Consider the following 72,089-nt stretch of genomic DNA (forward strand, 5'->3'; position numbering starts at 1 on the left):
ATTATTTTAACTTAAACTTTAATTTAAACTTGACCAGTTAACTTTTCACTTAATTTTGATCTCTCTTTATGCATCTCTCCTACTGTTTCATAATAAGTGTGTGCTTACATTTTATTTATGATGTCTATCAATTCTTTAAAGACTCTTATACAAAATAGCCTAGGGAACTATTTATCTTCTTCAGAGTCTTCTATATGACTTTCACTTCTTATTTTATAGTATCTTTTCATGCCAAATATTGTTACACATGTATTTGTGAATGAATATATAACGAAAGCATCACTTGAAATTGGAGATTGGAGGCAAGGTATTAACTTCCATCAGAATTGCAGCATTCTTGTGTGATGGGTTAAGACTGGAGGCAAAACCCTGCAATAGACAAAATCATCTTTACCTAATTGGCTCTAGTGATGACAAGTGATTTATTTTTCTTCAGGCTGTTATGGAATTATCTGTATTTTATTATAGTTGGTAGATATAGAGGACTGTGAAAGTTAAATAGGCCAGGACTTTTCCAGGTACTTCATTATAGCTACAATGACTTGTAATTTCAGATTGTTAGTAGCACTAGAATCTAAACTGCTCCATGAATAATAACCTATGATGCAATAAATGATTTCTATGGAGTACTATCAAAAATCAATTTCTCTAATTTTCAGGAAAAATTCAAAGGTTAAATGGGGCAAAAACCTAAGGCTTGGGAGGATTTTTGTTCTCTATTTTTGTGAGAAAAAATCCACTTCATTATGTTGGGGATCGAGAGTGGTATTTACCTAAAGTTGAATATTTGAAAATTAAAAAAAAAATACTTATTTGTGACAACTTATATGAAGTTCTAATTACCTATTGAATGTTGTTTCTTTACCAGGCACTCTTCTAATTACTAAATAGTAATATTTATTACCCACAATTTGTAGATGGAGAAATTAATATACAAATATGTAAACTAACTGGTCTGAGATACACCATACAGTCAATGTCAGAGATGATATCTAAACACGTGTCCTCTGGTTCAGGTACTACATTCTTAAGTTACTCTAGTAGAAGTCTCCTATGAATGATGTCAGCCTGATCTGAAGGGAGCACATCCCAAGCAAAGTCACCAAATCAGTCAATCAGAACCACACCTTGAGAGCCCCATTTCCCTTCAAGAATATGTTTGCCTGTTCCTTGAATCTTATAATTTGTTGCTGGAAGTATATACTGGACTCTAGGGCAGTGACATCATTGACCAAATGATTACTGATGTGACTCACAAAAAAAAACCAAAAACAAACATTTGGGCATTTGTCAATTTTAGTATTTTTAGCATATTTGAAATACACACAGAAAACTTACAGTATCTTTAAGTTTGGCAACACTTTTAAGCACTTTGACATTGGAAAAATAGAGAACCTCTTTTAAATTTTTTTAATGTTTTATTTATTTCTGAGAGAGAGAGAGAGAAACAGCATGAGGAGGGTCAGAGAGTAAGGGAGATACAGAATCCTAAACAGGCTCCAGGCTCTGAGCTGGCTGTTAGCACAGAGCCTGACGCGGGGCTCAAACCCACGAACCATGAGATCATGACCTGAGCCGAAGTCGGACGCTTAACCGACTGAGCCACCCAGGCACCCCGCGACCCTCTTTCAAAGGTTTCCTTGGTATATGTCCATTTTATCAGAAAGTATTATAAATAATGACTCTAGTATATGTTAAGGATCTCTTTTTATAAAATTTACAACACTGATAAAGTAATGTAACAATTTGTGCACTTATGGCTTTGAGTTTTTGCAATCTTGCAATTGCTGCCTCATAAAATATACTATGAAAAATATTTTCACATCTGGAACTATTGTGCTAAATTTATCTCAAATAAAAATATAAAGCTAAATATACATCTCATCAGGAGTTATATATACCCAGTTTTCACTCTAATATATAGACAGTATGTTGAGATGTTGAGAATACAGCAAGAATATATTTTCTTTAATACACTTTTTTTTTTTCCTAAAAGGAGGAGGGGGCAGAGGGAGAGAGATAGAGAATCCTAATTAGGTCCATGCTCAGCATGGTGCCTGACACAGGGCTCTATCTCATGATCCTGGGATCGTGACCTGAGCCAAAATCCGAGTTGTTTGTTTAACCAAGTGAGCCACCAAGTGTCCCCATATATTTTTATTTCATTAACAAAGGATTTTCTGAAATATTTCCTAACTGAGGGAAAAGCTAGTAATATCCTAGACTGAAAATATTAGAAAATCTACACTCGAATCATACTGTATGTGTTTTTCCCATTCATTAGCATTTCTTTCTATGTAACTTTCTTTTTCAATTTTTTAAGGTTATTTACTTATTTTGAGAGAGACAGAGGCAGTGCAAGTGAGGGAGGAGCAGCGAAAGAGGAAGAAAGAGAATCCCAAGCAGGCTCTGTGCTGCCAGTGGAGAGCCTGATGCGAGGCTTGAACCTATGATCTCTGAGATCATGACCTGAGCCGAAACCAAGAGTCAGACGGTTGAACGGACTGAGCCACTCAGGCATCCCCATGTAACTTTTAATAGTGTTTGCTGACCTAGGAATTCATTTCCATGTGACCAAATTGTTTACTGTATATTATATCAGCCATTTTTATCAGGAAGGAGTAGTGTTTCCCCAGTGGTATATATTTTTTCATTTATCACTATTATAGAAAAATATCCACAAAGAGCTTCAAACACACCATTATATTTAGTGACATTTTGCAAATACTGTATTACCATTAGATTTTTTAAAAATGTAATTGTATTAAAATACATATAACATAAAACTACCATCTTAACAATTTTAAATCTGTAGTTCAGTAGTGTTAGGTATATTAACATTGTTGTTCAACCAATCTCCAGGTCTTTTTTCATCTTGCAATACTGAAATTCTATACTCATTAAGTTATAAATCCCATTGCCCATTACCGCTCCCCACCCACCCCCCTCCAGCTACTGTCAGCCACCATTTGGTTTTCTGTCTCAATGAATTTGACTACTCGAATTATCTAATTTAGATGAATAATACCTTTTTGTCCTTTTGTGATTGATTGGCTATTGTAGCATATGTTAGAATCCCCTTCCTTTTTAAAAGTTGAATAATACTCCATTCCATAGGTGTACAACTTTTGTGTATCCATTCATCCATCAGTGGACATTTGGGTTACTTCCACTTTTTGGCTATTGTGAATAATGCTGCTATAAACATGGGTGTAAAAATATTTCTTTGAGATCCTGCTTTCCATTCTTTTGGATATATATGTAGGACTGGACTACAGTAATTATATTTTTAATTATTTGAAGAACCACCATACTGTTTTCCATAGTGACTGCACCCTTTTGCATTTCCACCAATAGTACACAAGAAATTCATATTTCCATATCTTTGCCAACACTTGTTAGTTTCTGTTTTTTTTGCCTGTTTTTGTTGTTGTTTTGTTTTGTTTTGTTTTTTAATGCTGGCTATCTTAATCATTGTGAGGTAGTATCTCATTGTGGTTTTTATCTGCTTGTCCCTAATGATTAGATGTTGATCATCTTTTCATGTTCTCACTGGCTATTTGTTTACCTTGTTTGGAAAAATGTCTATTAGAGTTCTTTGTCTAGTATTTTTGCCAAGTTTTGTTTGTTGATTTATTTTGTTTTGTTTTTTACAATTAGATGTTAAATATCAGTTTTAAAAGTTGTAGAGATATGTTTTTCCTAAAGCTTAATTTTAAAATATTCATAATGCATGTGATGAATCACTAAATTCTACTCCTGAAGCCAATATTACACTATATGTTAACCAACTAGGCTGTAAACAAAATCTTAGAACCAAACAAAGTAAAATAAAATCAATTAAAATAGAATAAAATGAAACATTCTGCTAGTTTTGATAGTTCATGTATATCAAAGAACAGAATACCTATAGGACAGTGTTTTTTGTATTATATTTATAGCCATTATTATCAATTGATTTTTTTGATAGTTTTTAAATTTGGATTTCATATGTAGATAGAATCTTATTATAAAAACCTCATTTTAACCTACTTATATAGGTGACAATGAATCATACCACAAGAAGTGGTATATGTGCTATTTTCTGATCTGTTAGAATTCCAGTATTGACATTGTCTTCACTTGTGGCTTCTCTGTAGGAACATTTTTCAATTACTTGTTGATTTTTCCCAGCTACATCACACAATATAATTAATAGATATACTTAATTATATACTCCCTTGTTTACTTGATTTTGAGAATTGCTTCCTGGGTCCCAACCCCTCAAAGATGATGTTAAAAGTCCAGGGTGTTAGAATATTTAGGAATAGAAATACCAATGTGTTCAAGATGAAATAAAACTCTTGAGTCCATGGGACATATTAATTTTATTTTCTCTTCAGCTTTGAATTCCCACTATTTAACTACCTTGTAATGTCATTTCTGTTTCCTTTTTGGAATGTTTCGTAGCATCCCCATGAATGTAGTATAGCAAAATGGGGCCACCTTCCAAGTGACACAAATCCTATGTATTGGGGAAACCTAGGAATAGTCGAATCTGCTCCAAAATTTAGATAAAATTGTTCTGTCTCTGGCAGAGCTTTTCTTTACTTTATTTAATTTTCTTATATTTGACATGAGAGCAACACAATCCCAAAAAAGCAGGGAAGCTTGGGGAAAGGGGCCAAAAAGGCCCACACAGTCTCTTTTGAACTTCAGTCTTATAGATTTAATCAAATTAGAACAAGTCTTCCTAATATACTTAATCTAGTTTATCAGTACTCTGGGTGTGGTTCCAGTATATCACTATAACTGGCAACTGCAAATTCTTAGGCCCCACTTCAACTTGGAAGTGAGGTGCCATTGCCTAAGTTCTATAACATCTCTGGGTAAATTTGGTGCATGCTAATGATTCAGAACAACTGAAAAGTCTGTCACCAGGACTAAGCATAACATATGGATTTTATGGGGCGCCTGGGTGGCTCAATCGGTTGCACGTCTGACTTCAGCTCCGGTCATGGTTTCACGGCTCATGCGTTTGAGCCCCGCGACGGGCTCTGTGCTCACAGCTAGCTCAGAACCTGGAGCTTGTCTTCAGATTCTGTAACTCCCTCTCTTTCTCTGACCCTCCCCTACTCACACTGTCTCTATCTCTCTCTCAGAAATAAAACATTTAATTTTTTTTAAAAAAAACATATGGGTTTTATGTTATACAATTATAGAACAAATAGAGTGATTTATTTTCCTGGATTGTTGCTGTTAAATAAATAATTTACATTCCAATCTTTGGCAGTAGTTATTACTTTGAAATCAAGGTTGTTTTAGAAGTTCAAAATCACGGCCATTTTTTTGGTCTCTCCTTCAGGTGTAATATAGCCTCATTACCTGTGAATTCCATATTTGTCAATTTGCCTACTTGCTAAAATTTCTTATTTTATTACCCCCAAATCAGTTTTGTAAACAATATCAGAGATATACAGAATTGTAAAGATTTGAGTTAGCCAACATACTGTACTCATTCCCAGCTCAGGTCAGATGTGGTGATACTCTGTATTTTTGTTACCTCTCATACTATAAACAAGTAGTTTTTCAGTCTATGAGTGGCTTTTTTGCATTTTTGTACTTTTTGTTGGTGATGTCACTGCTTAAATGCTCCCTAAGCATAGTCCTAAAGACCAATATTTTGTTCCTAAGCACAAAAAGGGAAGGAAAATAATGTGTCTTATGGAGAAAAAGCTTTATTCAGGTATACATTTTAGTGCTGTTGACTGTGTGTCCACTGTTAACGAATCAACAATGTATATTAACTAAGGTGTCTTTAAAAAGAAACACTCAGAAAAAGATTGTGTATTTATTGGTTAATGAAAATACTATGACCAGAGGTGCATAGAAACCTAACCCTATGTTTTCATCTGAGTAGTGTTTCAGTATTCACTAATTTGTTGTTCACATCTTTATAGAACATAAATGCTGTGAAAAGTAAAAATCAATGATATATGATTTCACTTTCTCAGTTCTCTACCACCTTGCAAAAATAACAACTCCATCTAATGCTGTTTGGATAGTCTTTTGTTTTCCATGGACCTAATCTTGTGTGTCCTAACTCATTTTAAGATTGATTTAACATCTGACTTTCAAATCTTTCCAGTGCAATCTTAAATAGCTTGTTCAAATCTTGTTTTCTTTTTCCTCCAGTGATTGTATACTTCAGGACAAATTTAATGTTCAGGATATATTTACTCCAAGAGATTACAAATATATCTCTATGATTTGATAAAAATGAACATATTCTAATTCTGATTTTATAGGCACATGGCACAGCTACAAACTACTCTTAAAATATGCTTTACCTACACTAGAAGTTTAAAAGCCAAAATTATTCGGATATAGATTTGTGGAAAGATAAGTCCTATGAAATTGTCTAAGCAAAATATAAATTTTTACCTTCCTAGGTTTCAGGTGCAGACCTCTGACCGTTTCCTGGCTATTTTTATACCTGTGGACCTATATTCTTTATTTCCATTAGGGAATATAATGTGGTATAAAGCAGAGTTTATTATAAGACTCTATCTAAGCTACATCATTTTGGTTTTTCTTTATTTTTAGTTTTATTTTTTTCTTATACAATCTGAGTTTATTGAAATTGTGAGCAAGGAAAACCATGACCTTGACAGAGTCTCAGTAGGAGCTCCAAAGACAGAAGTTACGGAAGGGTGCTTACAGAGTTTATAGGACTGGAGTTAGGTCAGGATTGACAAAATTTGTAAATCTGGTAGGTTGCTAGAACTGTTCATGGTCTTTGGAACACATAAATCCATGTGAAGTTACTGTTACTATGGTCTTATCATGGAATATGTGTCTGAATGAGCTAGCATTAAAATAATTTGAATTTGATAGTTTATACTGCATATTCTGATTTGGTGCAGTTACTATATTTTGAAAATCAAAATACAGGTGTTTTTGTTTTTTGCTTGTTTTTACAAATTGTGGTTTCCATTTCTTTTCTCACTGTAGTAGCTAGGATAATGCTTGGATGGACACTCAATGAATGGATGCATGAATTAGTAAATTAACTATTTTTTTAAAAAAGTAATGTTTTTAATCTATTTCTGAGAGAGAGAGAGAGAGAGAGAGAGAGAGAGAGAGAGCTTGAGCAGGGGAGGGTCAGAGAGAGAGGGAGATACAGAATTGGAAGCAGGCTCCAGGCTCTGAGCCAGCTGTCAGCACAGAGCCCAATGTGGGGCTTGAACCCAGGAACCCGATCATGACCTGAGCTGAAGTTGGATGCTCAACTGACTGAGCCACCCAGGTACCCCTAAATTTAAATCCAAGTTAGTTAACATATTGTGTAATAATAATTTCAGGAATAGAATTTAGTGATTCATCATTTACATATAACACTCCATGCTCATCCCAGAAAGTGTTCTCCTTAATGCCACTCACCCGTTTAGCCCTTTCCCCCACCCAGCACCCCACCAACAACCTTCAGTTTGTTCTCTGTATTTAAGAGTCTCTTATTATTTGTCTCCATCTCTGTTTTAAAGCTGGAAGCATCACAATTCCAGACTTCAAGCTTTATTACAGAACTATAATCATCAAGAGAGTATGGTAATGTCACAAAAATAGTCACATAGATCAATGGAACAGAATAGAAGTTCCACAAACATATGGCCAACTAATCTTTGAGAAAGCAAGAAAGCTCAATGGAAAAAAGACAGTCTTTTTAGCAAATGGTTTTGGCAAAACTGGACAGCGACATGCAGAAGAATGAACTTGAACCACTTCTCTACACAATATACAAAAATAAACTCAAAATGGATGAAAGACCTAAAATATAAGACAGGAAGCCATCAAAATCCTGAAGGAGAAAACAGGCAATAACCTCTTTGACCTCAGCTGCAGTAACTTCTTACCTGACATGTCTCCAGAGGCAAGAGAATCAAAAGCAACTATGAACTATTGGGACCTCATCAAGATAAAAAACTTCTACACAGCAAAGGAAACAATCAGCAAACTAAACAGCAACCAACAGAATGGGAGAAGATATTTGCAAATGACATATCAGATGAAGGGTTGGTATCCAAAATCTATTAGGAAGTTATCAAATTCAACACCCAAAAAACAAATAATCCAGTGAAGAAATGGGCAAAAGACATGAATAGAAGATAATCAGATGGCTAACAGACACATGAAAAAGATGCTCAACAACACCCACCATCAGGGCAATACAATTCAAAACCACAATGAGATACCACCTCACACCTGTCAGAATGGGTAAAATTAACAATTCAGGCTGCAATAGATATTAGTGAGGCTGTGGAGGAAGATGATCCCCTTTGCACTGCTAGTTGGAATGCAGACTGGTGCAGCCACTCAAAAACAGTATGGAGGTTCCTCAAAAAATTAAAAATAGAACTATCCTACAATCAAGCAATTGCACTACTAGTTATTTATCCAAAACATACAGAAATACTGAACCGGAAGGGCACATGCACCCAAATGTTTTTAGCAGCACTACCGACCATAGGCAAATTATGGAAAGGGCCCAAATGTCCATTGTTTGATGAATGAATAAAGAAGGTATGGTATATGTATAGAATGTGGTATTACTCGGAAATCAAAAACAATGAAGTTTTACCATTTGCAACATTGTGGATGGAACTAGATTTTATTAGACTAAGTGAAATAAATCGGAGATAGACAAATATCATTATGATTTCACACATGAGGAATTTAAGATACAAAACAGATGACCATAAAGGAAGGGAAGCAAAAATGACATGTTTTGCCTTATGAACTATTAATATATAAATATATATCGCAATTTAATTCTTGGGGAGATTTTGAGTTTAAGTTTTATTTGAATTTATCTTTTATTAACTCAAAGTGGATGTAGGACAGCAGAACTAAAATAGCTAAAATGTTTATTTGCTTAAAACTATGAACTGTGAATTAACAGAAGCAAATTGCCAAAATAATAATCACTGTTTCCACCATTTCTTTATATAGCTATAATATAGGAAACTCTTGTTTGTTAATCATTTAGCTTTATAATGATTATCAAGATTTCATTTAAGATGCTCAAGGGAGAATCAGCTATTGCCAACTTCTTTCCTTCTCATAGATGTTCTAAGGGCAGGAAAGTAGGATAGAGGGCCTATCTATGAAATTTGTGGTATTTTCAATTCAATTTATTTAAGTATATGTTTCCTTATTTTTAATAGTAAAATGAAGACGTCTTAGATTCAGTTATTTGTAAATACGTCACAGATTAAATATTCTATAACAATTTTGGATGAGTTACATTTTAATTCCAGAATGTTCTTCAGCTTCCCATAATTTTATAAGTAAAGGTGCATATGTGTAATTTATTTGTGATAGTTTTATTAGAATATTTACTGTAACTATAACAAGAAAGACCATTAAGAATGGCTAAATGCCACAAAACAATGTTTAAATTATAAAACATGGGGATACTGAAGCTTATTTTTGTTACACCAGGTCTAAAGTCAACACTCTTATTTCTTGATTCAAAACAGAAGTAAAATCCCATAATGAAGTCAATAAGAACAATGTTGATAATGATATTTAATTTTTTAAATTCTAGAATGTTTTTAATCAATTAATTATTTTTTTCTCTTTAAAGAACAACTCAATAAGTTTCATGGTCTCAAATCCAAAGATCTTATTTTAATATTGTATACTGAATTTGATTCATCAGTGTCCTTTACCTTCAGATGATAAGGGCATGAACCACATGGTAATAGTATTATTCCCTTTGCTATTGCATTATCAGAAATAAGCATATAAACAAATTCTGGCCAAAGGCATGCTAAAGAAAGGAAGTTTTCTTGAAAATGACTTCTCATATCTACATGAGAACCATAGTAAAATATAAGCCATTAGCTTCCTCTGGATCACTGGTGCATTTTATGGAATAGCTTGAATGTCTGCATCTGAATTGCCACTATCTTGATACAAAGCCAATGTCAAGGGGCACCTGGGTGGCTCAGTCAGTTGAGTGTCCAACTTCAGCTCAGGTCATGATCTCATAGTTCGTTGGTTTGAGCCCTGCATTGGGCTCTGTGCTGACAACTCAGAGCCTGGAGCCTGCTTCAGCTTCTGTGTCTCCCCCACCCCATCCCATCCCTGTTCATGTTCTGTCTCTCTTTGTCTCAAAAATAAATAAAACATTTTTAAAAATTAAAAAAAAAGCCAATGTTAAGCCTGGGGCAGGGAGAGGGGAAAACATGTTCTTAATGAAATATTGAGACACTAAGTCCACTGATGCTGGACCCTGCCCCAACTCTAAACATTCTAAATACATGCCTTCTTATCATTTAGAAATAGATATAAGGGTCTCTAAACATTTTCTTTTATCAAAATCACCTCAGTACATTTTAAAATTAAAATATTGGTTTCCAAGGACTAAGATCTATTACTTTATTCAATATAATGCTTTATAAAGATTTAGTCCTCTAAAAGTCATTATGTAGTGTATATTTTTCTGTAAGTTTCATCTAAAATTGTCAAGAAACATCCCACTCAAAAATGTAGTGTTTTCCAAGAGACATCTTTTTCTTTTTACTTCCACCACTGTTTAGTGGTTAGATATTGACTTGTCTGCTTAAAACTCCCAACACACTCATCCAATTCTCTTGTGCAGTAACACTTTTCTCTAAATATGTGGTTCAAATAGAAACTACATTTTTAAAATATATTTCCCTCTTCACAGCTTATTGCTCTTGGGATTTATACCCAGTGCAATAAATATGCGGCTAGACTATGAATTTTGGACTTGAGACCAAGTAGAGCATGTCCGAGCCTATCTTTGATGGTAAATATTTTTGTTGTGAGATATGGGAACTGCTTAGTGGAACACTTTTTCCAATAATGAAGCCAGTAGTCAGAGAGAAGCAGAGACAAGAGAAGGTGAGAGTTGTAGTGATTTTTAAGGAAAACCCCTTCCTGCTAAAACTAGGCAAAAAGTGTGACAGGTAGAAATACAATTTTCCACAAGAAAATTCTTTTCCCATATCCCTACACCTTTCTTACTCTCTACAACACCGCATTTCCTAGTAGACATAGGGCTTTAATGTTCTTGATGTTCAAAGTATATTATATATCTCTTGTTTATGTTCTGCCTTCTTCCTTGTTCTGTGTCTCGATTCTCAGTGAACTCTGGGCAACCTTGTGGGGTGGGCATCATGACTGAGGACGAGGGAGTACAGAAACAGCAGCGACAATATTAGCACAAGATTCAGGGAAGGAAAGGACATTGACAGCATCTTTAATTCACACTAAGTTTCTAACTTGAAGGAGGTCCATGCTGGGGGAAGGAAGACAGAAAGTTCAGCTACAGAAGGCAATTTCATTACAAAAATGTAAAATTCCCTGGAAAGAAAGTGCCTGTAAGACTTATTGTTCCAGAATAACCAGAAAATGTTAGGAGATTGTCTAAGATTTCTCCCAGAGAATAGAGAAAAGAAGTGACATAGTGGATTTCCAGCCTGTAGTAGGGAAAAAAAAGTTTTTTTTTTCTTGTATCCTAATGAGTTATGTTTGTTCAATATAACAGCTATAGTTGTATAATAGGAACACTGGCAATGTACAGTTGCTGGCCCAGAGATTAAGAGCAACAGACATATAACATGGAATAAGACATATAGATAGATATACCAGCCAAATTTATGATACCAATAGAACTACTGTAAAAATCTGATGTAGAGTAGGTTAAGTTGCAAATGATATACTTATAAGTTTATATTAATGAACAAAGGAAGTATTTAAATGACATGCCAGAAAAATAATTTAAAAATATAAATTTTGACAATGATGATAGGGAAATGTCTTTTAAATCATTTTATGTGAGCAGTAATTTTAGCATGAAACATACCACCTATACACAGAGATATATACCTATTCTTTGAACCATAATGAATAATAAACTAATAACATACTTTCAGTCATTTAGTCTGCATACCCTCAATTCCTTCTATATTTTTGGCCATGTGCTGGCATCTAGGGGGATATACTGAATACATATGCAATGACCTCACCCTCAGGGGACTCCCTCTTGGGGAATCAGTTAACTAACAAGGTTAATATGATGCAATTTTTCTGTATTCTCTCAGAGAGGACATTTATAGAAGGGCAAGTGGGCAGAAGGGGATGACAAAGGATGAATGACAAGGGTGACAAATGATGCCTAGCAAACACTTGGAGGATATTTAGAAGTAAGTAAATTAAGAACTGAAGAAAAGAGAAATAAGCACACTTTAAAAGTGTGAGAGCCACACTTTAAAAGCCTGAAAATCAGGAACAGAATGACTGGTAGTGAAGGAAGGAGAAAGTAATTAGACAAGAGAGGTGAGCAGGGCCCAGATCACAGAGGATTTTGCATGTAAGTAGAGGAATTTGTAATTTCAGACCATTGTGGTCAACAGAACAGTTTCAATCATGGAAATGAGACTAATTTTAGTTTGTTTCATTTGTTCGCTTTGTAGAAAGAGCATTGTGATGTTACATCTCTAGATGCATGATGGAGATCACTATGAACTGAAATAACAGAAATGCTGAACATAAAGCAATCAAAAACCAAGCTTTTAATGCATTACTGAAATGAGAAAGGAAAAAATCCAGAGATATCAAAAAAATTTTTAAACTTATAAATGGAGATAAGATCTTGTTTTAGCTCTGTTTTTGCAGGAAGATAATCCACTTCTTCCCTTTTGAAGACTACATAGAATAGAGCTTATGACCAATCGACAAGGAGGATCAAAAAAACCAACCAAACAAACAAAAACCCCGACATCTTTATGGCACCTGCGTGGCTCAGTGGGTTAAGCCTCTGCCTTGATTTGGGCTCTGGTCATGATCTCACAGTTCCTAGAATGGATCCTTGCCATGGGCTCTGTACTGACTGTGGAGCCTGCTTAGGATTCCCTCTCCTTGTTTCTCTGTTCCTCCACTGCTCGCTCTCTTAAAAATTTGAGAATAAGACACCTACATAAAGATCAGCTCTTAAAGAACAACGGTGAAATAGAAAATAATCTGCTTTTCAGAAGTGACAAGAAGGAAATTTACCTCTCTCACTTTTGGCTTTGGGCACAGGAAACAAAATGATATGATTAAATGCATAAGGGAGTTGGCACAAGAAATTACATTATGAATTTGTGGCCATCTTTAGAAAATACAATATGTCACATGTAGCAGAATTAACTAGAATACCACCTATGTGTCAAAAAAAGAAAAAAACAAATTATAGGAGGAGGATTTAAAGTAGCCTCAGGTAACTAAGAAACTCAACATTTAGCAGAAACAAATTCAAATTCTATCCTGCAGAATGTTAAAAAAAACTTGGATTATAGGTTAGAAGTAAGTTTTATTATGCTTTTTGCTCCCTTAATATTCTCAACTAGTTCTAAAGCATGCCTTTTATTTTGTGTTTTTAAAAATTTTTTTAATTAAAAAAAATTTTAAATGGTTTATTTATTTCTGAGAGGGAGAGAGATAGACAGTGTGAGCAGGGGAGGGTCAGAGAGAGGGAGATACAGAATCTGAAGCAGGCTCCAGGCTTTGAGCTAGCCATCAGCACAGAGCCGGACGCGGGGCTCGAACCCACAAACCGTGAGATCATGACCTGAGGTGAAGTCAGATGCTTAACCAACTGAGCCACCCAGGTGCCCCTTATTTTGTGTCTTAATGGTTCTTGTGTTTTATACTTGGGTCTGATGATTCATTGTGGTGATCTGTGAAGATGAGATATGAAGTAAAAGAGGATTCAAGGCTGGACCCATGGACAGTTCTGATAAGGTTGGTAATGAAGAGTTACAAACTTCTAAATCATATACCAGTATGGAAAAAGAAACACAAAATGTGTCCTCATAATGAAAGCTTCATATCAATGGGTTAAATGGACTGATATCCAACTTGGCATATTTCTACTTGTAATCTGTGGCAATTCAAAATGCAACAGTATTTCCAGAAAAATGAAAGACATTTATAAATCACAGTCATTTGACAAATGCTGGAACTGATTATTTTATATGGTTTTAGAATCTAAAAATAAAGTTTTTTTTCATAAAAAGTATATCCTGTAAAAAGGAACCAAGTTATATAATATCAGATAATATTGTCCAGAAAAGGATAAGTCACACAGTTGGTAAAAACCTAATAATGCCAGCTTGTAAAATTGTAGTGAGGAAATTGCTAAGACAAGATGCTGAATGAAAATTGGAAAAGGTGTCACTCTCAGAGAGTATGATCGTCCATGTGTTGATCATATGTCCCAGGATATTGGAAAGGTTGTGTCTAATAAACTGGAAAACAAGCGTTTCACATTCCAGGTTGGCGAATCAAGGGATTTCACCAATAAATGCCATTCTCTGGCATTCGTAAATATTTTTAAATGATGATGAAATTCACAGTAACTTTTTCTGTGCAAGCAGTGGTCCGAAACAAACAAGGGACTACTTTTATTTAATGTTCCATCTTCATATCTCGAACAGAAATTCTGTCCTGGAGGAACTACATTGATATGCACTAAGGTTCCCCATTAATTATTGGCTCCTTGATTTCACCTCTCTTATAAAACAAGAGTCGCAGTGTCGTCATAATACAATGCTTTGTTCACAGGAAGTTTCTGAAGTAAAAAACAAGAAACAAAACAACTCATGGAAATGAAATGATAAGTTTAGAATGATGCCACATATAACGGTCAATTTTATGAAACCAAGAGACTAACCCAAGAATCTTTTAAAAAACTGTATAAAATCCTAGGCAGCAAGCATAAACATACACTTCAGCTATACAAAGAAATCCAGTGGTATAATGGAAAAAGAGTTCCCAACAGGATGTATGAGCTGAAAGGGAAATTATAGGAGCACTTTCAAGAAAATTGTAGGCCAGATTTGGCTGAGTGCTTTGAAGATGAAAAAAAAGCTGCAGAAAATAATCTAATTGGCAGACATTTTTCATCATGCGATCCAGTTTAAATCCTGGATATATTTTTTATTTCAGATGACAAGTTTTTTTTTTTTTGTATTTGAAATTAGAGAAATCATTTTTATTTTTAAAAATTATTTACCAAAGGAAATCTTGAACTGTTTCCACTGCTGGTTGGGTTTGGAGTAAGGAACTATATGAGCAAGGCCCAAAGCTTATTTAAAACACATCTGGAGAACTTAAGAACATTAAACAGTATATTTTCTCCCTCTCAACTCAAATATATAACATAATCATATACCTTTTCCCTGTCACTTCTGTACAGCCTGAGAACTTGACTTTAAAAGAACAGGACATATTTTGTGAGCTGCTTCTATATGAAGATTTCTGCTTGTTTATCAGTTCTTGAGATTAAGAACAGAATCTGTCTCATTTCAATTAAGAGTGAAAATCATGTGAAGGGCAACTGGATAGGTCACTTGGTTAAGCATCTGATTCTTGGTTTAGGCTCAGGTCATGATTTCATTTTTCACCCACACCAGGCTCTGCACAGTCAGCCCAGAGGTTGCTTGGGATTCTCTCTCTTTCCCTCTCTCTCTGACCCTCCTGTGTTCTCTCTTAAAATAAATAAACTTAAATGAAAATACTGTGTGTTCATTATAAGTTTGATCCAACATTGAGTAAATGTGCAGCAAAAAACAAAAAGCAAACAACAGAAAAACTCACATTTCATACTTCATAAATTTCATTCTTTATATTTGATTTCAAAATAACTTTTATGTGTATATTACAATTGTGTGAAAGATCATGGAACATATGTGCATAATAGTTTTATAACTTCTACATTGAATATGATATCATTTAGATTGCTTTTTCAAACTCTTGTATTATATCTTAGACTATAATTAATTGTCTTTGATTTATGGATTTAGTAGTTTTATCATTCAACCATTTCAACCCATTTCATGTTGTAGTACTATCAAATAATATCAAAGTAGAATAATTATTTAAATATTGGTTTTATGCAAACCATAAGAGACTCTTAATGATATAGAACAAATTGAGGGTTGATGGGTGGGCATGGGGGCTAGGCTAAACAGGTGATGGGTATTAAGGAGGGCACTTGGTGTAAGGAACACTGAGTGTTATATGTAATTGATGAATCACTAAACTCTACTCCTGAAATCTATATTGCACTATATGTTAACTAGCTAAAATTTAAATTAAAATTTGGGGAAAAATAAAGTAAATAAATAATTGTTTTATGAGTTATACAATGTTTGAAAAGTACAAAGAAATTAATGTCAAGAAAGATACACTAAGCTCAATACTTGCTATTTATGTTGACTTTTAAGAAGGGAAAAAAAGGGAAAACTCTTTTGTATATATTAGAGTACATAACCTTAATAGAATTATGAATACTAGACATTTATGACAACTCTCTTAGACCAGCCTGATTGGGCTTAAAAATGAATAGGAAATTAATTTTTTAAAACAGAAGAAAAAATATAGTGTCAGGTTGTCTACATTATTAATTTCTGAGTAATAGAATGGGAAACCATACAAGAGAAGTATGAACATAAAAACAAATCCACAGAAATATTACTCTCTATTCAAAAATAATTGATAACTATTATTGGATATTTATATCCACAATTTGTTAATCATTTTTATGTACTATGCAGTGTAGATGTAATAATTTTTAAGCAGGAGTTCCCTGAGATATCAAAACTTTTTCAAAATTTTCTCCAAGGTAAAAGAGATTGGGAATGGTTGGTAAAATATAGGTATAAATGAGGCATATCAGTAATCAAAGTAAATTAAAATGAAATAAACTCTTTTAGAATCATAGGGTTCAGATTGATATAAATATTAACCTATGGCTATACTATTTTCAAGAGACAAACCTAGCATGTTAAAGGCAAGGAAATTTAATTTCAAAGATTAGAAAGGTATATATCAAGAAAATCTAAGTAAAAGATACTGTTGTAATTGATATCAGAGCACAAACCACAAAATGAAATTATGATGACTAAAGATATAAAATATCACTATATAATGATTAAAGTTTTAATTTACAAATGAGTTTAACAGTCCTAAAGTTGAATGAAGATAATGGTATAACTTTACAATATTAAAAGCAAAATTTGCCAGAAATTTGAGGAAATATGACAAAATCTAACAATTTAGTTGAGGGATTTTAACTAATATATATTGAAATTCATAAATAAATGAAATGGATAAAAATAATCGTAAATAATAAACTTAAACAGCAAAACTAACAATACTGAACTAAAGACAGTCACCAATTAGAGAATATACAAAATCAAAAAGCATCCAGAGAACATTTATGCAAACTGGTGTTGCTATCATCTATAAAATTAACATCAACAATGTCAAGTAATTTTGCAACATGTAATATATTTTTGAGGACATATATATTAGAATACATATATAAATATATACATATATGTATATATGCATACATGTATATATGTACATATGTATTTATATATATTCTAACCTGTCACAATTCTATTCCAATTTAGAATTATATTCCCCAGATAAGAGTGCATGTTGACCAAAGAAATATACATAATTAAAACTGGAAAATATTTAGAATTGAACAAAGTAACAATATTAGATAAAACTGTACAAAATTACAAAAATGTTAGAATTACTGAGCTAAGCAACAACATTAAGAATTTATAATAAGGCAAATAGGACATTAAAGGTAAGGGGGCTTGGGGCACCTGGGTGACTCAGCCAGTTAAGTGTCAGACTTTGGCTCAGATCATGATCTCATGGTTAGTGGGCTCCAGCCCTGCATCAGGCTCTGTGTTGACAGCTAGCTCAGAGCCTGGAACCTGTTTAGGATTCTGTATCTCCCTGTCTCTCTGATCCTCCCTTGTTCATGCTGTCTCTCTGTCAAAAATAAAAAAAATTTAAAAAAATAGTAAAAAATAAAGGTAGGGGGATTAATAGCATAAAAAGTGAAAAACATATAATAGTAATGATTAACAAAAACAAATTTATCTTTATTCTTTAATAAAAAACAATATAGTCATAACTCTATGTGTGCCTATATTTTTTGCAGAATGATATACCATAGCCAAGATATGGTAGCAACCTAAATGTCCATAAATAGATGAATGGATAAGGAAGATGTGGTGCATGCACATAGCACACACATACACACATACACACACACACACAAACACAGAGGAATATGACATAACCATAAAGAAGGATGAGAGTCTGCCATTTGAGACAACATGGACAGACTTAGAGGATATTATGCTAAGTGTAATATGTCAGACTGAGAATGACCAATGCTATATGTTCTACTGATATGTGTGGAATCTAAAAAAAAATGAATAAAAAAACAAAATAGCGAAAACAAGCAAATGCTTGCCAGAGGGGAAAAGGTAGGGAAGTTTGGCAAAATTGGTGAAATAGAGAGGAAAATACAGGCTTTCAGTTATGAAATGCATAAGTCACATGAATAAAAGGTACAACATAAAGAAAAAATTATCAAAGATCCCCAAAATTGTTTTTGTTCACATGAGTGATATTTTTAATAGTTACCATATTTGAAAGTAAAACAGAAAATTTTGAATAAACATTTTATAATCATAACAGGACATTTTTATACTGCGTAAGACATTTAAAAGATTCTGACAGTGAAGTTATAATCGTACACAATAATAAAAATGAATGTCAATAATATAATAAAGTGTAAAAATAAATTCGCCTGGTCGTTATCCTGCTAATTTAACTATATACAATTAGAATGAAAATGGGCAGTCTAAATGATCTAGTGTGACTGACTAGGTTTCCCCTTAATAGTTTTCCTCTTCACTCTGTATCTGACAAACTTAGTACAAAGGTACGTGTTTATAATTTGAAATGAGCTATTTTTCATGATTTTCCAAAATACTAATTCCTATGGAATAAATATCCTCTAAAAATATTATTCAAATATTTACTCAAAAATATTTGACCTAGTGAAAGAATATTTTTATTCACTAAGTAAAAAGTTTCCTGTGTTAAAAACCTCTAGAGCAACTAATAAAAGAACAAGGACAAAAACACTACCAGGAGTAGAAAAGGATGTGTAAATTTAAAAAGCTACAGAGAATAATATATAATAGAATGTTGAAATGTAATGTAGCAATTATTTTTTTAGGAGAAAGTATGGTTTTGTACATGGGAAGACACAGTATAAATTGAAATCTTCCAGATAAGGGTTACCTCTATTACCCCCTCTTTAAAAAGTTTATATGAGTATCCAGGCAAAACCAATAGGGCATCTCCCTTGAAATGGAATTTAAAAAAATTTTTATTTGTTTATTATTTATATATTGAGAGAGAGAGAGCATAAGAAGGGGAGGGGCGGAGACAGAGGGAGGGAGAAATCCTCAAGCAGGCTATGCAGTCAGAAGAAAGCCTGATATGGGGCATGACCTTACAAACAATGGGAGCATGACCTAAGCTAAAATCAAGAGTCCCATGCTTAGCTGACCGAGCCACCCAGGTGCCCCAGAAATGCAATTAATTTTAATTATAAGAAGAACTAATAATTAAATTCCCAGGAAAAATTCAATTTACCAAAATTTATTCAAGAAGAATTTCAAGACCAGATAATTCAATAATCGTTTAAAATTTTCAATCTATTGTTAAACTTTTTAAAGAAATAAACCATTGGCCTCAGAAAACCTTTAGGGGCCATCTTTCAAATGCTGGAGAAATAAGTTATAATTTCACATAAAATCCTCCAGGGAGTGGAAGAAAGAGAAAACTTTTCACCTAACATTATGAGATAAGCAGAATATTGATATTAATATTAGATAAAACCAACAAAGAAAAATATTGGTCAATTTAATGCAGTAGCTTAAAAAAATTAACAAAGTAATTCATCAAAGCATTAAAAAATAATACACTATAATAATAAAGTTGGATTCACATAAGAGATTCCAGAAAATTCTTTAGTATTTGTATGAGTTGGGATGCAGTTAGGAAATAAAAGGTATACTAGTAATTGAAACAGGAAGAATTTAATATAAATATGTGTTAACTCCTAAAAGAGTTAAAGAAAAGTACTAAGTGGTTCTGAAATGGCAAAAGCTAAAAACAGTTATTACCTCTAGAACTGGGAAGAGTGGACAGAAAGGAACAAAGAACTTAAGACAAGGTCCTCTCTCAATTCAGAGACTCAGGTATTTTCAGTAAGGGCATGGTTGTCATAAGAACTTGCATATTGCCAGTGGTAAAAATGCAACACCAGGAAAAACAAAACAAAACAAACAAACACCCTACTAGATGTCTTAAGTAATTCCACATGGTAGTGGAAAAATCTTTCTGGAGGGCATGGCCACAGTTGTTCTGCAAGAGTTGAATGCTGGGTGATGGAGAACCATCTTAGATGTTGGCCAACCACAACTTGCCCACGTGAAGAGCTGAAGTGAGTGCTGTTAGGCTTCCCAAATGCCATGTGTTGGCTGTCCTGTTGAAAAACAGCACACCAAATAAAGGAGGCAGCACCTCCTGACTACTCTGGTTTTACAATGTTTTTCAAGGATCTTGTCTTAAAGAGAGCTGGTAAAGGAGAAAATCTCTATAAGGTCCAGTTCTAGTACCACAAGGAAAGAAGAAGAATGAATTGTGAGATGAGAGGCATTTTTGGTAATGTGAGTTAGTCAACTCTGTTGGCTTTCCAAGTATACCCTTCATATAATGTGAATTTCCACACAGCAAGTAAACAATTTTAGACTCTATCTAATAAAGTAATATCCTGTGTACAAGTGTAAAGTCCTCTCCCTCTCACCAAAATGAGACCCACAGTCTCAAATAGGAATCTGGCTATATTAATCATTAATCAAATTCAATCACAGTTGCATTAAATATTCTATTACCTGAACACTAAATTCTAAAATTAACCACCAGTATATTGTATATAAAAAAGAGAAAAAAATGAAAGATAATATTAATATGCAAACATCACCAATAATAATAAGCAAAGAGAAACTATAACTATAGTCCATATTTCAGTAAGTGGTCATTATCATTATTAATACTTATGACTTCTTTCTTTTGCAACCTATACATATTCCCTTATTTTTAGAAAAAATAAAGTCTCAGCTGGTACAGATTTTAGTAGATAGGTGACCCAGTCATTCTGAAATAAATGAGTCCTCAAGATCCTACCATTTTGCTTATTATATATTTAATACTAGACATAAAAATACTAAAAGGTACCCACAGATAATCCCATGGGTCCCATGTATATTTCTCTTTGCCTCTATTTTAAAACTGAAAATTGATTTCATGACATGGTTAATGGGTTAAACTCAAAAAATAGCACCCCTTTCCCCCAGTTTCATTGAAGAATAATTATTAAATAAAATTATACATATTTAAGTGTACAACATAATGATTTAATATTCATATACATTGTTAAATAATTATCAACTTAAGTAACATATTCATTACCTCACATGGTTAATTCTTTTTTTGTGGTAAGCACAAAGTATGTGGTAAGCATACTTAAGGTGTACTCCCAACTAATTGCAAGTATGCAGTATAGTATTATTATAGCTCTCCTGTTTTACATTAGATCCTCATAATTTATGTCTTATAACTGAAAACTCTACACTTTGACATACATTACAGTTTAAAGATCACTTCTAGTAACCCCTTTCTCTGGGTGTTGGGAGGGTCTTTTTTCTTTTTTTTTTTATGTTTTTATTTATTTCTAAGAGAGAGAGAGAGCCAGTGTGAGCAGGGGATGGTCAGAGAGAGAGGGAGACCGAGAATCCGAAACAGGCTCCAGGCTTTGAGCTGACAGTCAACACAGCGCCCGACGCGGGGCTCGAACCCACAAACCGTGAGATCATGACCTGAGCCGAAGTCAGACACTGAACAGACTGAGCCACCCAGACACCCCAACTGTTGGGCCAGAGTCTTAAAGAGCACAAAATGGTGAAGTGGATGGCTCATCCTCTAACTGAGTAAAACCAGTGTTGTGTGGCTGGGGAGTAACATTCCTCCATTAGGAAAAAAGAATCCACACAAGCAGAACTTGAGGTTGTTGAGACAAGAAGCAAAAATTCCACAGATGGATTATTAAATACAACACTGAGAAAAGTCCCTCCCACTCCTTGAGTCTCAAACCAATGTGTTCTGGAAACAGGGAGATGGCAACAGTTGGTCATTGTCTTCCAACTGGCACTGTAACTGAATCTTTAGAGAGCCATTTCATTTTTTAAACAACCATTTCTCATTGATATGAGACAAATGGATATTATGAGCATGAGTCAATCGCTTCGCTTCTTTTTCTGTGAAATGAATTCCTTAATAAGAAGCAATGTTATGTGGTATATAATGATGGTGCAAATAAGGTATTCCATGAGTCCATTGACAGTGCTGGCAGAAGCATTACTGGGAGGTAAGGCAAATCTATATCTAGAATGGGTGCATATCCCAATGAGGAAGTATCCCTGCTCCCTTTTTGAGAAAGAAGGCCAATTAATAAATCTTCCTCCAAGTGACTGGTTGGCATCTACGGGGAATTGTGTCATATCTGGAGCTTGGCATTGGGTTCTTTATTGGTATATTAAGCACTCAGCATTGGGAGGAGCATTGTCAGCTTTGGTGAGAAAAAGAACTTTGAACCTATTCCTGAGCTTCTGTTCCTCACACTGTAAATATTTTGTTACAGCCCCATTGATCAAGTACTATGGAGGCCTGAGAAGGAAGCTGACTAATGTCCAAAAGTGTTGTTGTATCTATGTGATTGTTGAGAACCTTCCCTGCAGTGTGTGTCCTTCGGTGACTATTCATCTGAGACATAAATATCTTCAAATTCTGTGCCAATTCTGAAAAATCTATCCTTATACCTCTCCCCCAGGCTTCCAGTTTTCCAACCTATTCCTTCCAAGGCCCTGTTGTTCAGCCAAACTGTTAGCAACTGCCTATGAGTCAGAGCACATTTGTACTTCTGAACAAAGTACCCAGTGAAAGTGGAAAACAAGTTGTACTACTCAGAATTCTGCCCATTGGAAAGATTTTCCTTTATCGCTTTGCTTCAGAATCACCCCCGAGTAGCATTTTAATGCTGCAGCCGTTCAATTGTGGATGGCCCATCTTTTAACCAGGCTCAATTCTTCAGTCAGCTAATTGTAAGACCATGAAGGTATAGATAGTGCTTGAGGGAGAGGATGCACTGTAGCAGGAATCAGGAACAAGGAAATGCAGTTTAGTCTCTTAATTTGCTTATACCTTCCAACATGCCTAAGTATAGTCTCTGACATATTATTTCCACTTGATAATAAATTCCTTCCTTGAAAGCCCAACTTTTGGCTTTAAGTCAGATAGCATGCTGTTAATCATGAGTATTTCAGGCTGACTGATCACCTGATAGTAAAGTGGTTAGATATTCAGTCTCTTCCATGACCCAGTAGCAAATACGAAGTTAGCTCTCCATTTTATATCTCTATAATTTTCATTTGATTTTTGTATACATTCCAATTCTTTTCTGAAATTATCCAACTACCAACTATCCAATATCTATAGTATTAAGCATTTTAATTATGGTCACTGTAACTTTGTGTCTATTACTCAGCTTTGGATGTTTAGAATTTGAAGACCATGAAATATCAAAGTAGAAACATTCAAAGGCTATTAGATACATGTCTTTAGTTGTGTAAATAGAAATGAATAGAAGCTATAGATTATCAAGTCATCCAGATGCAGATGGCAAATGAGGCCACTGAAAGGAATGAGATCTGCTGGAAAGAAAAAGTGTGTGGGCTAAGAAGAAGATAAGATACAATTTTGAGAAACACCAGCATTTAACAGCCAGCAATAAAAGGCTTAAAAGCAATAACCAAAGGGAGAAAAGATCAGGATAAAGTAAAATTTCACCAAAATTTAGGAAATAGAATATTTTTTTGTAGGGGGAAATAAATATTCAATCAAAATGTTAAGCCTGGAAATAAGACACATAGATCTTTTCTACCCTTTGGTGACAGTCACTATACTCTAGTGGTTAAAAGCATGGGCTTTGGAGCCTACTAATTGAATTTAAGTCCTGACTTCCACACTAATAATTTTGTGATCTGTTTAAGCTCTATGTGTTTCAGTGTTTTCATTCATGAAAGGGAGCTAATCATGGTTCTTAGAGAGGTACTGTGAGTCTTAAAGTAAAGGATGTAGCTTCCACTACAGGTACTTAAAATAATGCTTGGTACATGAGAAGTGCTCAGTAACATGCTATTTTTATTATTGTCATTATCAGGATCATTTTTGTAATTGTTCATATTATTTTTACCTAGGCAAAAGTGATGCATTATAGTGATATCGGGTAAGGCAGAGGCAGTGGAATGAAGAATAAGTGAAAGGCTTAGTGGATATGAAATAGTAGCCAATGCTATTATGTGCTGGAATGATGAGAAATGGAGGGGTAATGAATGTAAAATAAGGTGTTTCCATTTGTGTGTGTTTAAATTTTGGACAAACCTGAGAGTCTTTATTTTTTGAAGGGAAGTATTCAGTGGAGGAAGGGTTGAAAATGGAGAAGGGAAGAATAATATGTAACAAATAAATTTGTGCAAACATAGGAAGATGGAAAATCCAAATTACAGGTGAAGGGATTTATTTACACCGTGAAAGGAAGCTTTTTTATTGAGGGTACAAAGGCACAAGCCAAAAGGATTTCCTTGTACACAAATGAATTCTTAGTAACAAATTAACATTACTGAGCATTCTCATATATCTATTATTCTGCTGATCCATATATATTTCATTTAATATTTCTTTTTTCATATTTAGTCAGTTATAATTCATCAAGTCATCCACTTAGCAAACATTTCCTAAGTACTTACTAGGTTTCTAACATGGTGAGAGCAAATGGAGATTCAAAACCATGGTGGCTACTGTCTCTGAATTTAGGAAAAGGCCAACCTAGCTGGAGAGAAGCATACAAAGAATAAAATCTGCAATATCATGAGAGTGATGAGAGAGAGATACACAGTATTGTAGGAGCCTAGGATGAATTGGGTGTGTTGGAAAGTAGGCTGAAAGGCAGGAAAGGGCAGCAATGCTCCTTTTCTTGGTTTATAAACCAAGAAAATCCAATTAAAAAAAAGTTTGACTCTGATTTTCCAAAAGTGTTTTGTGTATCCTTCAGTTAGTTTTTGATCTTCACAATCTGCTATAGAGAAAAGTAGAAGATTACATGGTAGAACACAACTTTCTGATTCATCCAGAGCAACTGTACTTTGATCTTCCTAAATGGCATCCTATTATGTAATAGGTATTCCTGTTACTTAAATAAAGACATACTTTAACACTTCTGACTGAACGGTTTTTTAAGAAGGAAAATCAGTTCCAGAGGTGTTATTTAATACATTTCAGAGATACATCTTAAAAGAGATTAGAGGATTATTTCTGTTTTTTTTTTAAAATTTTTTAACATTTATTCATTTTTGAGAGATGGAGAGAGAGCATGAGTGGAGGAGGGGCAGGGAGAGAGAGAGAGACACAGAATTTGAATCTGACTGTCAGCGTAGAGCCTGACCCTGGGCTGGAACCCATGAACCAACCAGGAGATCATGACCTGAGCCAAAGTCAGGTGCTTAACCAACAGAGCCACCCAGACACCGCTATTTCTAATTTCAAAACATACATATAGTTACTTTATATGGTACAGATACTCAAAGTTCCTCTTACTTTACATACAATGTACAAATTTTAGTAAAACTGAGACTAAGAGTGGAAGAAAGATTTTTGAACTCAATATGTTGAATTACTTTGATTATGTTGACCAATTAAAATAAATTGTAAATATGAATAAAAGTGAAAAAATACAATTCTCTAAGCATTTTTAAGATACAAAATGTTTGGGAGTTTTAGCATTCTTCATAAAAACATAATTTCTTGAGGAAAGAAATGTAAAATGCAGCTGGAAAGTTATTATCCTGAAATGTTTGAATGTTTTTAAGACACAAAAATAAAATAAATGTGCTAACTAGGAAATAGTGCTAGCAACATCCTAAGAACAAGGAATGTGATATGCAGAACGTGATAATTAGGAATGTGAGTCATTATAAGGGTAAAATTGAAAATTGAATCATATTAAAGTTATTAAAGTCAAAAGTTATGGTTCCTTAGTACCATTATCCAAGTCATATTACCCATATGTACTATTTTCTCTTCCTGTTTGGTTTATTTTGCCTCTGGTCTTTAGCCATTAAGGCGATATGAATTAAAATTATACTGTTCTGTTTTTCAAATATTGTTTTTTTGCTTCTTCATTAAAAATGAGATTGTAAAAATGTTTGTCAGACAACTTAATCTTTCTGTTTCTCAAATGCATGTATTCTGCACCTACTGTATGGAAGAACTACATTTGAAAGGCAAGTTTTTTCAATAAGTACTTTTGATTTTTTACTTAGAATGAGGAAACTTCCAGGAGTCACAGCCAGGAGGTACAAATGGCTAAAAAAAAAATGGGCTTGCTCATCCTTTCCATGTTTGAAAGACACTAACGTTGCCTCTTGTGGACATTTTAACAAATGCAAAAGCAAACAAAAAAAAAATACAACCAACTTTCTTTCACTACCCTCCTTAGGATCCTTTCAATACTTTTCAAATACTTGGTTGTTTTTCTTCTTTAATTTTTTTTTGAGGATGAGAATAATTTTAACTTTAATAGTTCAATTAATAGTTGTTTACTTCCTCGGATGCTTGAACCTTAGGAGAATATAAAAGGATTTTTACAATGATTAGTAAATAAAGTAGCCCAGTTTCTACTTATGTGTTGCTGAAATGCTTTATGGACAGGCAAATGGTCACCTCACACACAGTCACTCCCTTCCTCAGCTATGTACTTGTCACAATTCCTGTTGTGTATCTGATGAAGCAACAATGGTAGGAGCCCACAGTAGTGCATCTTAATTTCCCTGTTTTCTAGGATTGTGAAACAGAAGATGCTTATCTCTTAATCTTCTGAAGCAACAGCAGAAGGGAACAGAAAGGAAAGATATGAGTGGAATATAGGAAAATGAAAGAGTAATTAGCAAAGAAAAAGAGAAAGGATCCAGTGGCCATTCCATTAGGGCTCTGGATTCCTCTCATTCGCCTTTCTGTATCTCACTCAGTGGTCTGACGTCAGAGACACAGGCTGTGTTTAGTTCAGTCTAAATATCTCTGGTGATGTAATTACTTCCAGCAAGTGTAGGATTCTATGGGAAAAAAAATTTAAAGAGATTTTGAATTAGACACTTTCTCAAATTAACCAGTCCCTTCATTAAAAATGATTAATTGAAGAGTTCAGTGACATTGCAATCACACACCTAGTGGGAAAATTACAGAAAAGGAGAAATTGGTTATTTTATATAGATGATGGAAATCATTGAACTTGAAGTTTAATTTGTTATTCCCTTCCCTGCACAATTTGCCAGACCCAGCTGGTTAGTCTCCCAACAGGTAGACATGGATAGAGCTTGTCAAATCCACTTCAGACCTAAGTTTCAGAGGTTACCAACAGCAGCAAGACCTAGTCATTGAGCATGTATAGGGTACTAGTACAAGGAGCTATAGATTTTAGGAAATACAAATAGTCAATAAGTTAGACATGGGCATGCTCCTCAGTTTTCCAATGGGTAAAATAAGCAAGTACTTGTAAATAATTACTAAGAACACTGAAAGGAAGAACTCATAATTTTAGTTGAAATAGTACTGGTCTTGTAGTCAATTTACAGTTAAATTCAGGAATTCCTTGTAAAATAGTCTTCACAGATGATCCTTGAGCATGTGCTTAGATGTTTGTAAAGCAACACAGTAAGAAAACAAACGTAGGTGAAAAGGAAAACATGGGAATCAAATACATCCTACCATTTATAAAACCCTTGACGCCGTGACATGAACAACAATTACAATAAAGACCCACAAGTTTTCTTTATCCAAATAAAAAGACAATTGGATGACCACAAAAATGTACATTGCTATAGAAATATTTTTATGTAAGTTAAAACTGAAAATAAAAGGCTAAATTGGGAAAATGCTCTTATACTATTTCTTGGAAATTTGACTATCCAATAAATGAATCATTGGAAAAATTGCTTTCTGTCAAATTGCTATGGAGTAATTCACTTACTATACGTGTCTGCTTACCTGGAACACATTACATTCTGCAGGCGTTGAGCCTCAAGCTGAAAGCTTCCTCTCCATAGCTCTCAGTTCTATTCATAATTATACTATGGCAGTGACTACATCTGTTTGCTCCCTTTTATGCAACGAATACTATCATTGCTAACAATACTAACATAAAATATGAACGACAGTTTTCATGAAGAATGGAAGCGCACACCGAGTGGGTATTTTAGAAATTTATGTGGATAGTTTATTTATTAAAATGTTTGGGAGGATACAGAACATTTCATTGGAGGATTCCTGGGATAGTCGTGCCCAGTAATGTTTAGGAATACTGTAAAAAAAATGAAGAAAAAATTCCAACACCACAAGACCTTTGGTCTTGACAGTAATTCACAGAATATGGGGTGAGGGTTGATTTATATTATTTGAATGTAAGAAAAGTATATTTTATGTATCGACACAAATAGCTTCTACACTGTTAATTTACACTGGATTTTCTAGTGGGGAAAAACTATGAGGTAAATTTAAGGAAAATTGTACTTTGTTACTTGAAAGTTTATCAAAAGAAAATGACATGGACAGTAATAACTCTATTCTGTTTGAGGGAATAATATCAAACTGTACTATTCTGGTTTTGGACATATTCATTATCTATACGATCTTTTGAGAATTTCATTAAACTCTGTCTCTTTTTATGCTTTTTAAAATTTGTAAATGTATCAAGATAAAAAAAGTTATAATGGAAATGAAAATATGAATTCTATTTATTTTTATTCTGCTTAGGGATGTTTTCTGAACATAACTACCATGTCTTCAGCATTTATAAAACTACATAATGATTACTCTATATATCCCCATGTGGATACTAACAGTGCTTGCAAGACTTACATTTCAGCAATGTGAAAAAAAGTTTCAGATGAAGGAAATGTCAGCATGCTGTTTCCAATTTTTCTTTAGTGGAACAACATTCATTAAAAATTTAATTTAATTAACTTTAAGAATTTATGAGAATTAGAAACCAGCTATGAAACTTGAATTAGCTGTTGTAGTTTTCAATTTGGAGCTTTACCATCAGCCCATTAGAATCATTGATCCCTTTGGATTCACAAGTAAGAAGAGCTGTACCTGACTTAAATTAGCTTTCTCTTTTCTTTGAAAATAACAGAAACAAGAATGTAATGCTCAAATAAAATTGACCCCATGAAAATCTCATAAGGTTTATCAGGAAACATTTTTAGCCACTTTCAACAGGATTCAGCTGACCCTCTTACAAGTCCTTTTATATAATAATCAATATATGCATAGCGAATTGATACCAATTCACTTATTTCAAGCCAGCCAGAACAACAGATCAATAAATCATGAACTTTTCTTTGCTTCTTCTCTCAACTTTAACAAAACAATTATTCCAACAACTAAGCCAGTAGCCAATATTGTGATAAAGCCGTTTCAGAGGCCAGAATGTTCTGAGATTGGGACAGACCCCAGAGTGCATTTATTTATTTCCAAGTACTAAGTGAGAAATATATTTAACTGATATTCTTGCACTCTGTTTTAACACTGAACATCTGGAAATGATGCATTTGTTTCAAGAAACATTATGGTAATTAGCAGGGGGAAATAAGGTATTTGCATCACTCATTTCTTTTTTCAAGAAAGTATGATAGTAATAGAATTCTTATTAGCTCTATTGTCCATAAATTAGATGAATTAAGATCATTTAATAACCAATCATAATCAATGTTCATAGCTCATGAATCTGGTCTAAAAATATGGGAATTTTCTCCCTGAAACAGAGGGTACTACAAATATTATGATACACCTTGCTATGAACAAATGCTTAATCATGTTAAGAAAAACCATTTTATTTCTCTGAGACTCTTCATATAAACTATCAAGGTGGCATTTGGTTAAAGGGTCTCTAAATTTCTTCTCACTTTAATAAACCAGGGTCTCTGGGCAGACTGAAATTTAGGTTATATTATAGTATAATTTGATTGATTCTTGGTTAGTTGATCAAAACTAGATTAACTGAGTTAATATTCATTCTTCTTTTGAAGGAAGACCTATAAAGAATGATTATCAAATTGGTAAGAGTGAAAAGCTTTGACAAATGGTGAGAATAAAACATATTAGAAATGAAACTGTATGTGAGCTCTCAATCAAACCATAATTGAAAAATACCATATACATAATCAATAATGAATTTTTAAGTGTGACATAAGGAATACCTATATAGCAGAAACTGATTTATAAAAGGCCTAGAGATTTTAGTAGACAAGTTCAATACTCATTAACAGTGTGATGAGTTTAAAAAGAGCAAATACAGGCTGAGGGTACTCTTGGAAACATGTGATATCTGGGCTAATGTAAACAATAGAACCTTGATTCTCTGTGCATAAGAAATTATTTGTAAAGGATGTTTATCTTCGAGTGTCAAGCTTACAGAGAAACTTAAAAGAACTCAAGTCATAGGTGGTAAATGTTACAGGAAATAGATAACTGTGGTAGATTTTAGCTCAACGTTATGCCAAACTTGTTAACATTTTCCTTTAATGAAATATATTACCTTGTGAAGTAGTTAATAATAATATTCAGGATGAAATTCTATAACCTCCTGTTGGAAATACTGAGAAAAATGGGGTGCCTGCGTGGCTCAGTCGGTTAAGCATCCGACTTCAGCTCCGGTCATGTTCTCACGGTTCCTAGGTTTGAGCCCTGCATCGGCTCTGTGCTGACAGCTCAGAGCCTGGAGCTTGCTTCAGATTCTGTGTCTCCCTCTCTCTCTAACCCTTCCCTGCTCACACCGTCTCTCTCTCTGTCTCAGAAATAAATAAAAAACATTAACAATATTTTAAAAATAAATACTGAGGAAAAAGAAAGTTATGTAAGCAAACAGAGAGACGAGAGAAAAAAGAAATTCTTCCAAATCTGTTTCTATGTAAGTGAACACTGAAGATAGATGCTTATAGAATCTCGCCCTCTCTATGACTATTGTGTAGTGCAAAACACACATTTTTAATGTAGTGCCCTGGACACTTGGGAACATGGCCTGAATTAAACACAACACATTCAGTGAACTCATATGAACAAGTGCCCTAGATTATCATTCCTTCTCTACCTGTTTCATATAATGCATTTAACCATTTAACATACATGAGAGTAGCTATACTTCTCTTACTAGTTTGTCAAAAGTATCATTGTTTTAGTGTTCTGGTGTAGTTAACAGACATCACTAGACAAGAAGAGAAAGGAACGTTCTATTGTTCTTCAGGTTCAGGTATTATCCTAGTAATTTCCTTGGCTTAAAGTAAGGCAGTAACTCTAATCACCTAGTAGGCAATATTGAAAGAGTTTACTTAAACACTCATAGAAAGATTTTGGTTCATTTTCCATTTTAGAGTTGGAATTCTAGATGATATTGCTTTTCCTCTGAGTCTGCTTGAATATTTTCTTGGTGTTAAAAACAATGCCAAAATATTTGCTTAAGTTCCCAGTCGTGAAAAGAAAGTTATGTATGTGAATATATGACCTATTTATAGTTGGAAGTAGTCTTTTATGGTTTAGTCCCTCTTGGAATCCCTGACATAATAAAACAAGTCCTCAAAGGAAATGTGATGCTGACCCACCTTTCAAAAATAATCTATCAAATAACAGTCTTGATTTTCTGTGTGTGGCAATCATGTTGATGAAAATCTATTTTGGTCAAAAGATGCAAACTGGTTTTTGCATGTCTGTGTATATTTATTTTTTGTTGATGTTTTATGTATGAAAATGGCCTAGGTAAATTTTATTTCTCTGATTTTTAGTTTTCTTGCTAACTTTCCATTAAGCAAATAAATTAGTTGAGTGCAAAGTAATATTATTAGAGGAAGTATTCCAAGAATGTCTGTGAAATTGCATTTCAATACCCATTAGACATGGTTCTTTTTCTCTATAAACATCTCTCTGTCATTGAAGATGCAATTCTGCAACATTAAATAAAAAGCGTATTTAAAATACAGCTTGATTTTCAATTTCTGAGCTACAGCTACCTCAACCAAATGCCAGAATCCAATTAATGAGGAGTGAACTCTTCAGATTGACCTACTGATAAGTTCAGTGATTTTCTTCGTATTTTGAAAGTTTCACTAGAGAAAATAGGACTTAATTTGAATCTGATTTGGGGAATCTGGTTGGTAAAGGCTGATTGGAAAATGTTAGGAAGATGGGGGGAAGGACTGGCCTCTGGGAGATAGAAAGGGTGAAGAAACCTGAAGAAACTGAGGAAATCATTTCCCTGATGTCTGCACATGTGAGGAACTTAAGTAAAAAAGGAAGGCTGCATTGTTGTGGAAGATAGCCTGGTAGAGGGGACCCATCAGTCCAGCAAAGAGCTACCTTCCTCCCGAGACTTTGGCATAGGCCCAACTCCAGAGAAGCTCTGTCAACTAACAAGAGCCCTGGTGCTGACAAGGAAGCATCGTTTTTCAGGAAGCAGATGGCCTTAAAGTGGCTCCAGGAAGAAACTAGTGCATGGATCCTTTGAGCAGTTTTGTTTTGAATATGTGCCCTCAGAAGCAGGTGGTACAATATGGTTGCAATCCAGACCTGTGAACATATGGCATTTATCTCCAGGAAATAATGGGTTTTTCATTATCCGCTATCCTGGTTGTATATACAAGCTATATATTTATACAGGGGGTTCAGAGGAAAGGACCCTCATATTCAGTAGTTGTAATCATTCATGCTTATTGAGATAATGTTCTCATAGCTCAGTTCTCTCTGGTCCAAGAGGGTACCCTCACTATGATGGTTAATTTGTCAGCTAAATTGAGAAATATGAAATGAAATGTGTCAAAAATATATTCCTAGGGGCACAGAGGTTCTGAAGCAGATATATATTCTATATTGTATGCGGGGATTGATACCCAATTTAGCATGATCTATCTACAACTGGATATATCTTGTTTTTCAGGAAATTTTATTTGGCAAGTATCAAAAAGGAAGTTAGCACCTATATAGAAACTAGTTTTAAAGAAAACCTGAAGGGTGTTTTTCTCAGACTTTAAGAGGTACCTGTGACAGATTTGGTAGAGTAATTAAAATGTTTTATCCATGTGTCCAGATCTCTACATGAAATACCCCAAAGAATCAGTACGTATGTCAGAGAATATGTCAATAGGAACTGTCTCTTGCTAGATACAGTGGAAAAAGCACAAGACTCCAATAATAAAAGGCGTGCACACCAATTCTATGGGGTGGGTAGAAGGTAGGAGCTCCATTCTTAGGCTATCCTTTTCCAGTAGTTAGTTACATGAGGAGAAACCAACCAACCAAACAAACAAAGAGCACTAGATAACATTGTTTTACTTTGTGAGATATAGGAGAGTCAGATGAGGATTTTTAAACTGAAGGAAGACAGAGGCATGGAAAAAATAAACTCGGCAAGGAAAATCACCTAGAATTTCTGCTCCTTTGTGTGGCTTGTTTTTATTATCTGCTTAGCTGTGAGTTACAGGTAAGTAGGAGATTTGGGGACAGGACGTAAAGGTCCAGGGGCAGAGAGACAAATTTCAGCTTGAAAGTTTTTTGATTAGAGCCTCAAAATTTAATATTACAGAAATTTCCAATGATCATTACAGAAATTTCCAATGATCATGTCAAGCTACATTGTTCGATGTAATAGTATGCATATTACTAAACACAAAAGATTTAGGCACATATATTGGGTGCATATACTGGATATCTTCTCTGCTTTCTACTTGCTCTGAGGTTACTCCAGCTGCCTCTGATTTATGCACATGCATAGTAGTCAAAGAATTTAAGCTGGACCTGTTGCATTGTGACAACAAAAACCTTAAAATTCTGCAGTACTCGATGTTGATTTTATTACTAGAGTTAGATTTTGACAATCACACTTCTATCTTCAAAACACACATCCATTGCATCAGGTGAGAAGGTCCCTGCTGGAGCCCAGGGAAACACCACCCACCAGGACCAGCTCTCTGGGTCTCAGAGAGTGGAGGCATTGTAAAGGGGCTCCCTATTATCCAGAGGAGCAATGTATAAGTTGAAGGCACATGCCATTTCTGAATAAAGGATACAGCTCTGTGGTTTAGTAAGGTCAATATCACTTGTAGTTACAGATAAACCCCTTATGTCAATGGTATATATAGAAAGAGACAGAGAGCACACACACATATACACATGTGAGAGGGAGAAAAAAGAGATAGAGTCTTAAGCAGGCTTCACGCTCAGCACAGAGCCCAATATGGAGTTTGATCCCATGATGCTGGGATCATGACCTGAGTGGAATAAGAGTCCAATGCTTAGCCTACTGAGCCACCCAGGTGACCCTGCTAGTGGTTTAAAGTATGAAACTCGTTTATTATTCTTATGAAGTCAACATTTGATAGTTATGTGCTAGAATTGGTTCATACAAGATCACAGGAGTCAATTAGTAAATTTTCAGGAGTTGTGTGAGCCAGTTGCTAATCACAGTCACTATGAAATAAGAAATTATACACTTATAATTAAATACATTATATTAAAACAAAAGTAATTAATAATCAAAACTCATTCCATCCTAATTATTTTACTACATTTTAGTATTATCTATGCTCTAGAGGTTATTAACTTCTATTGTATCTATATAGTAGAAATTCTCTTAAGTGGCATGATATACATATTTCATCCTAACTCTTTAACTCTGAATTCAGTACTGAGACCTACAGCCTCAATATACACGTGGCTGGATGTAAAAGTCATTGAAGGTTACATGTTACCAAACATTTTGCCACCATATAAAATGAGACTTCATCTTTCCATCCCCCAGTATGAATTTTTATATAATCTGCACCCAAGTGATTAGATCAATATTATAATTTAAGTTTCAGTTAGCAGTAGTACATCCTAATTTTCATATTAGAATAATACCAGCTACAGTAATTAATAAACCTCAAAACCTTAGTGACTTAATAAATTAGAACTTTAATTCTTGCCCTCATCGATTCATAAGTGAACATTGATCATCAATAAGCTCTTCTCCAAATGGCTCTTTTCATCCTGAGGCTCAACCTATCTTTGATACTTAGTTTCCAAATAATCCCCCTCGTATCTAGCCAGAGTGGAAAAAAAAAAGCAAAGCTGATTACATGCAAAGGATCTATGGTTTTGGCCTAGGAATGACACATATTACTTTTGCTCTCTTTGTATTGACTAGAACTCAGTCAGCTGTCACATCTGACTTCAAGAGATGATGGGAAATATAGATTCTCTGTGTGCATAATTAGAAGAGAACATGTTTCTGATTATAAGCAAAAAAGACTCTGCATATCCTTAGAGGTATAAATGCATTGTCACATGTGTTTTGTCTGTTAGCTTCAGGTTTTCAACAAGATCTCATGGGACATCCATTGAGCCAACTCAAATAAGCATGGCATGGTTAAATACAATCATTATGAAACCCCTACAAAATACAATTATGTACCAAAGAAATTGAGCCCAGAGAAATTAAGTGACTAGCAACAATCAAAATTTAACTGATAAAAGCAGAAGATCCTTGACTGTGTTTATAAACATATTTGGTTGAAGCTTTATCTATGCTGCCTTGGTTTACCCCTTTCCTCCTCACACAAGGATGATGGGAGTAATTTTACCATATTCCTAGACTTCCAACAGCTATGCTGGAATATTGGCCATTCTCTATTATCTCTGGTTAAAATTCTCCAGCCTGGCTCTGGACTCTTCAAAACCTCTCTTCCAGCAGGAAAAGCTCCTAGTACCGAAGGCAGTATGGGGGAGAAATCTGTAGGAAAGAACAATGTAAGTATAATTCTTCTTCTAAGTCATAAATATTAAAATAGTTGAAAATGGTTGGACTAATTTAATCTTCTATATTTTACACTAAGAAATTATAAGCCTGCAACTTGTCTCTTATGACATCAGTTTCAACGCCTTTACCTTTCTCTGTATCTTCTGAAAACATGGTATATTGCAGATAATTTAATTTCCTAGGTGTGCCCTGAATGATAGATTAAGATTGCTCCCCATCATGGTATATGCAAACTTCTTTACTGTTTTCCTCCCATTGTGGTTGCCCAGGAAAAGCTACTGCTCATTTTCTTCATATGATTATTATTATTATCTTAACATTAAACCTTCTTTCCCATTACATATTTTGCCACTAGTATTATCTCTTCACCGTCACTCACAGTAATGAGTTCTATTCTAACTCACATAGATAAATCAGGTTCTGCTGTCACTAGGTTTGTATTTCAATCAGTGATGTCCTCCTATAAATATTTCAAGTAATTCCAATTACCCACAGAAATGAATATGCATTTAATATTTCATTGTTTTTACCAGTATCCATTAACCATAATTTTCCTTTTTTTAATTGAAGTACAATTGACATATAATATTGCATTAGTTTCAGGTGTACATCATAGTCATTTGATATTTTACACATTATGAAATGATCCTCATGATGTCAGTCACCATCTGTCACCATACAAAATTATAACAATATTATTGACTACATTCTCTGTGCTATATAGTACATCCCTGTGACTTATTTATTTTATAACTGAAAGTTTGTATCTCTTAATCCTCTTCATCTTTTTCATCAATACCCCAATGCCTCCCCTATCTGATAACCAACTTTCTGCTTCCTGTATCTCTTGAGTATCATTCTGTTTTGTTCATTTGTTTTGCTTTTTAGAATTCAAGTATAAATGAAATCAAGTGGTATTTGTCTTGTCTGACTTATTTCATTTAGCATAATATTCTCTAGATCCATTCATGTTGTCACAAACAATAAGATTTCATTATTTTTTTATGGCTGAGGAATATTTCATTTCTCTTCTTTATTCATCTATCAATGGACATTTAGGTTGGTTACATATCTTGGCTGTTGTAAAAATACTGCAATGAAAATAGGGGTACATGGGGGCGCCTGGGTGGCTCAGTCAGTTAAGTGTCCGACTTTGGCTCAGGTCATGATCTCATGGTTCATGGGTTCGAGCCCCGTATCGGGCTCTGTGTTGACAGGTAGCTCAGAGCCTGGAGCCTGTTTCAGATTCAGTGTCTCCCTCTCTCTCTGACCCTCCCCTGCTTTATCTCGCTCTCTCAGAAATAAATAAAGAAACATTAAAAAATTATAAAAAAAAAGAACATAGGGGTACATGTATCTCTTCAAATTAGTGTTCTTGTTTTCTTTGGATAAACATACAGAAATGGAATTTCTGGATCTTATGGTAGTTCTATATTTAATTTTTTGAGAAACTTCCATACTGTCTGCACCAATTTATATTCCCACCAACAGTGTACAAAGGTTCCCTCTTCTACACGTCCTCTACATTTGTTGTTTTTGTTTTTTTGATACTAGCCAAGCTGATAGGTGTAGGGTGATATCTGATTGTGATTTTGATTTGCATTTCCTTGATGATTATTTTTTGTGACTGTTGGCTATCTGTATATCTTCCTTGGGAAATGTCTATTCAAGTATTCTGCCCATTTTTTAATCAGGTTGTTTATTTTTTTTAAATATTTAGTACTATAAGTTATTTATATATTTTAAATATTATCCCCTTATTGGATCATGATTTGCAAATATCGTCTCCCATTCTGTAGGTTGCCTTTTCATTTTGCAGACGATGTCTTTTACTGGGCAAAAACTTTTAGCTTGATGTAATCCCATTTGTTTATTGTAGATTTTGTTGCCATTGTTTGACGAGATTGAAACTATTGCTAAGGACAATGTCAAAGAATTTATTACTTCTATTTTCTTCTAGGAGTTTTATGGTTTCAGGTCTTACATTCAAGTCTTTAATCCATTTTGAATTTGTTTTTGTACATGGTGTAAAAGAGTAGTTCAGTTTCATTCTTTCGAAAAGACTGTTTTTCCCCATTGTATGTTTTTGCCTCCTTTTTCATAAGTCAATTGACCAGATAGCATGGGTTTATTTCTAGGTTTACATTCTATTTCATTGATTTATGTGTCTTTTTTTCATCCCATAACCATACTCTTTTGATCACTCTAGCTTTATTGTATAGTTTAAACTCGTGGAGTGTGATATTTCCAACTTTGTTTTTCTTTCTCAGGAAATGCCTTTTCTACTCAAGGTTTTTTGTGGTTCATACAAATTTTAGAATTCTTTATTCTAGTTCTGTGAAAAAATGCCATTGCTATTTTGATGGGGATTGCATTGAATCTGTAGTTTGCTTTGGGTAATATGGACATTTTAGCAGTATTAATTTTCCCAATCATGAACGTTGAGTATGTTTCCATTTATTTATGTCATCTTCAATTTCTTTCATCAACATCTTAAGTTTTCAGTGTACAGTGCCTGAACACTGTATCAGTGTTCATTTCATTTCTCTGGTTAAATTTATTCCCAGATACTTCATTCTTGTTGATATAGTTATAAATAGAAATGTTTTCTTAATTTTTTTCTAATGGTTTGTTATTAGTGTATACAAATGCAACCTGTTTCTGTATGTTAATTTTGTGTCCTGTGATTTGTATGCATTTATTTATTAGTCCTAATAGTTTTTTGGTGGAATCTTTAGGGAGATGTAGATAGATATAGATATAGATATATTTATGTCTTCTGCAAATAGTGACAGTTTGTTTCATCCTTTCCAACTTGGGTGACTTTTATCTTTTTTTCTTGCCTAATTACTGTGGCTAGGACTTCCAGTACTCTGTTGAACAAAGTGGTGAGAGTGTACATCTATGTCTTGTCCCTAACCTTAGAGGAAAAGCTTTCAGCTCTCTACCATGAAGTATGATCTTGGTTTGTCAAATAAGGCCTTATTATATTGAGGTATGTTTCCTTTGTACCCACTTTACTGAGTTTTTATCATAAATGGATATTGAATCTTGTCAAATTTACTTTTGCATCTATTAAGATGATTATGAGATTTATATCTTTTGTTAATGTGGCATATCATGTTCATTCATTTTCAAATATCCCTGATGAACATAGATGCAAAAATCCTCAACAAAATATTTGCTAACTGAATTCAGTAATACATTGAAAGGATAATGTACCTCAATCAGGTGGGATTTATTCCAGTTAACCATAATTTTAACTAATCTGAACCCCTTTATTAATAAAGTGCAGGAAAGATATTTGCCTTAGTCTTTAGTAACATCAGCATCAACATATTTGATTATGAATAACAATATATTTAAAGATAGAGATGGCTTCCTGATTTAATGCTTGATTCAATTTCCTCTCTAGACCCAGGAGGGAGTTATTTAAGAGATCCCAATTAGGAATGATTTGAATTAATTGGAGCAACATAATGTACACACTGCATTGCATTCCCAATTAAGTTAAAAAGAGATAGAAAATATTCTGCTGACAGCACATCTTTATTGGGCTAATAGTCATTATTTATGTATCATCAATTCTTTATCTAATGTCAAGCATTTTGTTTCTTCTGAACACAAATATGCTTTATTACTAAGAAACAAAAATATCTGTTAATAATGGATTGGTTTAGTAAATGGGAATAAGATGGAACATAGAGCAAACATTAGTGATTCCTCAAATACCCAAAGCTTCACTTCTGTATGTATGTATGAATTGGATGATCCCTCCACCCCCGGAGTCTGTTCTGACCTAAGGTACAAGCCAAATTTATTGAGTCTTAATTGCTCTCCGTGTTATACTGAAGCTAAAATGTATCACAAGCATGTAGAGATTCTTACTGTCTTTAGACTCTTCATAAATAAAATTATGCACAGGGGGGACAAAAGCTTTAATACTGGTATTTTTGAATGGTGAGTATTCTTTTAGTAATATAATCATTTGTTCTGAATCGTAAACTATTAGCTTTAAGCTGTTAATAATAGCTGTTATTATTAATTGGTCAATAATAATAACTAATTAATGATAAATAATAACAGCTATTATTAGACAATAATAACTAATGTTTTTACAAGATTTTTATTGTGTTCAGGATCATGTTTGCTATTAGTTTTTCCTCTACTGTTTTTGTTGTACAAATAAATATATGATTTGAATTCACAACACCCAAACTAATCGCTTTAAATCCCAGATCTGCTAATTATACCTATGTGACATTGTATAGGCAATTTAGCCGGTGATATTCACATTTTACTTTTTTGTTTTGTTTTGTTTTTGTTTTATTTATTTCTAGGAGAGAGAGAGAGAGACAGCGCGAGAAGGGGAGGGCCAGAGAGAGAGGGAGTCACAGACTGAAACAGGCTCCAGGCTCTGAGCTGGCAGTCAGCACAGAGCCCGACGCGGGGCTTGAACCCACGAACCGCGAGATCATGACCTAAGTGAAAGTGGGACGCTCAACCGACTAAGCCACCCAGGCGCCCCATACATTTTACTTTTGTAAAGTTAACTATGTCTCATGAAGTGATAGTTGGTGGGTGAGAGAAACTGAGTAATAGATGAGGGCTATGGGGGGAAAAACAGAAGGAGAGAAGGAGAGAGGATTTTTATTTTGTTTTGGATGAAAATTCATTCTTCCTTGGGATATTCTCTGGACAAAAGCAAATCCCCATATGTAAGTAGTAGAATTCCTTAATAAGACACTGTGGTTTATTGAAAAAATTTAAGCAGATAATTTAATTTGGTAATATATGCATACTGTATGTGTATAGAATTAGACTAATACTTCTTCCACATGACTTCTCTGATTAAAGTCAATTCCAAATTCTAGCTGATACCTACAAAAAGTGAATTCAACAAATTAAAAAAAAAAAACTAATTTTAAAAGAAATCAATTAAATTTTTTCCCCAAAAATATATCTCAAGAGCCAAATTACCAGTTTTATTGATTCCCCCAACCGTCAGTTCACTAGCTGACCAGTTGTGGTTGTCAGTTATGCCGACTCAGACTTAATTGAAGCTGAGTACAAAGTCTTATTTCTAAGAGCAGATGAAGCCTTCCTGCATCCCAGAAGCTATTATAGTTTCATTACAAGTAGTTTTGTGAGGCAAGTACCCAGACTAATGAAGTCTAATTTCCTGTGGATTAAAATAGGGAAGCGATAAGATATCGCTGATGTTAGGTAAAGAACTTCTGATTATAGCACATTTATTCTGTTAAATTACTCGTGAACACATGAGGACATGGTTGTGGGCCAGGAGAGCCAATGGCATTTTCCCCTCTGTGGGAGATGTGGGGGGTGTAGAGATTCAAGAGCCCATTCTGTAGTCTTAAAGCCTTTTAAGTAAAAGCTCTGTGGGTGATCTCATTTCAAGATAAAGTTAAACTAATACCAAACAGGTCAAAACTTGCCAGCCAAGGAACCTAAAGAAAATATACAATTGTCACTAATAGAAATTCACACAATATTTTTAGCGAAGAAAATTGTAAAAAGGGAATGCTATTTTTTGTAGCTTGGCCAACACTGCCTCTATTTTGAACAAATGAACTGAATGATATAGGTGTATAATATAGATGCCTATATTCTAAAGCAAAAAAAAAAATCACACCAGCAAATTTATAATATCTGGGAATATCAGATAAAATCACTTGTCAATTTACTAGATACATCAGTTGTTTCAGAGACTGTCCTATGTTATAATCAGTCTTAAAAAGCACATTATTGCTATCATAAACCATTAATGGTGGTTTATAACCAGGGGAAAAATCCTTTAAAATCCCTCACTGCTACAATTCACAAGCCATTGCTACAATTCACAACTCGTTTGTTAGAATCTTAACCGCCCTCAGCTTTGCCTTGGGCCATTAACTAACAAACCAATCATTAACTGCTAGTAATGACCATTTTTTCCCAGGGATTATTGTTTAATTGAACTCTTGCGCAGGACCCATTATTTTCAGAGATGTCAAAATAACTATGCATTGTTATGTTTTTCTGTAATATCAAGACCTCCCAAAATAAACAATGCAAGTGTCAGAGAATTAAATTTTTCACTGTACACACTATTTAAAATACATTACTTTAATGAACAATTTTGATGTTTCAGAGGAACTTTCTCATTTTTTCATTCTGTTGAGCATATCCATCATGTAACGTAGATGCAGAATTAATGCGTATTTCTCTTCAATAATATACACAATGTTGAGACATTTATTTAGTAAACTGGGTTATATATTCATCTGGGTAAGGCACATTTGATTATTAGCATTCTGCTCTTGAGAAACAAGGCTTGGTTGCTTGTCTGTTGCCATGGAAATAAATTAGGAAGGATAACCTGCCTACTTATCAATTTTTATTAATGCAATCAGCCTACCTGCTTAACCCATAAGTAACAATTGCACATTTAAACTAAGCCAATAAAGCACTGTAACTCTAGGGGTGCCAGTTAAAGTAAATAGAATAGAAAATTGCTGAAATAAAGTCTGAGTTATGTGTCATAGTTATGATGTGCCCCATTCATATTACAGGATAAAGAATGTTGCCATTTGAGAGGTCTTTAACAGTGGTATTACCATCAACTAATATTTATTGAGAGGAGAAGAATCTAAGACAAGAAGCCAAGAGGGATATAATAAAACAAAATTGCCCTCCTACTGTGTTGAGACAGTTTATAGATGTACGTATTAAAATTTGAAACTGAGAGACCTCAATCCAATGTTAGCCAAACAAAAGGGAACAATACAGATTATATCTTATTGAGCACTAATATGTAAACTCTAGAATTCAGAATTTGTCTTATTTAACCTGAATGAAAATGAAGTTCACCTTGCTATGATCTAAGAAGAATAAAAGCTTACTAAGTAAATTAATAGGAAGTTGCTACATGATGAAAAAGATAATTAACCTGTAAAATATAATATATTTTTAAGGATTCTGGATCTACATCTATTCATTACAGCAAGTCCAACAAGGCTTAAAAATAAGGGATGTTTTCTCCTTTTAATTCATACTGGTTTACTTGTCAGTGCCTACAAATTACTGACATTTTATGAAATGCATTACTACCAAGGAAATCCATGGCAAATATATATTCATGTATTTTCCATAAAGAAAATAAATCACTTGAGTAGAAATATCTAGTATCTTCAGAGGCTAAAGAAACATTTTTCTCATAACAGAAACAAATTCTAGTATTTGAGAAACAATATTTAAGGTTTAGGTTATAAGCGTATAATAAAAAATTAACACGTGGCCTTAAATTTTTTAAAAGAAATTATTTTACTGTGGTATAGACAACATGAAATCAACTCCCTTGAATTCTTAGTTGTACTGTACATTATCGTTGGCTAGAGATACAGTATTGTGCCCTTCTCAGGGGCTTACTCAGCCTGCTTAACTGAAACTTTATGCCCATTGATAAGTAACTTCCCATTCCCCCCAGCACTTGACAAGGGCAAAATTTTCTTTTTTTTTTTTTTACATTTATTGTTTATTTGTTTGTTTTTGTGTATTTATTTTGACAGAGAAAGAGAAAGATTATGATTAGGGGAGAGGGTTAGAGTTAGAGAAAGAGAATCTGGGTACTGGAGCTAAATCCCAGGACCCTGGGATCATGACTAGAGCCAATATCAAGAGTTGGGTATTCAACACACAGAACCCCCCAGGCACCCGTACATTTTCTAATTTTTATCTTCAAAGATATTTAGTTGCTCAGAGTTTGATATTCAAAAAAGCTAAAATTAATGACTAATCACTATTAGCAATAGATTAATAGTAAAAATTTAGAATTAAAGTTAGAATTAAACCAAGTCATTTATTTTAATTTTGCCAAACAAAACAAAACAAAAAACCCAAAGCAAACAAAAGAAGGGAGGATACAGGATTATCCTTTCTATGTACTCCTATCTACCTAATCAGATCTATGGATAAAGATGGCTGCAGCATCATTGGCATTGAAAGCACAATGTGGGTAGACAGTTACCAAGTTTTTATGATATGCTAGATCCAAGGTGAAGTCTTAAATGTACATTGTCTCACTTATCATCAAAATAAAACCAGAAAGAGAAAAATCTGTATTAACTTTATAGATATTGAGTTTTAGAAAGGATAAATGACATAGCAAAGATAATAAATGGTAAATGGCAAAAATGTAACTAGAATCCAAGCTGGTATTACTGTGTTGGATATTTGAGGATGTAAGTTCCCTTTCTGACTACTTTCTTTTTTTTTAAATATTTATTTTTGGGATAGTGCAAGTGGGGAAGGGACAGAGAAAGAGGGACAGAAGATCCTAAGCAGGCTCTGCACTGACAGGCTGACAGAAGTGAGCCAGATGTGGGGCTTGAACTCATGAACCAGGAACTCATGACCTGAACTGAAGTCAGTCTCAACATACTGAGCCACCAAGGTGCCCCCTTCCCTGACTACTTTTTTAACAAATATGCAATAATATTAGTGCCAGATATCTGTTGAAGAAGAAAAGTGTGCAGAAAATATGCTTAACAGAGTAGAAGTGTTGGGGACAGAAAGTATAAACAGAGTATCTATCATAAGGAAAATAATAAAGATATAATGGAAATAAATATAAATATGGTTATCAGCCAATAATTGAATCTATCAAAAAAGTTAATATAGTTTTTGTTTTCTAAAAACAGCTATATTGAGATATAACTTACACACCATTAAATTCATCCACTTATTTTTTGTTGAAATTCACCCATTTAAAGTAGAGCACATGTCAATGTATTTTAGTGTTTTCACAGATATTTGGAGCCATTACTAGAGTTACTGAACATTTTCATTACCTCAAAACTAAATCCCACCCCTTTAATACTATTATTTTACCCCCCCCAACCTAGTCAACCTCTAATATGGATTATGTCTTTACAGATTTGCATATTCTAGAGAGTTCTTATAAATGGAATAATATAATATATATTCTTTTGAGATTGGCTTCTTTCAATTGGCATAACATTTTTAAGGTTTATCTGTGTTATAGAATGCATCATTACACTTTTTTTTTATGGCTCAATACTATTCTATCATATGGATATACCACTTTTTTGTTTATTTATTCATCAGTTAATAGATATTTGGGATGTTTCCACCTTTTGACTATTATGAATAATGTTACTCTAAACATTTATGTACAGTTTTTTTGTGTGGACATATGTTTTCACTTAGTGTATAAACCATCCTACTGGGTGGGGAGTGTTATCCTATTTTGGTTTTGATATGAATTCACTTCCCTCTTGAATTATGATTCTTTTATGAATCATTGGCACTTTGTATATCTCTTGGGAGGAAATGTCTACTATAAATGTTAATATTTTATTAGTTTGTTTCATTTTTATTAACTTGACTTTATATTATTGAGTTGTTCTTAATATAGTCTAGATAAAATTCTAGACATAAATCAGATACTTATCAGAAATAAATATATAAAAACATTTTCTCCCATTCTGTGGGTTGCCTTTTACTTTCTTGTTAGTGTCTACAGAAGGACAAAGCATTTTAAAAATTGATGAAATCCAATTTACCTATATTTTTCTTTGGCTGTTCATCTAGGAATCCACTGCTAAATATGAGGTTGTTAAAGACTCCCCCTTATGTCATCTAAGAGTTTTATATGTTACTACTTCTAGGCCATAGATCTATTTTTCAAGTTTTTTGTGAGGTAAAGGTACAACTTCATTTTTTAAAAATGTAGCTATCTAAGTATTAAAGGTTAATCCTTCCCTATTGAATATCCTTGGCACTCTTTTACAAAAATCAGTTGATTATAGACATATGGGTTTATTACTGCACTATCAATACTATTCCTTTGAATTATATACGTCTATCTTTATGCCTTTACCAACTCTTTTTTTTTTTTTATTTCTAGGAGAGAGAGAGAGAGACAGCGTGAGCAGGGGAGGGTCAGAGAGAGAGGGAGTCACAGACTGAAACAGGCTTCAGGCTCTGAGCTAGCAGTCAGCACAGAGCCCGACGCGGGGCTCGAACCCACGAACCGCGAGATCATGACCCAAGCGAAAGTCGGACGCTTAACCGACTAAGCCACCCAGGCGCCCCGCCTTTACCAACTCTTGATTTCTGTTGCTTTCTACTACATTTGGAATCAGAAATGTGGATCCTCCTACTTTTCCCTTTTTATTTTTTCCATTATTTTAACCGTTGCAATCTCATATAAATTTTAGAATCTACTTGATGAGTCTAGTGATAAGCCATCTGGCATTCTGATAAGGATTGGGTTGAATCCACATATCAATTTAGGGAATCTTGCCACCTTACCAGTATTAAATCTTTTGATCTATTAGCATCAGATGTTTGCTTCTTTAATTTCTTGATAATGTTTTGCTTTTAGAGCAAATAATTTTGTTCTACTTATTTCTAAATGTTTTATTCTTTCTGATGGTGTTGTGAATGGAATTGTTTTCTTAAACTTCATTTTTGGTTGTTCATTATAAGTACATGGAGATACAATTGAATTTTGTTATGTTTATCTTATGTTCTGTAGCCTTACTAAACTCATCTATTTCTATTGGATTTCTTGGTGGATTCTTTAGGATTTTCTATATTAAAATCATATCATCTGTGAATAATAAAAAAAAATATCATTCATCTGTGAAGGTAGTTTTACACCAATATGGATTTTTTTTCTTTTTTACTTGACTAATCCCCCTGGCTAGAGCCTCTAGTACAAAGTTAAACAGCAATGGTGAGAACAGATCTTCTACTCTTTTTCATGATTTTCTTGCAAAAGTATCCAATCTTTTACCATTAAATACAACGTTAGCTATGGCTTTTTCATTGAGGCCTTTTTATCAGGTTGAGGCGGTTCCTGCAATTTTTAGTTTTTGTGGGGAAAACAGGTTCTACTTACATAATTGGATTAGAAAAAAATCTTAGGATGAAAAGCCACCACCATGGGGTGAAAGTTCCCAAGGTTGGGTGGCAAGATATTGTAATGGGATCATGAGTAACTTGTTATATCACCTGCAATAAATTACTTTCCATCTGATGCCAATATCACAAACTCCACATGGCCCCCAGACCCTTTGCTTCTTACACATAAAAGTTAATGATTACTGTCTGATTGTTTTCTCCACATTCACTTGTGTAAGATCTTGTTTTCTTCATGTTCACCATGTGGGCAATATCTTGTGAACTCAATAAATAATGGAGACACAAACCCTGTATGGGGCTCTTGTCTCCTCTTACACATTAGCCTCTCTCATATTCAATTCTACATCTGCTCTCTTATTGGACAAGAGAGAACTCCAGACTCATAGTCTGTGGCAGTTTATTCAGTATTTTATTATTAAAGTGTGTTGGATTTGGCCAAAGCTTTTTCTCTATTGAGATAATCTTGTTTTATTTGAAAATTTTAATTGACATATTGCATTAACTAATGTTTGATGTTAAGCAACCTTGAATTCCACGTGGTTGCTCGATTCATTTTGTTATTTTTGTTGAGTATTTTTGTGCCCATATTTTTTAAGGAGATATTGGCCCATAGTTTCCTTTTCTTGTGATGTCTTTGTCTGGTTTGGGTGTCAGGGAAAAGAGTCTTTTTTTAAATTTTTTTTTTAATGTTTTATTTATTTCTAGGAGAGAGAGAGAGAGAGACAGCGTGAGCAGGGGAGGGTCAGAGAGAGAGGGAGTCACAGACTGAAACAGGCTCCAGGCTCCGAGCTGGCAGTCAGCACAGAGCCCGACGCGGGGCTCGAACCCATGAACCGCGAGATCATGACCTAAGCGAAAGTCGGACGCTTAACCGACTAAGCCACCCAGGCGCCCCAAGGGAAAAGATTCTTACAGTGAGTTGGGAAGTATTGCCTACTCTTCCCTTGGAGAATATGTAAATGTTTGGTGTTATTTCTATTTTAAAATGTTTAGGAGAATTCAATAGTGCAGCCTTCTAGATCTGAGCTTTCTTTGTGTGTTGTATTTTGATTATTAATTAAATGCCTTCACTTAATATAGTTTAATTAGATTGTATATTTCCTCAAGTCAGTTTTGTAGTTTGTATCTTTCTAAAAATTTGTTTTCATTTCATCTAATCTATCTGACTAATTGACATACAATTTTTCAGAGAATTCCTTCATAATACATATTATTTCTCTAAGGAAAGTAGTAATTTCCCCTCTTTTATTTCTCTTTCTCCATCCTTCTGGTCAATCAAGCTAAAGTTTTCTCTATTTGGTTGACATTTTCAAAGAATCAGCTTTTACTTTTACTGATCTTCTTTACTGCTTTTCCTACTCTCTATTTCATTAATTTCTGCTCTAATCTTAAGATTGGGTTATTTATTTGATATCTTTCTTCTTTCTTAGTTTAGGCATTTACAGCCTTAAATATCACTCTAAGTTATGCTTTAACTGCATCTCAAATTTTGCTATATAGTCTCTCATTTCCATTTATCTCATTTCCCATCTTATTTCCCATTTGATTTCTTCTTTGATCTATTGGTTATTATAGAGTGTGTTTGCACATATTTGCAAATATCTTAAATTTATTTCTGCTGTTGAGTCCTAGTTTCATTCCACTGTGGCTTGAGAACATACTTTGTATTCCTTCTTAACTTAAATAGCTGGATCTTGAGCAAATAGTTAAATCCTGTTGTTGCTGCTTTTTTAAAATGTTTTATTTATTTTTGAGAGAGAGAGAGAGAGAGACGGCGTGAGCAGGGGATGGGCAGAGAGACAGGAAGACACAGAATCCAAAACAGGCTCCAGGCTCTGAGCAGGCTGTCAGCACAGAGCCCGACATGGGGCTTGAACCCACAAACTGTGAGATCATGACCTGAGCTGAAGTCGGACGCTTAACTGACTGAGCCACCCAGGCGCCCTTGTTGTTGTTGTTTGTTTGTTTTTAACCAATCTTGCATTTCTTGCCTTTTGACTGGATGGTTTGATATATTCACATTTAACATTACTAATGCAGGGACACCTGAGTGGCTCAGTGGGTTGAGCATCCCACGCTTGATTTTGGCGAAGGTCATGATCTCACAGTTTGGTTCATGGGATGGAGGCTTCCTCTGGGCTCTGAGATGACAGTGTGGAGCCTGCTTGGAATCCTCTCTCCCTGTCTCTCTGCCCCACCCCTGCTTGCTCACACACTCATTCTCCCTCAAAATAAATAAATAAATAAACATTTAAAAAGTTTAGTGGGGAACATGGGTTACTCAGTAAATTACAAGCCAGACTCTTGATTTTTGGCTCAGGTCGTGATCTCATGGTTAGTGAGATCTGACAGTTCATGGGCTCAAGCTCTGCGTGGGCCTCTGTGCTAACAGCTGAGCGCCTGTTTGGGATTTTCTCCCTTCTCTCTGTCTTTGCCCCACCCCCCTGCTTGCTCTCTCTGCCTCTGTCTGTCTTTTTTCAAAATACATAAATAAACTCTCCTAAAAAATTAAATACAAAATAAAAAGAAGTATTATTACTAAAGCAGTTGGATTTGTGGCTGCCATTTTACTATTTATACTCCACATGTCTTGTACCTTTTGTTCTTCTATTCATTCTTTAATGTTTTCTGTTGCCTTAAGTGGATATTTTTTAATGTTGCATGTACATTTCTTTAATGATTTTGTTCACTACATATTTTTAGTTACTTCTTTAGTGGTTCTTCTAGGGCTTACCGTATACACACTACCCTATCAATATCAGCTTCAGATTTATACTACTTGATTCCAGTTCAACGTAATTACTCTTCTATTCCCTTCCCTTCTTTTCTGTGATATTACTGTTCTACATATTACATCTGTAAATGTCACAAATCCAACAATACATTGCTATAATTATTACATTACATATTTGATATCCTTTAAAGAAGCTTAAAGGAGAAAATAAAGCAAGTGTAGTTTTATAGCTTTTGTTATATTAACCTTTTGATTTACCATTTCTGTTTCTATTTATTTGTTCTTATGGATTTGAGTACCATCTGGAGTCATTTCCTTAGCCCAATATAGCTTTGCTCTCACCTATCTCCTTTGTGCTGTTTTTGGCAAATATATTTTTATATGTTATAGGTCCAACTGTGTGTGTGTGTGTGTGTGTGTGTGTGTGTGTAGTTTTATGTAATTGGTTCTTAAATCAATTAAGAGAAAACAGGAGAAGAAATATACATTTATATTATCTTTTATAATGACATAATTATCTTTACTGGTGTTCTTTTTTTTTTTTTTTGTATGTGGATTTGAATTATTGTCTGTAGTAACTTGTTTTTAGCCTGAAAAACTTCCTTTGATATTTCATGTAAAGTGGGTCTCCTAGCAACAAATTTGCTCAAGTTTTGATCATCTGGTTATGTTTTTACTTCACCTTCATTTTTGAAAGATAGCTTTGCTGTAAATAGGATTCTTGGTTGGTTGTTTTTATGAACACTTTGAATATAATATGTTATTGCATTTCCCTCAGACCTCCATTGTTTCTGGTGAGAATGCAACTAATCATGTTACTGGAATTCCCTTGTAAGTGAAGTGTTGTCTTTCTCTTGCTGCTTTCAAGAGTTTCTCCTTGTTTTTGATTTCAGCATTTTTTTTTCTGTGATATGCTTGTGGATCTCTTCCTTTATCCTACTTGGATTTTATCAAACTTCAACTTATTGTTTTCAGTAAGTTTGGGAATTTTTCAGCCATATAGTCTTTGAATATATAATTTTTGCTCACTTCTCTTTCTTTTCTTCTTCTAGTATACCCATTTTTCTTACATTTAGAATGCTCACATTTCTCAAAGTTTCTGTTCATTTTGCTTTTCTTTTTTCCTCTCTTCTTCAGATTGTATAACTTCTATAACTCTGACTTCAAATTTGTCAATTATTTCTCATGCCAGTTCAAATTTACTGTTGAGCCCCTCTAGTGAACTTTCCATTTTAATTATTATACTTTTCTACTCCATTATTTCCACTTAGGTTGTTTTCTATAATTTCGATCTCTTTATTGACATTTTCTATTTGATGAGACCTTATCATCACATCTTCCTTAACTTCTTTAATCATGATTTCCTTTTATGCTTTGAACATATTTGCAATGGTAATTTGAAGTATTTTCTGTTAAATCCTATGTCAGTTCATTCTCACAGGCAGGTTCTCTTGCCTTTTTTATGTTTTATATTTTTTGTTGTTAGAAAGTGGAAACTTTGCATACTATATTGTAGCCACTCTGAGAACTCTGCCTCTTGAACTTATTATTTGTATTTTCTGTTGCTTAGTGAATGGTTGGGTTATTTTACTGGAGCCTACTCCTCTCCCTTCAAAATTAAACTTTTGATGTTGCTCTTCATGGTGACTGTTATAGATTGAATTGTTTCTTTCCAAAACTTGTGTGTGGGAGTTCTAATCCCCAGTGTTGCAGATTTAATTAGTTACTTTAAGATAAGTTTGTACTGAAGTAGGGTTGGTCCCAATCCAATATGACTAATGTCCTTATAAAAAAAGGAAATCTGGGGGGACCTGGGTAGCTCAGTTAGTTAAGTGTCCAAGTTTGGCTCAGGTCATGGTCTTGTGGTTCATGAGTTTGAGCTCCACATCAGGCTGTCTGCTGTCAGCGCACAACCTGCTTCAGATTCTCTGACCCCGTCTCTCTCTGCCCTTCCCCTGCTTGGACTGTCTCTCCCAAGTATAAATTAACATTTAAAAAAAGGAAATTTGGACATAGGCATTCACACAGGAAGAACACTGTGTCAAGATGAAGTCAGAGTTTTGAATGATGCTTCTACAAGATAAGGAGCATCAAAGATTGCCAGAAAACCAACAAGAAACCACTGAGAGGCATGGAACAGATTTTCTCTCACACTCCTGAAAAGAACCCAATACTGCCACCACCTTAATTTGGGACTTCTAGCCTCCAGAACTATAACAGAATACATTTTTGTTGTTTAAGCCCCTTAGTTTGTGGTACTTTGTTTACGGTAGCCCTTGCCATCTAATATAGGGGCATAGGCTTGGGTTTGCCCAGTCACTTTGGTATGACAGTGCTTTTGTTAGGCCTGTGTTTCACTATCTTTCTCCCTGACCTCATCCAGCTGTTACATTCCAGTAATTTCTGACTAATTGCTCTATAATGTTCAACACTGTGCTGGGCATAAATTGATCCACAGACCAAACCAATCAAATTCAGGCTCCTTTGAAGGGATAATTCTGTAGATCAATATTAAAGCTTTTTTTAGACCCTAGTTGGATTCCTCCCACTTGTTTCTTTCTCTGTTCTCTCAGACAAGGTAATTAGCATACAGTTTCATTTATATGCCCAATGACCCTACTAATCTAATTCTCTTTCATGACAACTTGCACTGTTTTTGTTCATTTCTTAGGCTTGAACTTTATTTCAAGTTCAATTCCTTTGGGAAGAGATTAGAAGCTATCATTTTTAAGACTTGCTTCTCTTTCCCTCCACATCTCCTTACCCAGGAAAAACTTCTGAGCCACATCTCTAGAGCTGGATATGGGGACAATGGTATGTTTCTCTCTGAGTGACAAAGCTGCTTTAGGAACTGAGGGCTGTATGATTTGAAGGGTGGAGGGTAGTAGCCTAAGGTCTTCATACCTGATTCTCCCAGTGTGGAATCAACACCTTCCTTAAGAGTTGGGCAAGTATGATCAGGGCCCCAGTATTTTCAGTGGTTCTGTCCCCAAGGTAGAAATTCCAACCCACAATTTGGGGAGGAGTGGAAGAAGGGATCCCCTGCTTCTGGTGGATATGCATCTATAACTTAGCCTCAGCAACTATAGCTGTGTTGAGAATGAAACATTCTCATGTCCTGTCCCTCCTGGGAAGATATATCTCTCTGACCAAGAGCTAGCGGAAGTGGTGGCTAGGTATTCTTGGTTGCATTCACCTGGAATAGAGGTCTTACCTTACTGAGTATGGAAGAGCAAGTGAGGGAGCATATCTCAGTTTAAAAACCACAGATTCTAACTTGTATTATTTTAGATGTTTTTGACTAATATTTCTTCATTATCTGTGTGTCACTGTGACCATTTCCTGAGACTAATTTTTTTTTTTTTTTTTAAAGTAACACCAGTCATTCTGGAGAGCAGGTTCAAGGAGATCCTCATGCTGTCACACTCTAAGGGACTCTAAGTCCCTTTTAATATCATATTTAATGTATAAGAACTCTAGTAACAGATATTATCATGTGGTCCTATGAGACTAATTCTTTACCTTTTAAAAATATAGTCAGCAGTGCTCAAGGAAGAAGTTACTCTGAATAGAAAGTATAGCCTCTGAGTCTGAGAGCTCAGACTCTGTGAGTCAGTGACTTGGTACTTTAAGATTTCCTTTAAGATAAACCCAACATTTAATAATTCACAATAATCTATGCCTACAGAGTCAAACCTCTACAATTGGCATAGCTTCCCATTTCCAAATGTAATATGTTTTTGTTGATAAATCAAATAATTACGTTTTGAATAATTGAATGATCAATGAAGATATAATTTAAGATATAATTAAGTTTTAGGGGCGCCTGGGTGGCTTAGTCGGTTAAGCGTCCGACTTTTGCTTAGGTCATGATCTCACGTTTGTGGATTCGAGCCCCGCGTCGGGCTCTGTGCTGACTGCCAGCTCAGAGCCTGGAGCCTGCTTTGGATTCTGTGTCTTCCTCTCTCTCTGACCCTCCCCTGCTCATGCTGCCTCTCTCTCTCTGAAATAAATAAAAACATTTAAAAAAAAAAAAGATATAATTAAGTTTCATTGTATGGTTGTTTTATATACTTGTTTGTTTTATTATTTGTAGAAAGGAGAAGAAAAACAAGGATGACACTTTATTTTCTTGTGAACAGAATTTAATTGGAAAAAAGCTAATGTTATGCCAAATTTGGAGTTGGAGGAACATTATATTTATTAACATACACAGTAAAATAGAGGAATGGAAGCTGTGTCATTTCTTTTTTTAAGCCTTATGCATCACTGCTTTTAAGTAATGACTCATTGGTTTTGTTTTCATACAAGTCATAATTGTAAAGTTTCTGAATAAGTTTGAAAATGTCAAATATATTTTTCCAATACCTAGAAAATGAAAGAAATTTATTTACACTTAAAAAATAGCATAGCTATGTCATCATTTGGATTTTAGGCTCAACTCATCTTATGCTAAATTGTTCTTAAAAAATTGTAATTGTTATTTTTGAGTCCATGGTGAGGAGCTGGGAGGAATAAAATGGGAAAAATTACAGAACAGTAGCATAGTTATCTTAATGCCTAGATTTAATTAATATTTGAAAAGTGCTATGCACAGGGTGCAAATATATCAGTGGCAGAAAGCAAATCAGCATCTAATGACTTATATCAACATAGTTGACTTTTGGCCCTTATTACATCTGTATGACTGTTTTCACAATCATTGAATAGAATGATATTCTAATTATATTTGTAATCTTTGACATTGGCTTAAGAAAGATTGTCAGGAAATGAGTTTTTATGACCACTATTTTGATACTAAAAGAACAGAATGACTTTTGCAAGTATGGGGTCTAGACAATGACATAAAATAATTTATCATAAATCCTAATAGTATTATGATTATATTATAATAATGAACATGTATTGATATGTATTAAATACTTCATATGCTTGTTATCAGTTGTCAACAAACTTGTAACGTAGATATTTTTCAATTTTCTTATCAGAAATTTAAGGTCTAGCAAGATTAAGTGATTAGTCAAAGGCACACAGAGAATATTCAAAGACACATAGAAAGTTCAAGGCTTTCGGTGTCTATACAATTATTATTTACATAGTATATTAATCCACCTGAAGATGCAAGTATAGCATATTACAAAAAAATAACCAAAAAACTCATGTAGCATCCCTGAGACAATATAGAGGTAATAGAAGAATGTGTGTATGTGCTGTGTGTATAATTAATGGGCTATTACTTAATTAACATTTTAATTTATAGCATATCACACTGCTATCCTGCTTCATTTTTTAAGCCTTATTATTTTAAAAATAATCTTATGATATATTTGATCTTCTCTCTTCATGAGCTTGAGGAAATTTCTAAGTGCCTAACGATAAAATGAGATTTGTTATGGAACATAATTCAATTTTATATAATAATTAGCTTTCAGTTTCCTACCTAATTAATCACTTATCATTTATTCTGAATATATTCTGATTTTAAAAATAGATTAAAATTGTTGGTAATATGATTCATATTAATACGTAAAATGAAGTTTATCATACATGGGAGTCGTCTCATGTAAAATTTAATAGATATAATATTCTGAATGTTCTGAATACACAAAAATGAGAGGTTTATTAGTAACTAAACAGGGTAACACCCCACAAAGTGGGCAGCAGAAGCCCCATAAACTAAACGGTTTTGTTTTTAGTAATTGTAAGAAAAACATGTGGCAGCCAGAATGCTAATAAACAAAACCATAAAATAAAAGAAAATGTAAAATTATTTCCCATTTACTACCTAAAGGTGTTGCAAAGTTCAAATAGCTAATTCATAATTAATTGATGAAGTTCAATAAGAAAAACTATCAAAAACAAATGGTCAAAAGAAGTAAATTACAGAATTCCAAATTTCCTATAAAGTTTAGACATTTGTCTTTGGGCTCCTCAGCTGAGTTACTAAATTCTATATAATCTTAGACACGATTTGCTTTATAGCAGACACATACACACATATAAATATTATGTTGTATAACAGATTTTATATATAATAGATATAAAATCAATCATAAAATTTTTGATTAAATCTTGGCAACTAAATAAATGTCTTGCCAGTACTCACTAGTTAAGAATATGTCATGATTATGTGTCCTATTAGCAGAACTATCACTATTTCATAAAATGAAATCTTGAATACAGAAACAAATTGGCATATACAAGATAGTACAAACAATCATATGCATCAAAAACAGCCTCTCAATTCTCATAATGCATATCTTTCGTATAGAGTCACCAGACCCAATGTGTTGATGAACATAAATGTTCACATTTTCCAGTTTTCACAGAAATCGTAGGGATATTTTTAGAGAATGTTAAGTTTTACCTATTCTAAATGCATTTGCTTTCGCAATTCCTTCTTATTGAGCCCAGAATACCTTATAGAGTATTCCTCAAGTTCTTGAATGAAAGCACATGAAGAGTTCTGTACTTCCCTACAGACATTGATTCTGTTTATAAAGATCTCTAGGAAAGAGCATCGGGTGTTTGAATTTGTCTTGCCACACTGGCTTTGTCACTTGTCAGTCAATTTGCAGATGTGGGTAACAAGCTAGATGTAAGAATGACTAAAAAACTGTACTGGTATAAATGATCATATTCGTAGGTTTGTGTTCCTATTTTTATCTCTTTGATTAAAAATAGATGCGGGGCGCCTGGGTGGCTTAGTCGGTTAAGCGTCCAACTTTCGCTTAGGTCATGATCTCGCGGTTCGTGGGTTCGAGCCCCGCGTCGGGCTCTGTGCTGATTGCCAGCTCAGAGCCTGGAGCCTGTTTCAGAGTCTGTGACTCCCTCTCTGTCTGATCCTCCCCTGCTCACGCTGTCTCTTTCTCTCTCTTCTAGAAATAAATAAAACATTAAAAAAAATTAAAAATAGATGCATAAAGTGAAGTCTTGTACAAACCAAAAACGAATGCGTATGGCATCATAATGACCTCTGATTCTATTTGCTATACACAAACTTTTACTCTGTGCTTAGATTTCCTTATTGTTGTGCAACACGTTATTTTTAGTCTCACAGGATATTTAGCAAGTCCAATAAAATAGAGTATGGTAGTGTATTTAGTGACCAAAGCTGAAGCTGGAAATCAAGAATATTCTCAGACTTCTGAAACTCCCTCCATCACTCTGTCAATGATCACCAAGAGGAGATTGAAGAAGGAACAGTCTTTTCAATTCCTGTTGTGAGCATAAAACTAGATGTTGATATATATGATATGATTGCATAGGAAACAAATTTCAAGTCAAAGCACTCATCTTTTTTTAAAATTTTTATGTTTTATTTATTTTTGAGAGAGAGAGAGAGAGACAGCATGAGCAGGGGAGGGTCAGAGAGAGAGGGAGGCACAGAATCTGAAGCAGGCTCCAGGCTCTGAGCTAGCTGTCAGCACAGAGCCCTGCTCAGGGCTCAAACCGATGAACCAGGAGATCATGACCTGAACTGAAGTCGGATTCTTAACCGACTGAGCCACCCAGGTGCCCCCAAAGCACTCATCTTAAGCTAAATACAGCTTGATTTATCCAGAGATAATTAATATGTTAAGGTAGGGATTCTGTTATTGTTGTTACTATATATAATATATATCAAGTATAATAATCACTAATATTCTAAGCATTCTTGTGATATAATATCTTATTAACCTACTTGAAATATAAAGATATATTTAAACTATATAGAATTATTATCACATTTTTAAATTATCATGTCAGAATGGTATTAAGTCAGATTTATCTCTTGCATTATCTTACTGTGATTTTAATAGTTTTGTACAATATTATTAAGAATTTCTCATTTATGATTACTTTTGGAGGTCTGTTAGTGTAAATTATCATTTCAATCTCATCATCTTTGAGATCTAAATATATGTTTGCTCTAGTTGCTTGGTTTTTTCCCCCTACACATAGTACATGAATATATCAGCTGCACCATGGTACTTAATTTTATTGCATTTATTTATTGATGAACTACATTTGTGCTCAGGAAAGTATTTTTAGATGTTCACTGAAAATGGTCTCTCATCTATAATTTCTACCAGAAGGCAACTAAAATCCCCATTTGAGTAAGATACATGTGCAAATTTAGTATTTTAATGAGAAAGTTTAAATGAACACTTCACTTAGCTGAGCTTATTTTGAATGTGTATACATACAAGCACTCAGTTTCAAAGGGAAACCACTGGTTGATTATAGTCCTGGGATGTAGGTAGTCAGTTTGGACACAATATAACCTTCCCTAAAGATCCCTTGATTAATATTTACTCCACAACATGTTCTCTATATTTACCTTTGCATGAACTTTACTCACCTCTGTATGACCTCTGTTTAGCTTATGCACAATATCATACTGTCTCGGGAGCTGGGCTGGTAAATAACAGAGGAAGAGCATCCAATCGCCCAAGTCCTCCCTTGAGAATTTAACTCTCTGGAGAGGTGCCTCATTCTCAGGGCAAGTAAATACTTGACCTAAACATTGTACATACAGGTGGTTAAAGCCTGTAGGCTTAACAGTTGGGTTCATCACTCATCGGCAGAATCCACATGAAATAACAGTAGAAAAATTTCTCTCTTCCATTTATGCTAGTGTTTGGATACAGTTTCCTCTATCCAACAATTACATGTTTATAAATAGTATATAAAATGAAGGCTAGAAATGTACACAAATGTATAAAAACAGAAAAAGCATCTATTATTAAATAAACTGTGATAATAATGATTGTTTTGTTAACCTGGCTTATTGTCACAAACCAAAAAGAGAATTATATACAAGTTGACAGGTAATTATACTTAAGTTGCAAAGACTATCCCTAGGATGGATTGAAAATGATGGTTCCTATATGCCATCTGTCTGCTTGGATCAAAATAACATTGAATGGACCAATTAATAAAAGAAGAAAGACATATACAGATAAAACTAGGTAAATATGAAGCAAATTTTCTGTACACAGAATTATAGATGTATGAAATTATGTATATATTGTATATATGAATTATATATTATATGCATATATGAAATTATTTTCTTCTTTAAGAAAGGGTCATGTTCTGAATTTAAGATATAGATTCCCTCTGGACGCTGAATCCTTGATGAGGAAAACACAAGAGACACTTATTATAACAATTACCTTCCAGAAACAGATGAACTCCCCTTCCAATTAGCACTAGGTCAAAACTGTATTTTTGGATGGAGAGTTTCTTGTTTATTTGCCTTTATTTTTTTATCTCTAAGGAAAAGGAGAAATAGAGCCAAGTAAGACCAAATTTATTTTATAGTATCAGCAAATCTTCACAACACTGAACACATAATACATATATTTGTAACAATGAAAGTTAATATTTTCTATGAGATCAATGTACATTTCAGAAGATTTCCCATCATCATTTCTAATTCAGAAAAATTTCAAACATATATAAGAGTGGAAAGCCTAATATGGTGATACACTGTCATATACTGTCACTTACCTTTAAAAATTATAAATTCATAGCTAATTTTATTTTACTTATTACTCTTTTCCACAACTCTTTCAAAAACCTTTGGGGCAAATCCAGGTACATATTTTATCATATAGCTGTAAAAGATAAAAACTTCATAAAATAAAATATGATGCTAATATAACATACATGAATTACAATCTCTGTTATTGAATATGCATTTGCTGTGAAAGTTTCTTTAACTTAACATTTTTAATTTTGTTTTTATGTTTGAATCAGATATCCAAATAATGTCCATATGTTCAAAGTGGTTGATATCCCCACTACATGTCTTTTTATCTACAAGTTATTTTCTATCTCTCGGTTTCTTTTTATTTAGTAAAGAACAGGGTTGGTTCTGTCTTGCAGAGTCTTCCAGTGAACACAGTTCTGTGTCTCCTATTATTCCTATAAATTGCAGGTAAATCTAGAGGATTTATCAAGTTGAGATTTTGCTTTGTTTTTACTTTTGATAAGAATGACCTATAAGTTCAGTTGCATTCTTCCATCAGCAGGCACATAATATCTGGTTATCTAGTTATCAACAATTGATAGTCATTGTCTGTCATCAACACATTAGAGGTTTGAAAATAGCCCTATAAAATTCAACTATTTCTTCTTCAATTGTTAGCAGAATATTTTTCTAACCTAAAATTCCCATCATTAACTATTTGGTTACAGTTGGGTATAATTTGTACAGAAAATACAGGATGTGTGTTTGGTTCTTTCCCTTTATGTTGTTGTTGTTTTTTCCTTTAAAAAAATTTTTCCCCTAACATCCTAATGTGACTGTTCCATGTATCTACTGTTGTGGTTAAAAAACAAAAACAGAAACAAAACAAACAAAAATCTTGGTGACTTAAAACTATGGCAATCATTTGTTAACCTCTCATCTTTCCATGAATCAAAGGAGAGACTCAGCTGAGCCATTCTGCTATTTGATATCCGTAGTGATAAAACTAAATAGCTGGGGATTGGCCAGGCACCTGCTTCTGTGCATGAAGAATGAGGCCTCTCCATGTGATATTTCTATATGGGTTAATTTGAATACTTTTTCTTTTAATGTTTATTTTTAAGATAGAGAGAGAGAGCAGGGGAGGAGCAGAGAGAGAGGGAGACACAGAATCTGAAGCAGGCTCCAGGCTCTGAGCTGTCAGCACAGAGCCCAATGTGGGATTGAGCCTACGAGCAGTGGAACCATGACCTGAACCAAAGTTGGATGCTCAAACAACTGAGCCACCCAGGTGCCCCTGGACTAATTTGAATATTATAACAATATGTCAGTCTGAGGGTATTTGCTATAGACTGAATGTTTATGTCCCTCTGAAATTTATATGTTGAAACTTAATCCCCAATGTGATTGTATTTAGAGTTGGTGTCTTTAGGAAATGATTAGGTGATGAGGGGAGAGCCTTCATGAGGAGGATTTAGTGCCCTTATAAAGGAAAGCTCAGAGAGTTCACCCATTTCTTCCATCAGGTGCAAACACAGCAAAAAGACAATTATCTATGCCTGGAAGTTCCGACATCTACAGACTGAATCTGTTGATTCCTTGATCTTAGACTTCCTAGCCTCCAGATTTGTGAGAGGTAAATTTCTGTTATGAGCCATTCAGTCTTTGATAACCTTTAAAATGCTTTGATAACAGTCAAAATGCTTACATGGTGACTGACTATCTCATTGTTCAAGGAGAAAAAGAGGGGGAGTACATGGCATTCTGAAGACAACCTTGAAAGTTACACAGCCTCACATTGGCTCAATTCAGTGGGTAAAGATAGCCAGGAAGAGATTTGGACTCCCAATTCCTAAAGAAAGTTCAATTGTAAGGAAAGTATGTAGAATGAGAGATATTGTTGAACTACCTTTACAATAATATCTAAAAAAGGGGTGTCTGCATGGCTAAGTCAATTAAGCATACGACTTTTGATTTCGACTCGTGAGTTCAAGTTCCGCATCAGGCCACAAGGAGCCTGCTTGGGATTCTCTCTCACCCTCTCTCTCTGGCCCCTTCCCCACCCATGCCGTCTCTGTCTTTTTCAAAATAAATAAATAAAACTTTAAAAATAAAATAATATCTAAAAAACACACTTAAAATATATTGTTGTATGTAAATACATCTGACCTGTTCTGATCTGTTGTAGTTATGATTCATATTGATGTTCATATTGTTCCATCTTTGGCAGATGAAACGAGATTATTCAAGTTGGCTACAGATACTCTATAACATGGCCTACTTTACCCTGATAGCTTTTTATTTTCCTTGCTTTCTGTAATGATAAGGTATTTTAAGAATATCTTGTGTATTTTGTGTCTAATCACTGCTCATTGTTACTAGGTCGGTTGTTTCTAGACACTTTTTTTCATGCTACAACTAGAAAATAATTTTCCTTTTTTTTTTTAAGAAAAAATAAATTAGGAGCTCATACTTCTGCACTCAATACAAATTAAAGATGACAGAGATTTTACCTAACTCATCAATCTTATATCTCTGCAGCCTTTCTCCCATTCATAAATCCTAGTTCTTAATGAGACAAGTATAATTACTTATTTGCTTTCCCATAATGCACACTCAATCTCTTTATTTTCAGAATGAAAATATAGATACTAACATCAACTATAATTACTGAGAAGAGATAAAAATATTTTGCATTTTTTTGTCTTGCAAGTGAATTCTACTTGGAATATCTAACCAAATTATTATATTTTAAGTCATGTGGGACACTTTCCTGTGTGCTACCACTTTGGTACATTTGTTCTTTTACTTTGCTTTCATTTTAATTTTGTTTTTATACCTATAAAACATGTTTATAATTCTAAAATATAATAAAAATATACATATTTTTACACACATATATCCTTTTACCCTCTCTGTTCCACCTATAGATAGTTTTTGTAATGTTATAATGTATTCTGCCATTTTTATCATTTAAGTAAACACACATACATTTATTCACACCCCTTTATACTTGACAATATGTTATGAAGAACTAATAAATGGTAGTTATAAGTAAATTCATCCTTTTTAATTTCAACTGCATAGAACACCATTGCATAGATATTATTTAGTTTATTCATTGAATTTTCAGTTATTGGTCATTGTGGTATTTGTCCTTTGCTATGAAAAAAATGTGCTACAATAAATAGTAGTTTCCCATATTAGTATGGGAATGCATAGGTTTTTATCTTACATCTTCTCTAAAACTAATCTTACGTTAATAATCTTCATAGAGTTAAATTTTTTACTCTAAACATTTTGGCTAAAAAAATCACACCATGAATTTTATATTAAATTTAATATTTTAGATCCTACTTGAATATTTATTTTTATGTAAAATTATAGGCAAAAGAAAAGCTTGCACAGACATTAAAAAATGTGATCAAATCCTGTTCTAGGGTGAGCATATCTCAGGAAGGGAAATACTCCTGGACAGAGGTGACATTAAGCCTTTTCTTGTGTGAGGTATCACATTATAACTTTGTTTGTAGTAGAAGATCTACGCCAATGGGTTTCACAGGTACCTATATTTAACAGGTGCCTGAATTCTTTTGAATTGCCCTACTCTTTCCTAAAAGCTATGTGCTAAACCAAAACCAGGCCCTTTTAAAATAGATTTACTAGCATCAAGAGTCTCCTAATAATATCCAATATGTCCCTGCACAATAAAAATTTACTTGTCATACCAAGCGCCAGGAAGATTGAAACTTAAAGGAAAATCTAAACTTAACTCATGTTCATACCAGAAGAGTCAATTGTTAGAACTATCTAACAAAGATTTTAAAGCAATCACCATAGTATTGTTTCAATAATAATAGTGAATTGTTTTGAAGGAAATGAGAAAATAGGAAGTCATAACAAGGAAACAAAAGTCATGAAGAAAAGAAACAAATAGAAATTATGGAACGAAAAAACACAAAACAACGGAAGGAATGAAGGAAGGAAGGAAGGAAGGAAGAAAAGAAAACAGACTTGTATGAGTACTATAATAGAGTGGAGATTACGGAAGATAAAATCACTGAACTTGAGAACAGATCAATAAAATTCACTCAGAAAGAATAATACTTAAAAAAATAGACTTTAAAAATGATAAGCAGTCTTGGGACCTTTTTAAAAATAATAAAATAATTTAATATATAATAAAACAATAAAAGAAGATTTAAAACTCATACCCCAATTCAAAATTCATATCCCAGTGTAAAGGAGAAAGAATATGAGGCAATAAATAAATAAATAAATAAAAGAAATGGTTGAAAACTTCACAAATTTGATGGAAGATATATACCCACAGATTAAAAGAGCTGAGCAAAGTCTAAATATGATACAACCAAAGAAATACAAGCCAGCTCATCAAAATTAAACTTCTCAAAACTAAAGACAAAGAATAAAGTATTTATAAGCAACCACAGAACACATTACCTAGAGGGGAACACTGATTTGAATGGCAATGGACTTCCCATTTGAGACAGTAGAGGCCAGAAGGAAGTGGTACTACATTTCTCGAATGTTGAGCGAAAAGATCTATCAATGATGAATTCTGTTTCTAGCAAAAAAACCTTCAATAATTAAAAGGAAATAAAGGCATTTTCAGACAAATGGAAACCAAACTACTCTTTAGAATAAATGTCTAGCTGCACCTGGGTTGCTCAGTCGGTTGAGTGGCCGACTTCAGCTCAGGTCATGATTTCGTGGTTTGTGAGTTCGAACTCTGTGTCAGCCTCTGTGCTGATGGGTCAGAGCCTGTTGCCTGCTTCAGATCCTGTGTCTCCCTTTCTCTCTCTGTGCCCCTCCTTGGCTTGTGCTCTGTCTCTATGTCTCTCATAAATGAATAAACATTAAAAAATTTCAGAACAAAAATATTTAAAGAACACTTTCTTAAATAGAAAGAAAATAAAAAATAAAAAGAAATTTATATCTTTGGAAGGGAAGAATAACAAATATTTTCAAATAGGAGTACATATATTGCACTATCCTTATTTCTCATGTGCTTCTTAAATCATATTTGATGATTTGGGTAAAAATGATGTCATCTAATGTGTTCCATGTAAATAGAGGAAATTCTTTAGACAATTATATTTTAAAAGTGTGGAGAAAAAGAAACCTAAAGGAAAGGAAAGCTTCAGTACTTCAATCAAAGTAGTAAGATATCACTATTAGAAGTTTTTATTAAGTTTCATATGAAAATTATAATACCTAGGGTAATGGACTGAAAGTTTGTATCCATCCAAAACTGAAACCCTCCCCCGCCCAGTGTGATGATATGTGATGGGGCCTTTGAGAAGTAATTAGGCCTAGATGAGGCCATATGGGCAGAGCCCTCATGAATGAAATTAGTACCTTTGTAAGAGACATGAGATTGCTTGTTTCCTCTGTCCTGCTCTCTACCCTGACAAGATACAAGGAAAATTCAGCATTCTACAACCCAGAAAACCCTCAGCAGAATTTGACCATGACACCCTGATCTCAGACTTCCAGCCTCCAGAACTGTGAGAACAAAATTTTTTTTTTCATTTGTAAGCAACCTTATCTATGGTATTTTGTAATAGTAGCCTGAATTGACTTAGACACACTAAAAAACAAATATTGATAGAGTGAATTGAAAAACATGACCCACTTATATGCTATCTATAAGAAACATAGTTCATACCCAACAACATAGGTAGCTATAAAGTAAAAGGGCAAAAGAAATAGTGCTAACTTTAATTTTAAACAGCAGTGGTAGCTATATGAGTTGCACATAAAGTAGACATCAGCATAATAAAATTATGAGAGATAAAGGACATTACTCCATGATAAAAGTAAACATCCACCAAGAAGATATTATGGTCCTAAATGCCTATGCATTAAACAACAGAATTCACAAAACAAAATGTAGGAAATATAAATTGATAGAAATTAAAGTCAAATAGTCATATCTACGATCACAACAAGAGAATTTAATATATTGTTCCCAGCATTTGATAGAATAACTAGACAGAAAATTAGCACATAAATGGAAGAAATGAACAACACTATCCAACAAGAGAATCTAATTGACAATTATAGAACACTCCAAGCAACAGCAGTGGAATACACATTCTCTTCAAATATCTTTACAACATTTACCAAAACAGACTGTATTCTGAGTCTTAAGGAAAACCTCAACAAATTTAAAAGAATTGAAATAATATAGAGTAAATTTTCTGATCATAGTAAGATCATACTAGAGATAAGTGACAGAAAATAATAAGAAAACCCTCAAATAACTATATTAAATAACACACATTTTTAAACAACCTATGGGCAAAGAAGAAGTCTTTGGAAGTCTCCAAGAAATTTTTGAAAATATATCAATACAAATAAAAATGAATATGTAACATATCAAAATTTGCAGAATATAGCCAAAATAATGCTAAGAAAGAAATTTATAGCACTAAATGATTACATTAGAAGAAAAAAAGAAAAAAAGAAAGGTCTTGGGGCACCTGGGTAGCTCAATTGGTTAAGCATCTGACTTTGGCTCAGATCATGATCTTGCAGTCCATGAATTCAAGCCCTGCATCAGGCTCTGTGCTGAAAGCTCGAAGCCTGAAGTTTGCTTTGGATTCTGTGTCTCCCTCTCTCTTTGCCCCTCCCCTGCTCATATGCTCTGTCTCTGTCTCTCTGTATCTCAAAAATAAATAAACATTAAAAAATAATTAAAAAAAGAAAAAGGTCTTAAATCAATTATCTATATTTATACCTTAGGATAATCATAAAAGGAAAACAAAATAAACCCAAATCAAGCACAAGGAAGAAAATAAGAAAGAACAGAAATTAACAAAAATGGGAAAAAGAGAAAATGAAACCAAGAGTTGGTTCTTTCAAATGATCAACAACTTAATACACCTCCAGCAAGACTAAGAGAGTAAAGATGGAGGACAGAATTCTCCAAGTTACTGTTGAACCCAACGTACTGCTCAGAAACTGAGGATGATATGATCTACCAAAAGTTAAGTTTGGGCATGTACAGCAAAAATTTACTAACACAGTAAAGTGTTGATTATAAATTGGGCTTTAGCAGTTCCTAAAAGGTACAAGGATATTACATGAGCGCGTGGCTCATATTCCCATGGCTTCTATTTGCTAAATTTCCTCCTTTCTCTCTACCCACACCTATAACCCTAAAAGAAGTTCCCCATGTCCAGGTGATGGAAGAGGTGTGGTATGGGGCCTCATTTTCAAATGGTTCTGTACAAATGCAGGCTCCAGTCAAAGTTGAACAGAAAAAGCATGACAGTTCAACTCAGAATTATCCTTAAATGACAGTGGGCAAAAATTCTGCCATGAACTGGATAGCCCACTTTACCAGAGTGTGCAGATGGTCAGAGTACATAGTACTTTCTATGATTAGTACACAGCTCTGTACTAATTTATAGATGGTCTAATGGTTTAACTGGATAGTTTGATATTTGGGAGAAAAGTGATTCAATGTGGAGAAAGGGAACTTGGGAGAATGTATGTACATGGATATTTCTAAATAGGCCAAAGGGTAGGAAAATATTTGTGTTCTGTGTAAATAGACAAATACGATCTTTCTTTTCTTTTTTTTAATTTTTATAGTTTATTTATTTTTGAGTCAGAGAGAGACAGAGCATGAGTGGGGGAGGGGCAGAGAGAAGGGGAGACACAGAATCTGAAACAGGCTCCAAGCTCTGAGCTGTCAGCACAGACCCTGACGTGGGGCTCGAACCCATGAACTGTGAGATCGTGACCTGAGCCGAAGTCGGACACTTAACCAACTGAGCCACCCAGGCGCCCCCCAATCTTTCTTTTCAAATGGACAAATAAGCTGTTTTGTGGACATGAGTCAGGCTCTTTCCCTAGTCACCTCTGTTCTTGCTTGATGACCTTGTGACAAAAGTGCTTGCATTTGAGATGAAAATTATGAATGGGATAAATTCCATGCACTTTACTTCCTTTAATACTTCACACAACCCTGAGGTAATTTCCCTTTTAAATGGTGGGAAAGCTTTGGAAGACTCAGTTATGGTGACATCTAGATAACAACATGTTGAAAATCTGGATAGCATCAACCAGGACATTTGCTTAATATTAGGAACTAGTATATTTTACTATATTTTATGGAAAAAATTCACATTTCTGAAAATTAAAAAGTAGAGTGGAATGAGTATCTCCTCTCATTATGACTTCTAACTATCCATAAACAAAACTTTTGCTTTTCATCCCTTTAAATTTGGTCTTTACTGGCTCATAGGCCTTATTTCTAAAAGAGAAATGTTTTTATCAGGGTACAACATGATTCTATTTTATTAACAGTTGAGACTGCATTTAGCTATATTTTTTTAAAAAATTATTTTACCATTTGATCAATAGGAAAGAAGGTACTTAATCTTCTGGCTAATATGATTGATTATATCATGTGAAAATCCTATTACACTTAAACTGGTGTGAGACCACAGGTAGTTTGTAATGTAAGAAATCCTCTGAGTTATACATCAGAATTACCACATTCTCTAATAAAAGTTACAAAAAAATAACTTTTAGTTTTTTCAGGGCTTCTCCTCTATTCACCATTTCTTAAAAATAATCAACCTAAAATAATCCAAATAGGCATATTTTGGGGTGACAAAATTTGCTCCCCTTCAATATAGGCCCTTCACACTTTTTGGAAACTAAAGAACTTAGTTTTCCTGCAGAGACTTCAAAAACTTAGAGATCACCCAAAAATGTATGCTTTTTAACTACTTAGAGTGACTTGTTTATTGAGTATAAACTATGTATTTTGTAGCTAAAACAGTAGCATTGTATATAAAAATACTTCTTGTAACATGTTAATGTTAAAATGTTGAATGTTATATCTATCTAAAACTTTATTAAACGTGATTTTTTTCTATCAAAAATTATTAAAGTGTTACTTGTACACAGTGTGAACCAACAACCATTCTTAAAATATTTCCTTTCAACTAATTGTTAAAACAAAGGTATTGGTTACAGTTTTTTTGTTTTTTTTTTTTTGGTCTTTGCTGTCTGTAATTTCACTTAACAAACCAGATTATAGAATTCATTGTTATATATTTAACTTACCAGTAATAGTTTGGATATAAAAAATATTCATCATGCACTATAAAACTAAAAAGATGAAAAGGATATTATTTTATATCTTTTAGAATGCTAAAGAGTAGATAGTTGAATAATGCTGCCCGTTACCTGGCATGTAGGGATATAGTAATTGTTATGGATTCCTTGTACTTGTCCAAGCACTGAGTGGAGCAATCTGACATTATTTCATCAAGTTAAATATACACATTTGCTGTTACACTGAAACTCTACTTTGGAATATATTTCTTTCTTTTCTTTTCTTTTCTTTTCTTTTCTTTTCTTTTCTTTTCTTTTCTTTTCTTTTCTTTTCTTTTCTTTTCTCTTTCTTTTCTTTTCTTTTCTTTTTTTTACAAATAGTTTATTGTCAAGTTGGTTTCCATATAACACCCAGTGCTCACCCCCACAAGTGCCCTCCTCAATGCCCATCTTCCCCCTCCCCCCCACACCCATCAGTCCTCAGTTTGTTCTCAGCATTCAAGAGTCTCTCATGGTTTGCCTCTCTCCCTCTCCCCCACTATTTCCCCCCTTCTTCTCCCCCACTGTCCTCCATTAAGTTACTCCTAATTCTCCTATACGTATAAACATATGGCATTTGTCCTTCTCTGCCTGACTTATTTCCCTCAGCATAACACCTTCAAGGTCCATCCATGTTGCCACACATGGCCAGATTTCATTCTTTCTCATTGCCATGTAGTATTCCATCGTATGGAGTATATTTCTCAAAGAAAGTCTCACAAGAATCTTTCTAAGGATGTGTAGGAAGATACTTCCTCATTATAGCATTATTTTTGTAGTGGTATATTGCAGGCAAACTAAGCATTCATTGCCTGAAGAGTGGATGCAAAATATAATAAATCCACACCATAGAATACTGTGTATCAGTTCAACTAATGACTCTTAAAAGTATGGTGGTAGGGGTGCTGGGGTGGCTCCAAAGGTTAAGCATACTACTTTGGCTCAGGTCATGATCTTGCAGTTCATGAGTTTAAGCCTGGCATCTTACTCTCCACTCTCAGCATAGAGCCTGCTTTGGATCCTTTGCCACTCACCCCCCAACACTCTCTCAAAAATTAAAAACATTAAAAAAGTATGATGGTGACTGGAAAAAGAAAAGTATCAAGAGGTATGACAAAACCATTAATGTAAATTAAAATATATGTAAAACAAGTTAAAATTTATCACAAAGATGAAAATATTGAGTAAGTACACACATTACATTGTTCAGTTATAGAGAGATGGGGGTGGGAGTAAATGGAAGTAAGTATGTATAAGCAGAAAAGGACCCTGAAGATATCAATAATTTTAATCTTTCATTACCAAATAAGTGCTATTAAATCAACCACCTGCTGGGGCCCCTGGGTGGCTCAGTTGGTTGAGCGTCTGACTTCGGCTCAGGTCATGATCTCACGGTTCGTGAGTTCAACCATTGGGCTCAGTGCTGACAGCTAGCTCAGAGCCTGGAGCCTGCTTCAGATTCTGTGTCTCCCTCTCTCTCTCTGACCCTCCCCTGTTCACGCTGTCTCTCTCTCAGAAATAAATAAAACATTAAAAAATTAAAAAAATAAATCAACCACCTATAGTTATATTCTTATCATCAATGAAAATATTTTAAAAGTATATTTAACAACTGATATAGCACAGCTAACAACAAATTAAAAGATTAGCGATGTGAGGACCAAATAATCACAAAGAACATTGGCTGTCAAAACCCATTATAGTCACAATAATGTGTATTAGCTAAGTATCAACCATGCCTATAGCCATAAAATAAACTGAGATACTAAATCAACTATTCCCACAAAGAGAATATTAGGGCCAGTGTGATTAAGAGGTAACATTCAAGTAAAAGAAAATTTCAATCATACAAAAACCTTCCAGAAAATAAAAAAAATAGTATTTATATAGGAGAATAAGCTATCGACCCATTTCCTTATTGGAATGAATATAAAATATCTTAAAGTAAATAATAGCAAATAAAATACAGTGGTTCATAAAAAAATAAACACATCAGAAGCAACTTGTATTTTCCCATTATTAAGTCTGAATTGATATGTAAAATTAATGTCATTTTCTTAACAAAATAAAAGAAAAATGCAATAAGATATTAAAATAAATTTTAAAATAGTTAATATCTATATTTAAACAAATTAACAGACCAGAAATAGGATGGAACTTGCTTAACCTTAAAATAGATTATGTAAAAATAATCAATGGTAAATTAAATATATTTAATTGTAAAATGTTGAAAGAATTTCCTTTGTGGCTGAGAAATGACAAGGAGGCCTTCCTTCAATTAGCACTTCTATTCAACATTGTACTAAAAATCTCAAGCACTTACATAAGACAAAAAAATCTGAAGTATAAGTATTTGAAAAAATAAACAAAGTCATTATGTTATAATTTTTAAAAATACAGAGTTATGCCTAAATAAAGATAAGGGGGCATTGGCAGGGAAATAAGCCTGCATCTTTTGTCATATGAATCATAACAGAAATACCACTTCAAATAGTGGGGGAAGAGATGGCCTTTTCAATAAAGGGCATTAGGCCAATAGACTATCTATACCAAATAATAAACAGCCTTCTACTTCATACCGTACCAAACATCAATGTAAAATAAATAAGCCAAAGTTTTCATAATGTAAAAATTCTAGATAATAAATTACAAAAATGGTAATGATACTAGATCAGGGAAAGATTTCTTAGAGTAAACAAAAGAAAAAAATAAACAGAAATGAAATAGACTAACAAATTAGATACATTAACTTAATAACACTGTTTATCAAATATTTCATTAAGAATGTGAAAAAACAAGCCATGGAGAGGAAGAAGATATTTATAAGATTTATATCGGGGAAAGAGTCCTATGACCAATCTAAAGAATTTATATAAATAAATAAGAAAAACTCACACAACTCAATATGAAAAGTGTCAAATGAATGGAAACAGGCCCCTGATAAAATAAGGATATCAAAATATCTAAGTAATAAAAAAATTACTCTTATCTCCTTAATAATGAAATGGAAATCTAAACAATAATGAGATAACACCACACAACCACCAGACTGGATGAAATAAAAAGACTCAAAATTGCATGTTGTTGAAAATGTAGGGAAATGAAATTTTCATACTCAGCTGGTGCAAGTATGATTTGGTTTAACCCCTGTAGAAAACACTTGGTAGCATGTGCTAAGGAGAATATATGCATATCCTATAACTCAGAAACCTCTCTTCTTTTCTCAAAACAAATATGAATCAATAAATTCCAAAAAATAGGAAAAAATATAGAAATATCCCAATTTTTCTATTTGCTACCACATTTGCCTCATGTATCTATATCTATCTTTATCATCAATCACCTCTTATCTATTATCATGATTTTTCTGAATTATTTGGGTATAAGTTGCAGACATAATTCTCATTTTTATATTCAAATTATCCCAAATTTGAATCTTCAAATTCTCTTCTTTTAGCTTTTTCATGTTTTACTTACTCTCTGAGCAATAGCTTAATTTCTAGCACAAAACACTTCAATCTTCTCTGGCATTTACCTATCCTAGCTCTTGAACCAGCTGTTTGTTTTCTTCAAGGAGCTATATTGTTCTTTTTTTAATGGAGAATAATATTTAGAAAAATAGTTTCTTGGTCCTTTGTGTGTTCATCTCCACTGAAAGTATTGTAATTTCTAGGCCCATTTAGTATATTGATCTAGAAAATATATCAATATTTCTGCTTCTGCCTATCAAATGGATCCCTCCAATTTCAATGTAGTACCATACATCTCTTCCTTTCTATATAATTTCACTTCTCAAGTGGTTAAAAGACAAGGCTCTCAGTTTTTGCTTCTTGTCTAGGTTTTAGCATACACAGAAAGCAGTTTCAAAGGAAAACTAGTTCCATGGTAAAAAAATAAAAACACTTGAG

The sequence above is a fragment of the Crocuta crocuta genome, unplaced genomic scaffold (genome assembly GCF_008692635.1).
Source record: "Crocuta crocuta isolate KB4526 unplaced genomic scaffold, BGI_CrCroc_1.0 scaffold25, whole genome shotgun sequence".
NCBI classification, from domain to species: Eukaryota; Metazoa; Chordata; class Mammalia; order Carnivora; family Hyaenidae; genus Crocuta; species Crocuta crocuta.